The 51037-nt window shown below is 39.5% G+C and overlaps 1 protein-coding gene across 1 annotated transcript; it reads left to right on the top strand.

The window, feature by feature from the left end:
- The first annotated feature begins 634 nt into the window (after positions 1–634).
- Positions 635–16844, top strand: LOC101012615 (probable ribosome biogenesis protein RLP24). The gene is made up of 6 exons (XM_003900965.3): positions 635–894; positions 4880–4993; positions 6660–6732; positions 12284–12347; positions 14631–14716; positions 15802–16844. Exons 1-6 carry the CDS (start codon positions 814–816, stop codon positions 15873–15875), a joined length of 492 nt encoding a protein of 163 aa, XP_003901014.1. The 5' UTR covers positions 635–813; the 3' UTR covers positions 15876–16844.
- The last annotated feature ends 34193 nt before the right edge of the window (positions 16845–51037 follow it).

Raw genomic sequence — 51037 nt, 5'->3', positions numbered from 1 at the left:
CTGCCTCAGCCTCCCGAGCAGCTGGGATTACAGGCATGCGCCACCACGTCCGGTTAATGTTGTACTTTGAGTAGAGACGGGGTTTCTCCATGTTTGTCAGGCTGGTCTCAAACTACTGACCTCAGGTGATCCGCCCACCTCGGCCTCACAGATTGCTAGGATTACAGGCGTAAGCCACCGCGCCCAGCCGAAAGTATTTGTTTACTACATATGTATATTAATTAAAATGGGAGGCGGGAGGCGGAGAACACGATTTTATATTTTAAAAAATTGCTGGTAAAGTCCTTGGAGCATCAACGACTCAACCGTTTTCATTATAATGTTTGAAGAAGCAACGCTGGATTGCAGGTTCTTCGCCGCTTACACCCTGCAAGTCACCATGGGACGAGAATCGAGGGCTGGTTTAGGGCAGGCAGTAGACAAACGAGTTAAGACAGCGCACTCGAGAGCACTCCGGAGCAAAGCACAAACCAAAGATACATAAAACGTGCGTAAATGCCGACACACAGAGAGGAAAAAAATAGGCGATGTGAGAGCGAGTTCAGAAGGTGGCGCAAAACCGTATTTCCCCAAAGTAAGAGCGAACAGATGTAGTCTGCAGCTCTGCGCCTGCGTCAAACGGCCGCGCTTTTGACCGCACGGCCGCGGGAGGCACAGTCGTGTTCGCTTCTCGTCTAACTGACCCGCGAGAACTAAGGACGCTTGCCTTTTTCCGGTCGGGGGAAGGGGGAAGAAGGTCACTTCCGGTGACGGGGCTGCGTCACTTCCTCTCAAGCTTGGCGTTTGTTTGGTGGGGTCCCACGCGGGTTCAACATGCGTATCGAGAAGTGTTATTTCTGTTCGGGGCCCATCTACCCTGGACACGGCATGATGTTCGTCCGCAACGATTGCAAGGTGAGGCGACCGAGACCAGTCTGCGCTTCAGCCCAGCTTCCGCGGTTCCTGGGCGCGGGGACTAAGTGCTGGGTGCTTCTGCGTCTGCCGGGTTTGGCCCTGGTTGCTCCCGCTGTCCCCGTGGGAGGGTGGCTTAACTGGGGCTCCGGTCTCAGCGTTCCGCTTCGGGCGTTTCTCCTTCCCGGTGTCCCGAGTGGCGCTGGCCACCAGGCCACCCTTGGGTGGCGTTGGCAGCGTGGAGCTTCAGGAGCGATCCCAGCTAGCGCCTACCAGGAATCTTGGATGTCTGTGAGGGCTGTTTGGCCACTCGTGTACGTGGGCCACGTTCTTGAATCCAGTAAACTTTGTTGAGTGTATACCCTGTCAGGCATTATGCTGAGGTCCATACTAAAGTGTAGAGGTTGATGGAAGTGCTCCATATTGTTTAATAGTAGACTTATGTATTAAGTCTACTGCAGGTAGTACTGCATTAGGTACTGCGGGTGAGTTGGGGAGGGTCCCGTACGGAAAGACTCAGAATGGAGGTGATATTTATCTTGGATCCTGAATTTTGCGGAAGAAAGAGCGGAGGGAGCCTTCTAAGTGGAAGGAAAGTGAACATTTTGAGAAAAGGCAGAGAACGGAGCAAATCCACTTGTTTGAATAAGTGACTGGATTGTAAAAGATGATAGAGCCTTGGGCGTAGGGCTACAAGTATAATTATAGTAAGTGTATAAAGGTAAATAATAAATGAGTCCTAGTTGTGAAAGACGTTTTGAATGGTACATGAGTTTGTCCTGTCATTACAGAATGAATCCCGTTCCTCTCTTTCTCAGAGAAACACATTGTTGCTGAGAATTTGACTTCTTAAGTTTGCTTCTGAATTACTGGGCTTTTACAGATTCCTGGTTTCCACCAGATCTGTTGACTTGGAATCTTTAGGGGAGGGGAAGAGGGTCTAAGAATCTGTATATTAAGGTGAATTTGACATGCTAAAGAATTACAAGTCTGACTTCACTTTATATCTCTGTAACAGATCAAAGATATTGACCCCATTAATTAGATGCAGGGGATTCAGCTGAAAATGAGGGACCAAAGCTATGTGTGGTAAGGTAAAAGAACGTAGAAGGTTTTGAATACTTGCTCTCAGGAACATGATAAGAAGTTTATAAAAATGAACCAAAAGATTGCCAGGTTGGAGTCTAATTCAGAGTAGGCATGATCTCGTTATATATGATCTCGTTACGATTTTGTGATTTTCGTCCAGGATGCGTGTCAGCTGGATATTGGAATTAGAACAACAGATCGTGAGAGCTGTCAAGACCTGGGTATTGATTTGGTAGACACAGTGGAAGTTAAGTTGATGAAGAATAAGGACAGTGTTGAGTTGGCTGGGAGTCAGCTTGGCCTAAGGAAGACCAGTGGATCCAGAAGAGAGTTGATGGAGGAAATAAAAGATAGAGGGCCTGAAGCACTAACAAAGAACAAGTATCTCACCTTTTTTATGTTCTTGATTTCCAAGTCTAAATCTCCTGAGCTCCAAATCTGAATTTTCCACTGGATGTACCTCACAGTGGGCCTACTGAAAGAGAATTCCTTAGTACCTCAAATCTTTTTGCTCTGTGAATTAATACCACTCTTAAGTGCCCAGATAGTTTTGCTAGAAATATGAGAGTCATCTTTGAATCTTTCACCTTTTGTATCTAGTTATCAAGACTTACCTATCCTGCCTCTGAAAAAATAGTGGTGTCTTTGCCTTCTTTCTGCTTTCCTGCCCTAGTTCAGATTAGGCACTTACCACTTTTATAGCCTCTTACCTAGTCTTTTTTTTTTTTTTTGAGACAGGATCTCACTCTCTATTACCCAGGCTGGAGTGCAGTGGTGTGATCATGGCTCTCTGCAGCCTCAGTCTCCTGGGCTTAAGCAGTCCTACCTCCTCAGCATCCTGAGTAGTTGGGATTACACGTGTGCACCACCATGTCCAACATTAAAAAAAAATTTTGTAGAGACGGGGAGATTAAAATTTTGTTTTTGCTTTTGTAGAGACAGGGACTTGATATGTTTCCCAGGCTTTAACTAGTCTTTCTGCCTTTATTCTCTTAGTTTCTGAGACTGTTGTTAATAGAAACTTCACCTTTTACTCTTCTTCGGCATAAATGGATTAAGGGTAGAATTAATGCTAATTCTCCATATTTGCACATACTTTGCAAACAGGAAAAATACAGTCTTAATGAGGGCTTAATACATGTTGAATTAGTGGAATAAGAAAAGTTTGAAGACCTGTGAGTCCAAGGTATGGGGGATCATTTGTTAGCATGTTAGCATTTAGGGGACTAAATTAAAAGAGAAACTTGAGAACATAAAGCTTTGCCTGACACATAAGCCATCCACCTCTTACACTACCATAGATTTAACCACTTCCTCATATGTGTTTACATGTTACATTATACATGATTATAGCTTTATCCCATTGTTTGTATCCTAGTCAGATCTTGGTCTTTCTTGATCGCAAAGTGAGACTATCGCATTGCCAGACTAAGCTTTTCAAGGTAGAGTACCAAATTTTAATTGTTCTTGTATCCTTAGCACTGGTACAACATCAGGCACATAGATACTCCTTATTTGCTGATTGAATCCCCTTCACACCTCCTCTGGTTCCAAGTCTCTTTAGATCCTTCATTGTGCCTTTCAGGTAATACCTATTAGATAAGGAACCAAGTAGATTCCTCATTGGATCTATTTGGAATTGAGAGGAGCCAAAACAAGTTTAGTCCTCCTGTTAGATAAATAGTAGAAAAAGGAATTTGCCTAAGGGTCATCTAGTAGATATTAAATGTGGGAGGCTTTTATTTAAAAAGGTAATAGTATTTTGGGCTGAAAATACTCAAATGAAATATAATTCGTTTCACAATGATTTTAATATATTCATTTTTTATTTATGATTTCATAGTAGGCTACTCCAAGAGACTTTAGTAGTTCTTATATTTTCTAGTCTATTTGAAATTAACTCAAGGATATAGACATGCTTTCACTCTAGGAGAAGGCTCTCTAGGAGGTATGGGCCTGGATCAGATTAAACTAATAGCAGCAGTCTCTAAGAAAAACTGTCCTACTGTGTGTAAGTGACCTACTTGAGGTTCCCCATAGGGCAACATATATAAAAGGTGAAAAGTGGTATGATCTGTGATACATACACAGGCTTATTTAGTTTGAAGTGTTTGTACTGTTTATTTTGACCTATTTATCTGTCATACCTTCTAGGTATAATTCAACTTAATTTTCTTTACCAAGATCCACAAACCCCAAATAATTACTTTTTCTCTTCCCATTTTCTCCAGTGGCATACACAAATTGCAGTGTGTTCTAAGGCATTACGAAATAACAAAATAATACTGTTAGATTTATAAAATGAGTCCTAATAAGCCATTTCAGGAACATGTTGAAGCATCATCAAGTTGTAAGTTAGCACTATTAAAGGATTAAATCTTTTAGGATGAAGATGGAGAGTTAAAGTAGTAAAGAATGTTGTTGGCAGATCTATGGATAAGTCGAAAACAAATCTATTAGAGCACCAGTTTTAATTGCTTTTGAAATTATTTTGTGCTTTCAACAAGGAAGATGGAAAGACTCAAAAGGAGATTTCAGAATGGTTGTTTGAAACTTTTATTCCCATTGAGGTATAGAGACAGTGAATTTTGAAAATTATCCTGAATTAAGAAAGGACTTAAATGACTTTACTTACAACTATTCCCTTTATTTGAAATAATTTTACTGTTATTCTATACAAATGATTAGTAATTTGAAATATTTTCAGGGCCCTTAGCCTTTGGTTGGGATGATGTTTGACAGTCAAAAAATAGTTGTTTCCATTTAATCTGATATATCTTACACATTTCTAAATGGCAGTTTAAGTAGAAGGGCATGTATTTTTTGTCTAGCAGGGGTAACATCTTATGATAGAAAAGTTTTTAATGTTGACTCCTCAATATTTTAACTTTTCTTGTAGGTGTTCAGATTTTGCAAATCTAAATGTCATAAAAACTTTAAAAAGAAGCGCAATCCTCGCAAAGTTAGGTGGACCAAGGCATTCCGGAAAGCAGCTGGTAAAGAGCTTACAGTGGTGAGTACAGTTAGCTATCAATATAGTTTTTACACGTATCACAGTTTTAGTATTTGAAGGGTGTATGTCATTTAATCAGTCATGGCAAGGCCTCCTATAACATTATTAATAAGTGCCTTATTTGTATTTGGCTTTGGAAATAATCTCATTCTTACATGGTCCTGAAAACTGTAATTCTGTGGAGCTACTATTTTTAGCTCTTGCAGAGAAAGGAAAATCATTTAAATGGCTTGGGATGAAGTTGGGTATTGCTACTGAAAGATTTTGAGAAGAAGTTAAGAGAAAGCATTTCTGAACAGCAGTCAAGGCTCAGGTGAAGTTTATAATAGAGTCATTTATCAGTTTCTGGATTTCCTTAGCAGGGCTTTGTCTCTGAGAGCAGAGAAATTAGTAATGTTGGTGTGAGGAGGACTAGAGCTAAGTCAAGGGGGAAGAGGATTTAATGGAGTGAGCCTCCATCATTATATTGTTACATTGAATTGATAAAGGGATATTTTGAAGCTGTCCGCGTTCAGTCCCTGTAAAGAAAGGAGATGAAAATGCAGTACAGGCTACCTTTGAGGGAGGAAGATCTTTTAAACTGTCCCCTCCGTCCATGGCCTCCTTTACCCACCAAACCTATGACCCCTTTCCCACCTTTTTATTGCTAAAGGGCAGTCAGTATCTGCAAGCATTTTCCATCAAGCCCTTTCCTGGCTTCCTTAATACCAGAGCTTTGCAGTGAATGTAAAGAGTATCGTTTGACCAGATGCAAGGCCATATCATAATTACTGTCACAAAAATAATTTTCATTCTGGACGAGAAGAAGCATAGCAGCCTAAATGCAAGTGGCAGCTGCCTGAGGAAAGACTGCCAGTCAGTCATTTACTGATTACCATTTACCTTGTGGCTGAGGTTAGTATGCTCCGAATAAAGGTGTGTATATATAAAAGAAATAGTAGCTAAATCCAGAAGTGATGCTGTTTTATATGCCTGTCAGATAGATTTGAAAACCAAGAAATACCTGTAGCTTTTCCAAAATAGTTTTGTGTGTTTTAAGATTAGAAGGATCATTAGCTGTAAAACATACCAGCCACTAGCAATGGTAACAGTCTTTGGAGGAGATCTGAGAAATGTAGGGCCTGACTTATATTCTGCAGAGTAGCACCTCATTTGTTTGAAGATATATATAGTTTTCATACCTTTTTGCTATAACACATAGATATTTAGGTTGAACCATATGAAGTTTTCTCTCTCTTTTTTTCTGTCTCCTACAGGAAGGACATGGAATTCTTGATGTTGACTTTTTTTTGATCTGTGAAAAATGGCAGTTTCATATGGTTCAATGTAATTCAGAGTTTTCTGGCTTTGAATCTTATCTGGGAATGGAAATGGGGAAGGTTTTTCAGTTTGTAATCCTGGTAATTGTCCTATGCCGTTCTGAGGGATGGAGGTGTTACCGTTACATAGCACCGTTATATAGCACCGTTATATAGAAAGATGTTTTCAGTAGGGCGGTGTGAAAGGAGAAAAAGTTTGAAAACCTATATTCTCTGAGATCACCCTGAGGGGCGAATCTTGATGTGTGTTCACTCAGAACACTTATGAAAAGGAAGATGTTTTAAGAAATGTTTCCTTTCTACTTTTCTTAAAACTTTATTTTTATCTCGTCTGTTCCCTCTTACAGGATAATTCATTTGAATTTGAAAAACGTAGAAATGAACCTATCAAATACCAGCGAGAGCTATGGAATAAAACTAGTAAGTCACAGAAAAATACCAATAATTTTGAGGAGAGACTGGTTTGGGATAATACTATAACTTTAAGTGTCAGCTTGTTGTTTAAATATTGAATTTTCCATTTGTCATCGCCTGGCTTTTATTATTTTATCCTCATTTTAATGGTTCTGTTGTAGTCATATCTTTTATCTTTTTTTTTTTTTTTTTTTTTACAATTGGCTGGTGTGTTCATTTTAAAATAATGTAAATTATTCACTTTGATACTACTTGAAGTGCCCACACAGAGGTGTAAAAACATACAAGTAGCTGAAAAAAAGAGAGAAGGAAAATACCGTTTTAGGGTGAGTGTGGGACCGTTAAAATACACACAAAACCTAACACACTTCACATGTTTAGACTGTATAGTTTAGGATATAAACTTGTATTCTGTATACCTTATAATTAAAATTAAAAAGTGTAGTGCTTAAGGTCAACATTACAAATGTCCTGAGAATTTCTAAGTGTTTGACTTAGGTAAAAAATGAAGTTGTAATCTTCTGAAATTAAAAGCAATAATACCTAGTTTTTTCTTTTTTTCCCTGAAGTAGGCAGAAAGTTTAATGAAAAAAGTCCCATATGTAGAAAAAGTTAATCCCTTAAGCTCGCTTGTAGGTTCTACAACATTTGTGTATGTTTGGATGTTTGGGACCGTTGGCCCTGCCTTTTTATTATTATTATTATTATTATTATTATTATTATTATTTTTTCTTTGAGAGTCAAAGTGTTGCTCTGTCCACCCGGCTGGAGTGCAGTGGCATGATCTCGGCTCACTGCAGTCGCTGCCTTCCAGGTTCAAGCAGTTCTCCTGCCTCAGCCTCCTGGGTAGCTAGGATTACAGGCGCATGCCACCACACCTGGCTAATTTTTGTATTGTTAGTAGAGGTGGGTTTTCGCCGTGTTGGCCAGGGTGGCCTTGAACTCGTGACCTCAAGTGATCCACCCGGCTTGGCCTCCCAAAGTGCTGGGATTACAGGCGTGAGCCACCACGCCGGGCACTGGCCCTGCCTTCTTTTCTTCCCATGGTTACCTTTGTGCAGCCTGTAGCCATTTCTAGTGTTGGGTGTGGGGGTGATGTGGTTTGTTAACCAGAGTCTGTAAGGCTTAGAATTCCACAAACTTTATTACTCTCCTAATAGATCATAGGCAGGGCATCCCTTTCTGTACTCCAGTCAGTCACGAGACTTCAGGGGAAGAATTGAAAATGTGTGGACCTTTGTAGTAGTATTTACACCTTCTAAACCAGGGGCATCCAATCTTTGGCTTCCCTGGGCCACATTGGAAGAAGAATTGTCTTAGGGCACATATAAAATACACTAACACTAATGATAGCTGATGAGCTAAGAAAAAAAAAATTGCAAAAAACTCTGTTTATGTTTTAAAAAAGTTTACGAATTTATGTTGGGCTGTGGGTTGGTCAAGCTTGTTCTAAAGCTTTGTTTACCCTGGACCATGTGGAGAAATTGGAGTTTAGATTTGGAATTGCCTTTTCTATACTTAGCCCTAATTATTGTACCCTTTGGGTCTCTCCTACCCCCTTTTTAAAAAAAAGGTCTTTTCCTTCTGCTTTATAATTAGAGGAAGAGTTAATTTCTGAAAAGCAATTGATTTTTATTGGGTTTATTTGACAAGGAAATAACACTTATTCAAACTCAAGGATTTCTAAAGAGATTAACTTATAGGATTATTAAATTGATTTCAAAAGGCATCCTTATCAAGGACATTATTGGAAAGTCCTGAAGCATTTCTCTTTTTTTTTTTTTTTTGAGACGGAGTCTTGCTCTGTTGCCCAGGCTGGAGTGCAGTGGTGTGATCTCGGCTCACTGCAACCTCCGCCTCCCGCGTTCAAGCAATTTTCCTGCCTCAGCCTCCCGAGTAGCTGGGACTACAGGCACACGCTGCCATGCCTGGCTAATTTTTTTTGTATTTTAGTAGAGACAGGGTTTCACTATGTTACTCAGGCTGGTGGCAAGCTTCTGAGCTCAGACAGTCCGCCCGCCTCAGTCTCCCAAAGTGCTGGGATTACAGGCGTGAGCCACCGTGCCTGTCCTGAAGCATTTCTGGATTTTATTCAGTTTTATTTCATTTTGACCTTTGCTTTTGTTGTTGTTGTTATTGCTTGAAGACAGCAGCTCCAGATCATTTTTACATATTTTGTAACTGCTTTGACTTAGGTGGTTGTTGAAATGAGGTGCATATCCAATTTCAGTGATAACGTGATAATCAGTTCTATGGTCTACCATGCTAGTTTCGTGTTATATTGCTCGAGAGAAATACTGCTGTGTTCTGTATGACTTCACATGCTGTAATGGTAATGTTCTCTGCAGTTCTTTCTTTATTTTAATTCATTGCACATTTATTAAGCACTGCCTGTGGTATACAAAGATGAACAGGTCACACACAGTCTCTGCCCTTTAGGTGCATTTACTGAGTACTCCTATTTTATTGTTTCTGTTAGGTTTTATTACAGAGTCTCATTCTCTTGCCCCCCTCATTTGTACATCTGTAAATTCTGTAAGAAACAGTGCTTTGTAGATTTTTTTTTTTTTCCCTGCACAGATTCTGCTTTCCTTTTTACTGGGATCCTAAAAATAGTTTTTTCTAAGAAAATCTGCTAAGTGGACAGTATGAGTGCTAGGTATATAGGATGAGAATCTTTGGAATTTAAGATTGTTTCCTGGTGTTTTACACAATTAATAAAAGTTGTTTTCAGTATTGTTCCAGAACAATATATTATTCTTCTAAGAGATTTATTGATTCTCCACACCCCTCATATTTCAATATCATTTGGTCTATAAACTAATCTGTTGACAAGAGTTGTATGTTCATTACTTACATTATCAAATTATGTGAGGACATGGATTGAACAACCTTCGTTAAGGTATTGATGTCTGTAGAAACAGTAGTATGTTAGAATTTCAAAAACACCAGGAAAAGTAGTTTGCACTTTATCCCTCATGGCTGCCTGTGTTGCAGGTGAATTTTTAATGTCTTCAGGTTTTTTTTTTTTTTTTTTAACTTTTTACTTATTTTATTTTTGTTGAACTTTTTTCTAATCTTAGTAGCTTTTGGGGTACAAGTGGTTTTTTTGGTTACATGGATTAATTGTAGATTGGCAAAATCTGAGATTTTAGGGCATCCATCACCTGAGTAGTGTACATTGTACCCAATATATAGTTTTTACCCCTTACCCCACCCCACCCCCACTTTTGAGTCTCCATAGTCCATTATATTGCTCTGTATGCCTTTGCGTGCCATAGCTTAGCCACCACTTGTAAGTGAGAACATACAGTATTAGGTTTTCTATTCCCGGGTTACTTCATGTAGAATAATGACCTCCAGTTCCATCCAAGTTGCTGCAAAAGACATTGTTTTGTTCCTTTTCTTGGGTGAGTACTATTCCATCATGTATAAATGCCGCATTTTCTTTACCCACTTGTTGGTCGATGGGCACTTAGGTTGGTTCCATATCTTTGCAGTTGTGAATTGTGCAGTCAGATGCTTCTTAGGTTCAAAATATTTCAATCTTCTGGAATATTTGGAAATACAGTATATTATTCTTTGGAAAGGATTTTCCTGCCACTTGTGTTTATTTCCCTTCTAAATAAGTTTAAAGTGTGGAAATGCTTCTGAGTACTAGAACTTGTCCTTATTTTTGCTGAAAGACAAAGAAAAAAAGTTACATATCCAGCATATTATTAATTCTGAGCTACAGCATATGCAGATTTATAGTTGACATTTTCTTAGAATTATTTATATAAACGTTGCTTTAATACTAGGGGTCTTAAAGATTGTCCTGGTGGTTTTTGTTAACATGTAGATTCAGATATAATAGGTTTGTGTGGGGCCTGAAATCCTTTGTTTCTAACAAGCTCCCAAATGATGCCACTGTTACTGGTCCTAGACTACAATTCTTAAAAAGTTTTTATTTTGACCTAATTTCAGATTACAGAAAAGTTGCAGGAGTAGAGTTCTCTGATATCCTTCGTCCAGACTCCCTGAATGTTAACATTTTGTTAAATTAATTTTTTCTCTCTGTCTCTCTTCTTTCTCCCTTTCTCCCTTTAGCGTATATTTTTCTGAACTGTTTAAGCAAACATAATGTTCTCTATCCCTAGTTTAATATGTATTTCCAGAAATAAGAACACTCTCACATAACCACACTGCAATTATTAACATTAAGAAACTAACATTAATAGAATATTATTACCTAATCTCAGACCTATTCATATTTCTCTGATTGTCCCAGTCATATTCTTTATAGCAAAATTTGTAAGAATAGTACATGTCATGTCTCTTTAATCTCTTTTAATCTGGAACATTTCCTGAGTTTGTCTTTATATTTCATGATATTGACAGTTTAGAAGAATATGGGCCAGGCGTTTGGTATAAAATTTCTTAACTGGATTGTTTGATGTTTCCTTCAGATTAGGTTTGGATAATGCACATTTGGCAAGAGCACCAGAGATTCGATGCTGAGTTTTTTCAGTGTTCTTTGTCAGGAGACACAAGCTGTCCATTAGTTCCATTACTAGCAGTGTTAACTTTGATCATTTGGTTAAGGTGGTGTCTGTCAGGTTTTTCCACTGAAGAGTTACTGTTTTACTCTTTTTAATGAGTAAGTGCACTTTTGGGAGACACGTTAAGACTATATAAATATCTTATTCTGTAGATCTGCAGACTACACTTTAAAGAGGTAGATCAGAAGTTGTGGTGTCTGAGCCACTGAGCACTGGAAATGTGGCTAGTCTAAATTGCGTTGTGCTGTAAATGTGGAATGAATGCTGGATTTTGAAGACTCAATATGAAAATAGGAATGAAATATTTCACTAATAATTTTATATAGATTGCATGTTGAATGACAGTATTTTGAAAATTTGGGTTAAATAAAATGTATCATTAAATTTCCACCTGTTCCTTTTTACTTTAAAAAATAGGGCTACTAGAAAATTTAAAATTTCATATGTGGTTTGTCTTTCATTGGATAGTACTAATAGAGATTTTAGAGCATAGTTGGACTCAGCCCCCTTTTAGCCAACGCTCCTGCAGACATTTTCTAAAACAGTTGGATTTTTGTGGTCTAGAACATATTAGTATTGATTGTTTGGTTCATTCTGCCAATATCATGTGCTGACCATATCCCAGGCACTTTAAGTGTTCATAACCAGAAAGATGCTGTCTTTATTCATGGAAATTACAAGTTAAGAATGAGATTAGTTGTCAATAGTCCAAGTTCTCTGTATAGTAAAATTTGAAAAGCATTGGATTGGTTTAAAGTGGAAGGAAAATTTAACAGCAATAGAGACTTTTGTCAAATAAAAATTAGAGAAATGATAGTTGTTAGAATGTTGAGAGTGATGATGGCCATGAGTATATACCTTCTTCAGCTTTTTGAGTAGGGATTGTTTTTGTAATGATTTTTTTCATGTAAATTCATTTCTAAATCAGAATAATAAAGAAGTGCTTGTTAATGCAGTTGTTGATCATAGTGCTTGAATGTGCGTACATTTGCTAACTCTTGTGAACTTTTTTGTAGTTGATGCAATGAAGAGAGTTGAAGAGATCAAACAGAAACGCCAAGCTAAATTTATAATGAACAGGTATGAGTATTTATGTGGAGTAACTTTTGGAAAGTAATTACTAGTAGATATTTAGAGGCATTCGTATTTTTTTTTTTAATTTTTAATTTTGACATAACTTCAGACTTACCAAAAACTTCCAGGAATAATATGAAGAACTCTTATATATTCTGCTAGCATTTTACATTTACTTTATCCCTGTCACAATGTATTGAAGACCATAATGCTTTTTCCTTCTAAGTATACTTAAGTGTATGTAACCTAAAAATAACATTCTCTTAAACACAGTGTGGTTATCTATCAGTCAGGAAATTAACATTGATGTAATACTGTTATATAATCTATGAACTTTGTTTAGACCTCACCAGTTATTCTGATTACGTCCATAGCAACGGAAAGTCCTTCATGTTTCTTCAGGCTCCTTTAATCTGGACAGTTTCTCATCTTTCTTTCTTTTACATGACAGTGGTAGTTTTGAAGACTATAGGTCAAGTTATTGTATAAAATGTTGTTCAATTTGGGTTTGTCTGATATCTTCCTCATTAGATTTTGGTTAGGCACCTTTGGCAGGGATGTCACAGAAATGATGGCATATCCTTCTCATGCATCATATCGGGAAGCACATGATGTCACCTTGCTGATGATGTTAACTTTGGTCATTTGATTAAGGTGATGTCTGTTAGGTTTCTCCACTGGAAGGTTACTAGTTTGTTTTCCTTATAATCAGTACATCTCTTGGGGGAGATACATAGAGATTCAGTAAAGAGCCTATTACTCCTCAAACTTGTACCTACTGGTTTTGGTTTTCATTAGAGTCTTGCCTGAATCACTTACTACTATTGTTGTGATTGTTGCCAAATGGTGGTTTTTCTAATTCCATCATTTCTTCTACATTTTTTAGTTGATTTTCTCATGTAAGAAAGAACTTTCCCTTTTCCATCAATTTCAAGATTTATTCCTTTACTCATATTACATCTGTGTGTATTCATGGATTCTTATGGTATACATTGGGTTATAATTCTTTATTGTCATTGTTTATTTTGATGTTCTAAGTGGCCCACATTTGGCCTGTGGGAGTTCCTTCAGGCAGACTGTTACGTCATTTTGACAGTTCTCCTCATTCTTTGAGTGCATTCATGTTTCGTAGCTAACAAGATGTTTCCTCTTCCCCAGCTTGGAATCAGCTATTTTTTTCAGAGCAGGACCATTAGCTTTTAAATTAATTGCTATGGAATATGTCAAGGAAAAGAAGCACGTGCCAGCAGCTTTGTGGCTTAAAAATTTTAAAGCATTTCAGAAAAATGTTTGAGGACTAGTCTGTTAGCATTTCTATTGAATATCATGTGTTTTGTGCTCTTTTAATTACCCAATGGTTTTTTAAAAATTATATAACAGAGACTTATCTATTTGAGAAGAAAAGATCTAGGCACTGTAACAGTTAAAGGGTTAAAGATTGTTTTATGTAGTAGAGTACTACTTCTTTTCTTTTTTTTTTTTTTTGAGACTGAGTCTTGCTCTGTCGCCCAGGCTGGAGTGCTGTGGCGCCGTCTTGGCTCACTGCAGGCTCCGCTTCCCAGGTTCCTGCCATTCTCCTGCCTCAGCCTCCCGAGTAGCTGGGACTACAGGTGCCCGCCACCACGCCCGGCTAATTTTTTGTATTTTTAGTAGAGATGGGGTTTCACCATGTTAGCCAGGATGGTCTCGATCTCCTGACCTCGTGATCCACCTGCCACGGCCTCCCAGAGTGCTGGGATTATAGGCGTGAGCCACCGCACCCAGCCAAGCGCTACTTCTTTTCATGACTCACATCCTTCGTTTACTCAGCAAATATATATTGAGCTCCCATTTTGTGCCATTCTTAAGTACAAAGAATGAATGCATGAACAAGTGTTGTGGTAGGGTAGGAGTCCTATTTTGAGCTAATTTCGAACTAGAAAACCACTTTGAGTTTGAGTTGTTAGGGAAGAAAATGTACATTTGTGAGGGCTTAACAGGTGACCTTACTTTAGATTTGGGAATAAATGTAAGGTATATATCTCTTTTAGGTTATGTTCACCACTTGCCATTTGGGAATAACGTGAGAGAACTGAGAGGCTCTTTGTTCACTTGGTGTTGATGCTGCTGCTGGATGGGGAGTGTTGTGGGGAGAAGAAAGGGGAGTGAACAGAAGGGCAGCCATCGTGCTTCCATTCCCCATCTGTGGGGCTAACTGAAGTAACAACATTTAGAAGCTGTATTGTGAATTGATGCTGCTTAAAGCAGTGTTAGTAACTGAAATTTTGGCTTTAATGTGTTTTGCTGTAGATTGAAGAAAAATAAAGAGCTACAGAAAGTTCAGGATATCAAAGAAGTCAAGCAAAACATCCATCTTATCCGAGCCCCTCTTGCAGGTGAGTTCTATGTTGCACAGGAATTTTCTGCTTTAAGAAGAAAAATGAAAAATGTAGATTTTTGTGGTCTGTGTATTTGGGTACCAACTAACTTTGGGTATTTTTTCCTTTAAATATTATCTTTCATAGTAAAGGTATGATATGATTTGGTCTATTAAAATGTAATTTATTCAGTGTATTTCCCAGGTGTAATCTATTTATATGGTGTTTTTTTTCCCTTCATTGAATTCTATGTTCCATATCTCCCCAAGTTAAGCAAAATTATTTGAGTAATAGTTTTGTAGATGATTTTTGGACAATGTTTTATATTAGTGTTTCTCAAACTTTGGTTGGTCTCAGAATTACCAACTTGGGGAACTTAGTATAAATACATAGGCCGAGGCTCTTTGAGTCTGAGCCACTGTTCAGTAGCATTCCAGGTGATTCTGATACTAAAATTTGGACTACTGTTTCTTTTACTCAGCTGACACCAAGTACAGTCTCTTATGCAGTTTACTTAGGTAGATCACTTAAAGGGAAAGAAATGTTAGTAAAGGTCAAATTCTGTAATCACATGTTGAGTACGTTTGTGTAAATCTACTTGTATTATTTTTGTACCAAATTTTATTAAAGTAGACAAAATTCTGGAGCATTTGTTTCACATATACATGATAACAAACTGATAGTCAAAAAGCACCAGAAAGGAACCATTGTTATCTAATTTTTTAGGTAATCCTTTTTGAGGTAGATAGAACAGTGTTAAGAGCAGGGACCTTGGATCCAGATGGCCGGAGTTCACATGCCAGCGCTTTGACTTATATGACTTTCTAGTTGAGTGACCTTCAGCAAGTTAATCTGTCTTGGAGCCTCAGTTTTCTCATATTTAAAATGGAGGTTGTTAGGAGGGTGAAATGAGCAAATGTATGTAGAATGTTTATTTGATGCAGGGCATATCATAAGACCTATGTTAGTTTAGCTGTTATTAAATTTCTTAGGAATGGCTTATATTACTTTAAAACATGCAGGATCCTTTATAAAGTGTTGATGTGAATTCTGTAAGGTCACGTTGAATTAAGTTGTTTATTTTTTACTTGTTTTTATTAAAGGCAAAGGGAAGCAGTTGGAAGAGAAAATGGTACAGCAGTTACAAGAGGATGTGGACATGGAAGATGCTCCTTAAAAATCTCTGTAACCATTTCTTTTGTGTACATTTGAAAAGACCCTTTGGATACTTGGAACTGCTAAATTATCTTATTTTTTACATAAGGTCACTTAAATGAAAGGTGATTAAAATACATCTTTCCTACATTGCCTTCTACATAACATCAGATATTATGGATGTTAGATTGCATCTCAGTGTTAAATCTTCACTGATAGATTTACTTAAGTAAATCATGAAAATTCTGCTTATAACTATAGAAGTGAATTGTGGATGTAAAATGGTTATGCCATTTGGGTAATGGCACTAGGCAGCATTTGTATAGTAACTAATGGCAAAAATTCATGGCTAGTGATGTATAAAATAAAATATTCTTTGCGGTAAAATATTCCCTTTGTTAATGTTATAGAAGAGGGGGATACAAAAAGGAACTAACAATTTGTATGGCAGTATCAGATATTATTTTTGTTTTAGTATTTCCTGTTTTGGTTTATTTGCATCTTAGAAGAGCATAATGACATTGTTTGATGAAACCTAAATTATGCTGGACTGTTTTGACCTGGTTTAACCCTTCTGATAGGTAGTTGTGGATGTTGGGGATGAGAACTGAATAATCTTTGCCTGGAGTGACACTACACTCTAGAATTTCCACTTTGGAGAATATTCAGTTCTCACTTGTGATTCCTGGTAGAACAAACTTTATTTTTCTAGCCCAGCAGTGATCTAGAAGCAGAGGAATCCCAGCGCCTTTTAAAAGTTATTATGTGGTTTTCTTTTAAAAAGCTGCTGATTTTGGAAGGTAGAATTTATGGGTACAACGTATGTTCATTATTTGTATGTAAAATAAAACCATTTAAAAAGTAATGCGATATTTATTATTTAAAGGCACTAAACAAAGATGAAGTATTGATTATCTGGAAGAAGAAATCTTCCTCCACACATCCCATTTAAGTAGGAGATACATTTAATTAAAGAGAAATAGATACTTAATGTTTCTGTGTTTTTACATTGTTTACAATTTTAAGTATGTTAAAGATACTAACTATCAGTTTGCATAATTTTTTTTTAAGGTAGAATGTAGAAAAAATGACTAATTCTTAGCCTTACATAATTATAAAGTAATGGCTCATTTTTTATTTCAGTATTAGGTAGTAAAACTAAAGCTGTAGACCAATGCCTGGACCAAGTGTTAGGAGAGCTGAGTTCCAGTGTGGTTTTGCCTGGGTATTTTTATTTGTAAACAATATTATTGATTGAAGATTAGGGGAAATGATACATGTGAGGAAAGACATTTGTAAAGTTTCTTGAGTTTTTACTACATACCATATTCATTTTTTAAAGAAATAAACATTTTAAAAGTTACATTTGATTAGGAAACAAGTGTCCTACACTGCCAGCGAAGGAGCAAACTGCCCGTGCCTTGTGACCATCAATTTGGGGGAAATTGGGCTGAATTGAAGAGCTGGTGTTGCATCTTAAGTTTAGCATCCAGTTTTCTTCCTCTTCATGATTTCATAGAATTTTGAGAACCCAGATCTCATTCTAAACTATACGGATACAAATGCCATAATTTTTTTTTTTTTCATCCCACCATAACCCTCTAAGCCTGTTTGGATCACTTCCCATGAAAATGTTGTCTGAGAGGTTGTTATGGTATAATACTTTTAGGCTACTTTGTTTCAGGTTGTTTGGTAGAGGCCTGTGCTGAGTAGCTAGTAGTGAAACAAAGCAAAATGTTTACTATGGGGAACTGTTTTTTTATTTTTTCCATTTTTTTGAGGCGGTCTGACTGTGTTGCCCAGACTGGAGTGCAGTGGCGTGATCTTGGCTTAACTGCAACTCCTGCTTTCCTGGCTCAAACCATCCTCCCACCTCATCCTCCCAAGTAGCTGGTACTAAGGCTTGCTCCAGCTTGCCTTGCTGATTTTTGTCTTACTTTTTTTTTTCATAGAGACGGGGTTTCACCATGTTGCCCAGGTTGGAACAATATAGGATTGGAAATCATGGGAAGGGATATCCTTAACTCATATACCTTACAATAACTTGTCAGTATATAGAAAAACTATTTTCAAAAATTCTTACTTCTTAAAAATAGAAACCTTAGGAAGAAGTTTATCTTGTGGATAAACTTCTGTATCTATAAGAGTTTGAGAAGAGTTTAGAAGAGTAAGTTTAGAAGAGTTTGAGTTCAGAAGAGTTTGAGAAGATTGGCCTATTTCACAATATCTCATGAAGCAGATAGCATTATTCCCATTTAAATATATAGGTAGAAAAATTTGAGGACTAGGTATCCTGTTCCTTTACCACAGAACTAGAAGATCAAGGTGTTAGTGATTTGTGTTTATACACGTCTGTTTCCCTGCATTTATGTAGGATTTTATCCAGAGCCTCGTATATCAAGTCTTCACAAGCCCAGATAACAGCTAAGAGAGTCACTCGACTGTGACTTGGTTTCTTCATCTGAAAAAATGAAGATAGTAACAGGACCAACCCTGGAATTCTTTGCAAGGATTCAATCAGTTAATACATGTGAAATACTTAAAGGCCACCATCATAGTAAGCTAGTGTTAAAATGTTAGCTATTAGGATTGGTTGTGTGTGGCCACACAAAACTTAACAACAGTAGTGGGATTTGACTTGGGAGAAGGGTGGAGACTTAAGGTTTGGGGATGACTGTGGCTAAATTGAGTGAAATCCACTTAACAAAAACAAGGACATGTACGGTTTAAAATGTCAATTTTAGCCTTTAAGTCAGCCAGAAAGTTCTATTATTAAGAAGAGCATCTCATTGCATCAGCATTTTCTGTTGTGAAGAGTGGGAAGGGGAAATACGTTTTTGGTTCCTCCTAGTTTGAAAAAATGAATAGTTTCCTGTAATCTTAAGGGATAATTTAAGTGACATAAGGGAAGTTATTTTTCCCTCTGCCCTTTAATTTACATTTTAAATGGAGATCTGGAAAAAGACATCAGACTTTAATTGCTCACAGCTTAATGTAAATTCTCATATCCAATGAGGAGTTTTGTGTAAAAGTTAACATGGCAGCTTGCTGAATTGTGTTGAAAAGACAAGGGGAAAAACATCAACGTTAAACACTTAAAATAAAAACTAAATTTCAAGGACTCTGGAAGGATTTCTCAGTCTATACTCCTTTATTACTATGTTGTGGGATTGAACAGGAGATCCACAAATTATACCTTGCATGTCTTCATGTGATTTGAATTGTTTCTACAACGGGGGAAATTACCTCTTCTGAAGAATATATTCCTTATGCTAAATAGGAGTCTACCTTCTGGTGCTATAGGATGACCTCTGATTTAAGCTCTCCTGTTTTAATCTTAATCAATTGAAGCTAGCATGTGGGAGAGGTAATTCCTCTGCCACATGATCTTCCCTGGGGTACCAGTTACCTGGTCTCTTTCTTTAGCCTCTGATTGACTCTGTGTCTCCCTATGATCCTGCAAATAAGTTCCTTTTTGTCTTAACTGGAAGGCATCCTCCAGCATACCCAGGTAATGCATTTCTGTCGTAATTTCCAAGAATGCGGGGACTGTTTCCTATCCCAGGCATGGGTATTGGGTACCAGGACCATAGAAGGTGCTCAGTAAATGTCAACTAAATGGAAAATGAGTGTGTTTTCCCCTCTAGTAAACATATGCTAGGTTTTACATTAGTCTATTTTTAAAATAACCAGTAATTTGAAAGATACAAAGAATAAATTAACAACAGAGAGATATACCAAGAACAGAAGCAGCCTGTGTGACTCTGACAGTAATGAAATCTGCGCTGTTGGAAAGACTTGCTGGGGAGCAGTGCTGGCTTTAGGGCTACATACCTGATTTTGCTGCTTAGATCGTTATCGAATGGTAGTAAAACAAAGCTGCGTTTCTGGGTCTGGCTGGAGCATTCATATGTCGAGGAATCCCAGGAAAGACAGCATGAGCTGTTTTTTTTGGCAAGTTTCTTAAAGAACTTTTGTCTGGAACTTGCTTTGTTGATGGAAATAGTTCTTTACTTCCATAGCCAGAGTATAAAATTAGAAATAAGGAGAACGAATTAGGGAGAATCTGTTGAAACAGATTTTTTTCTTCAAGACAAAAATACAGGACATTGGCTCCTTAGTATTGTAAGAAACTCTTTGTGTTCAGAATGCCAACTGTTACATACTTTAGTATAATACATTCTAGAAAGTGTCTATACATTTGGTTTGACACCAAGCCGTGGAATCTTGAGAGGAACACCAGTGAGAATGCTATTCTAATCAGTTGCCCCATATAGTTTCTTAGTCTGTACTTCATGATTTTGTCACATATTTCCTTTTCTGGTATCAGAGAATGCAACGCAGGCAGCAAGCAACTATTAAAGGCAGTTCACCTAAGTAAAAGGGCATGGCATCCCAAAGCAGATGAGGATACGAAAGGCTTGTTCGTGCTGTGTTAAGCTACAGTTGCACACAATCAATATTGCCTGTCCCCTGAGTTTTTCTTCACTGTTCTCAGATTCTTCATGCTGCCAGAACACAAGAGCTAGAAGCTTTTTGACTCCATAGAGATACAATTTATCTATTTCTAGAAGACACAAGAATTACCAGAAGATGCATTACAAGACTATACAATGGAAATAGCATGGTGGCGCATGCCTGTAATTCCAGTGCTTTGAGAGGCAAAGTTGGAAGGGCCACTGGAGGCCAGGAGTTCAAGGCCAGCTTGGGCAACAGTGAGACCCTGACTCAATAAAAATAAAGCCAGGCACTATGGCACATGTGTGTAGTCCTAGCTACTTGGGAGCCTGAGGCAGGAGAATTGCTTGAGCCCGGGAGGTCAAGGCTGCAGTGAGCTATGACTGTGCCACTGCACTCCAGCCTGGGTAACAAAATTTGAGAGACATTGTCTGCCCCAAGCCCCCACAAAAAAAGCGTAGGGGGAAAACATCTCAAAAGATAAAGTATCTAGGTCATAACCTCTCAGTGTCTTTGATTACACATTTGCAAACAGGATATAGTACCCCCTAGTCCCAGAGTTGTGAGAATCCAGTGATAGAGCAATAATTGAGGCCAGGTATATTGCATATATTGTCTCCCGATATCAACAACGCTTCAAGTTAGCCCTTCTTATTGTGCCGATGAGAAACAGGAAAGTTAGAGACATTGAATAACTTGATCTATATCACTAACAAGCAGAGCTTAGATTCAAGCACGGTCTGTCTGACTCCTAATCACCAGGCGATATCCTAAACAGCATCTAGCATGGGGCCTGCCTGGCACAGGGTTGGTCCTCAATATATGTTTTTTATTCATTGGAGGAAAAAAAAAATCTAGCAGTAAAAGAAAATGTCCTGGGGAAATGATAGATTTTCTGGAGTAGTTTCATTTTTCTTGTGACAAGAATGGATACTTTTTCTTACCAGTTCTTTCAGGACTGACAGGGTATCATTTGAGGTCAAGTGTAATTAAGACAGCAAGTTTAATGAAATGACGATTTTTGAAATTTACTGTTCTTAAAAAAATTAGTATAGCAATGACATTAATTCTAGTATAATTGTTGGAAGAACTGTCTTACAGGCAGCACTGAAATGCCTGCTAATCTTGTTATCAAATAAGAATTCTAAATTGTATCAATACCCACTTTATGAGCAATTTCAGCATTATTTTTTTGTGTGTGTGTTTATTGTGTGTCTGCTGTATGTGAGGCATTGCTTGCCTCATTTAGCAGCAGAATAATTAGTTCATGTTATATTTGAGAAATTTGAATCCTAGGGAAGTGTATTCTAGTTATAGTTCATGTCTTTTAGGACCGTTTAAATCTAGTAGTTCTTTATTGCACTCCGTGCTAGTTTTCAAGTTCTCCAAATTGTTGAGATTATTGCCAATAAGAATTCTGTCTTTGTTCCAGGGAATGAAAGTTTGAATGCTAAGTGTCAGGGTTCATCTAAGGTGAGAAGTCGGCTTTGAAGTTGCCCGATGTGTTACTTGATTTCTTCTTTAAAAACAAATTAATTTTTTTTTTTTTTTTTTCAGGGACAGGGTCTCGCTCTGTTACCCAGGCTGGAATGCAGTGGTGCCATCTCAGCTCACTGTAAACTCAAACTCCCGGGCTCAAGAAATCCTCCTGCCTTATCCTCCTGACTACTAGTGTGCCATTCGAATTGTCTTTCTAACAACTGATGTGGCAAAGAATCTAAGATCATGTTCTCTCCACGCACCACACACATGACAACATTTCATCCCCACTGTTAGTTATATGGACTCTCAGAAATAGTGTTTACCTTACTGAACAAGTTTTCTTTCTTTGAGTTGAGAAGTCTCCATTAGAGATTAGGTATCCAGGAAGATTTGGGTCACAGCAACAGAGGATGAGCTACAGTAGCACTGAGAGAGAGGCCTCAAACCTGACTGCATTATTAGAATTATCTGGGGCAGGTTTATAATTACCAGTGTCTGGGCCTCTCCCAGAATAATTAAATGAAAATCTCTGGGATTGGGGCCCAGGTACTGGTATTTTTAAAAAGCTACCAGGTGATTCTAATGTGTTCCCAAGGTTCAGAACTACTGATCTATGTAATAGCTAGAATTTTAGTTTAGGCAATTAATGTAAAGGTGTTTTCAAATAGTGCCTTTTCAAGAGGCATTTTGCGAAACACTATTTCTTGATGTTACCAAGCGGCTCACCAAAATAATGGGAACATTTTTAGATTGATGCTTGGATAACTTCAGTAGCAGTTACATAATTTTCCAAGTACCTAATACGACTGCACTACAATAGTTAGCTGGATGTTCCTTGAGGTGTAAAACAGGGCACAGAGACACTCATTTTCATTTTTTACTGGAGTTTGATTAATATTCTCTCTGGGTCGATGTGACCTTGGAATTCGACAGCGAGGACTGCATGGTCCATTTGCCAGGATCTACATATTTTATCTGTAATTCTCCCAGTTATGAAGGCCTGGCTAAGATTTCTGCTTGAGTCCTGAATGAGGCACTTATCATCTTGCCCTTCCATTGGTGCGTGGTTTATCACACACACACACACACCCACCTAACTTTAAAAGGAGGTGAAGAGGACATATGCAGGGAAGACATTGGGGTTTTTATTCCAAGATAAGTGAGTGGTACCATCTGTGGACAGGCCTAGCAGAAAGTGGAGTATGAGTTGAAGCGTTTTATCAGAACCTCTTTGCTACGGTTTGGACGTTTGTCCCCTCCAAAGCCCATGCTGACATTTGATTGCCATTGTAATAGTATTGAGACACAGGATCTTTACCAGATGATTAGGCCATGAAGGCTCCACCCTTGTGGGTTGGTTTAATGCCTTTAAAAAAATGGCTGTGGGAATGGGCTCTGTCTCTCCCACGCGCTTTTTTGCCCTTTGCTTTTCTGCCATGGAATGCCACAGCTAGAAGGCCCTTACCCGACGCGAGCCCCTCAACCTCGGACTTCCAGCTTCCAGAACTGTAAGAAACAAATGTGTTTTCCTTGTAAATTACCCAGTCTCAGGTCGTCTGTTTAGCAGCAGCAAACAGACTAAGACATTCTGCCATCAGATTTGTGTTTCCCCAATGACACTGGAGTTCAAGGTCCGTTAGTTAGCTATGGACAGGTATAGTGTGTTAGTGCAGATGAACTATTCAGTCTCCTTTTGGAGGGTTTCCATCCCAAAACACAGATGATTTAGTCAAAGCAGCATCTTCTGAATGTCTTAGCTGACTTAGAAAAACAAATAAACCACTTTCTGTCTTTATTATTTTCTTCCCAGGTAGGGAGCTCTACAGTCATGAGGGTAGTAAGTATGACTTTTTTAAAAAGCTCTGGAGCCACGGGGGTTTAATAAATAGTTCATTGCTTCCCTATCTCCACCAACATCTCTTCACTCTAACTGCAGCCTTGGAACCCAAGTGTTTGGGTTTGGATTTTTTTTTTTTTTTTTTCTTTTGAGACACAGCCTTACTCTTGCCCAGGTTGGAATGCAGTGGCATGATCTTGACTCATTGCAACCTCTGCCTCCTGGGTTCAAGCGATTCTCCTGCCTCAGCCTCCCAAGTACAGTTGGGACTACAGGCGCCTGCCACCACCTGCCCAGCTAATTTTTGTATTTTCAGTAGAGATGGAGTTTCACCATGTTGCTCAGGCTGGTCTTGAACTCCTGGGCTCAAGTGATTCACCCACCTCAATCTCCCAAAGTGCTGGGATTACAGGCGTGAGCCACTGCTCTTATCTAGGTTTTGGACTTTTAATCTACCTCTTAATACCTTTCCCTCTTCTCTGAAAGCAAGATATATTTATAGCCAATTTATTACTTTGGGATCAATTTCAAATGTTTATTTTTGGATAAGATGAGTGAGTTACAAAACTAGCAACCTGCAAAGTGTTTGAAAGTTTAACTGCTATTTTTTCACTTATCCATTCACCCATTCAGTAAATATTGAGGTGCTACTATGTGCCAGGCACTTCTAGACATGGTGGGGATATTACAGTAAATGGAACAGATGGCAGTCCTTGCACTCATGGAATAGTGTGGGAGAAAAAGTCACAGAGGCTGACACCAATCACAAATGGAAAATGATACAAGGTGTGTCAAGAGTTTTAAAAGAAAAACGACATAAAAAACATACAAACACTTGACTCGGAAATCCTACTTGAGAAATATATCCTGCCGGGCGTGGTGGCTCAAGCCTGTAATCCCAGTACTTGGGGAGGCCGAGGCGGGCGGATCACGAGGTCAGGAGATCGAGACCATCCTGGCTAACATGGTGAAACCCCGTCTGTACTAAAAATGCAAAAAATTAGCCGAGCGTGGTGACGGGCACCTGTAGTCCCAGCTACTCGGGAGGCTGAGGCAGGAGAATGGGTCGAAGCCGGGAAGTGGAGCTTGCAGTGAGCCGAGATCATGCCACTGCACTCCAGCCTGGAGGACAGAGCAAGACTCCATCTCAAAAAAAAAAAAAAAAAAATCTCCTAAGGAAATAATTATGTGCCCATATATGCACGTACAAAAATACGCACTATATTTTTAGCACAACATTGAAAAGAAGAACTGGTTAAAGTTAAGAACTTATTAAGGACTAGTTAAATAAGATGCTCCAGTCATGTTTCTAATGATGCAGAAAGATGCTTGCAATACATTAAATGAAAATTGCTGGTTTCAAAATTGTATGATGTGATTCCTCTAAAAGAGTGGTTTTCAAGCAGGAGTGATTTTTGCCTCTGAGGGGCCATTTGTCAATGTCTGGAGACAGTTTATCTTGCTACAAGCAGGGTGGAGGGTGGTGCTACTTTAGTGATTAGCGATCAGGCATGCCGCTGAACATCCTGCAATGCACAAGGCGGCCCCCTACCACAAGTAATTACTTGGCTCAAAATGTCAGTAGTACTGAGATTTAGAAATCTTTCTTTTAAACAATTACAAATACCATTGCAAGGACAAATATTTTCTGAATAGATAGCATTATGGATGTTCTAAATGTTATTTTTCTTTGTGTGTTAATTCAGATGTTGCTTTAAATGAGAAGTACTGACTTTGTAATTAAAAACAAAACTATTTTAAAATGTGGTGCTAAAGTTTGGACTCATCCCAGCCTGAGAAGGTTTTTTCTAAAACGGTTCAGGCATTTTTTTCTTTTCCTACTGCTCTCCTTACCTGTGCACACCTCATTGCCTGTATCTGTGATGCCTCTATTTGGATGGAACCTGGGTTATGCCTGGGCCTGGTTTATTCCCATAACATGGGTTGCTGTACTTGCTCACTTAATTATGAGCTCTATCCATCCAGGAAAGTCATCTGTTCCTTATTTTGAATATTGTATTCTTAGAAGTTCATGGGTTCTAATTGAAGGAAGCTAGAAGGACCCCTTCCATCCTTCAGCAAGGGTCCCCAAAGATAGGCAGGGCGCACAGAGAATGCCTCAACTGCTGAGAACTCTACCCTTTCAGGTCCAAGGCAGGTTCATCTCCAGAAAAGCTGGGGTAGAGTTGTCTCACTCTTTGGGTTGGAATATCGTGATTTCTAAGAGTCGAAATGCACTTGCTAATTTAGCTAGCTCCTCTTTATAAGACCCTCATGAGAATAACGATGAGCCATAAAATACCTTTAAGGAGCTTCCAAATTTTATCTGCAAGGAACCCAGGGCCTGTGGCATTATACTGGTTTGTAGAAGACTCCTGTGGTGTCTGCGGAAACTTTCTCTGGTGAATATCTGGAATTTCCATTACTTGGAATGTGTACCTGTTATTAAGGAATTAATCATCCCATTCTCTTTGATTGAAAGTCACATTACCTTGGAAGGACAAGGCGTTGTCCAATGGGCAAGGCAGATCATATGTTTTCTCTTTTACTGGACTCCTTATTTTTCTAATGACAGCCTGTGTATCCTGTGCTAGAGAGCCTCTTGAAATTAACTTAATTTACTGTCATACTTGTAACATACCCATTTATTTGGGCCTGTGAATGTGTGTGCACTCCATTTGATTACATCTAATGTTCTCCCCAAATAAAGAGTACAATTAATTCATTAGAGGATGGTTTGTTTCCAGGGGTAAGTGCCGGTTTATGATGATTCCGTCAACACTTGCACCACATTAATTTATTTCCAATTTAATCAGCGTTTAAATTGAACTGGGATCAGGCAGAACAAAACACATGGTTTTGCATAATTATAATGGAGCAAATGGAAATAGTCATAGCACTTCAGCATTAGAAACCTCACTGCAGAAGCACAGATGGGTTAGGAGATGTTGATTAAAAAAGATGTCTAGGAATAAATCCTCTGTAAGCACTGTATTAAAATCCAAATGCCTGCAGGACAAGTAACTTTGCATTAATTACTTAAAAATTTCTTATTCTGGGTATAGCTCTCTGTAGAAATCCTACAGATTGAGTAAACTGTGGAGGCACTCCTTTTCATGCTCCATTTAACTTAAATCATTAGGTGGTTCAGAAAGTCATTTTTTCCCAGACTTGTCTAGATGGTAAGTTCAGTATTTAGCAACTGTCCCTTTGTGCTTCTCGAACCTTCTCCAAGCCAGTGCTGTTGAAGGACAGATTTGCCATGTGGGAAGGTGGGCTACCTTGGAAAATAGATTTTTGGGTTGGAGCTTGTCTGAAACTCTCTAGATTAAGAATTGTGGCCGGGCGTGGTGGCTCACGCCTGTAATCCCGGCACTTTGGGAGACCGAGGTGGGTGGATCACCTGAGGTTGGGAGTTCGAGACCAGCTTGACCAACATGGAGAAATCCCATCTCTACTAAAAATACAAAATTAGCCAGGCGTGGCAGTGCATGCCTGTAATCCCAGCTACTCGGGAGGCTGAGGCAGGAGAATCGCTGGAACCCAGGAGGCAGAGGTTGCGTTGAGCCGAGATTGCTCCATTGCACTCCAGCCTGGGCAACAAGAGCAAAACTCCGTCTCTAAAAAAAAAAAAAAAAAAAAGAATTGCACTGGATGGGTTTGCTCCTTCAAAACTAACAGGAGAGAGAGGCTGAACAAAGGGTGTTCTTCAGGCAAGGGGCTTCCTGATGTGTAGTCATTTGTTAACTGCCGGAGTTTTGGTCTTAGAATTTCTTTTCCCTCTCCTCCTCCTCCATCTTAATAAATCATTGCAAATACAGTTGAAGTCTACCCTTCCACACTGTGTTCCATTTCTCTCCATCCAGAGAACCCCCAGGGAATGACTCCCAATTTTTTAATTAAAAAGCTTTATTTTGAAATAATTTCAAACTTAGAGGAAAATCACAAGGACTGTGCAAAGAACTCCCCATATCCCTTTTAAAGGAATAATGATAGTAACAAAGTGTTTTTAATTCCTGGCAGGTATTTTATTGGAGGCATTTCTGTGGTTGGAACAGGAGTTGAGGCAATGTCAAATGTATTGTAACAAAGTAAATTTCTTAAATTGTCTCACAGTGAAACATGAACGACAACTACCCTTTTAAATTCCTTCTAGTTTTCAATAGAAAGGGCCAGAAAGTACCTTTACATTTTTGTCTGCGAACAACTCTGCAATTTCCTCTTGATTTAATATTTCTAGTAACAAAGCTTCTTCCGACCCCTCATTCTTATTTCTGGGCAGACAATTTATTCTTAAGAATTGTAGTGACGGATAAGAACCTAAATTGAAATGATTAATGTATCAATGATTAGTTTAATAATTATAACAACATCCAAACACTTAGAAATTATAGTATTTCATCAGATGTCTTTTTGAAGAGGCATTTCTGGCTGGTTGTGGTGGCTTACCTTTGGGAGGCTGAGACGGGTGGATCACTTGAGATCAGGAGTTTGAGACGAGCCTGGGCGACATGATGAAAACCCTTCTCTACTAAACAACAACAACAACAACAAAAAACAAAAACTAGCCGGGCATGATGGCAGGCACCTGTAATCCCAGGTACTTGGGAGGCTGAGACATGAGAACCGCTTGGACTTGGGAGGCAGAGGTTGCAGTGAGCTGAGATTGCGCCATGGCACTCCAGCCTGGGTGACAGAGCAATACTCAGTCTCAAAAAAAAAAAAAAAAAAAAAAAAAATTAAGAGGCATTTCTGTGAGAAGAACAGGTAGGCAAGCCAGCTTTCCCGGGGCCTATCACCCCCTTTCCCAGATTGTAGAGCACACTTCCCTTGGTCCCCTGTGAGGGGCCAGCAGATTTCTCTGCTCTCTTGGGGGGTGGGGGGAGGGGGGAACCACTCTTCTTAAGTGAATATTTACCTTTTCAGGCGTGTCTTCATAATTTAGCTTCATCAGTCTATATCCACAAACCATATATTATATTATTTTGCATGTATTTATACTTTTAAAAAATGGTCTCATGAAGATGTCCTATTGTATCATATATTCTTTCACGAAACATTATTATTGTTATATCCATGTTGTGCATACAGGTAGACCTAGTTTATTAATTTAAATGAGGTATAATAGTCCATCATATAAGTGTACCACAGGTTGTTATCCATTTGCGGAGTGTTAATTTTCCATTAAATAAATGCCTGCCTTCTCACATTAAAATTAGTGAAGACCCTTTCATCTGTTGTTCTGCTGGGATTTGAAGTTGAGATCATCTTACTATTAAGCCTCTGCTTTCTTCATTGTATTAAAATTGCCTCTCAAGTAATAGACTTCTATCATAATCCGGATTGATTTAGTGGAGCACATTAGCTAAGTATTTAAAATTGTTGATGCCATTTTCTCTCCAGACAGAAACACTTTACTCATTTCATCAGACGTGAAAAGTGGATTTAGTGTCTCAGGGTAAGTTGTTGGGTATAGCAGCCACTAGCCCACATGTGGCAACTGAGTGCCTAAAAAGCGGCTAATTGTGATGTGTGTGTGTGTGTGTTTAAATATACCTTTCCCATGGTGCTGAGATATGTTTTAATTGTAAAAATATATACCAGATTTTGATGGAAAAAGTGTGTAAAATATGATTAATTTTTGGTATTGAAATGATAAAATTTTGGAAGTATAAGTTTAAATAAAAATGTAGCCAGGCGTGGTGGCTCTCACCTGTAATCCCAGCACTTTAGGAGGCCAAGGCAGAGGATTGCTTGAGCCCAAGAGTTTGACACTAGCCTGGGCAACATGGCAAAACCGTCTCTACTAAAAATAGAAAAATTAGCAGGATGTGGTGTTGCGTGCCTGTAGTCCCAGCTACTAGGGAGGCTGAAGTGGGAGGATCACCTGAGCCTGGGACTTGGAGGTTGGAATGAGCCGAGATCACGCCAGGCCGCTGCACTCCAGCCTGGGCCACAGAGCGAGACCCTGTCTCAAACAAAGTAATGAAAATTGATTTCATCCATTTCTTTCTACTTTGTTAATGTAGCTTCTTGAAAACTTAGCTACATATTGCGGCTATTGGATAGTGCTGGTGAGGGATTAATAAGGTTGAAATGATCGAGTATGTGCTTCTGGGTGCCAGGTGGGGGCAGCAGAGGGTTGCTAGAATCAGGAGTCCTAAAGGTGCTGTCCTAGCAATCCTAGAGGCTCGGAAAAACAGGATGTCAGTCAGCAAAGGGGTTCAATGGGAACGTAGTCAACAGGGACCCAAGGATCAAATCCTGCATCCTGGTTGAGAGGGATTACAGCTAGGGCCACCTAGAGGAGAGGGGACTGCTTAACAAATGAAACCTCTAATAAAGCACAGTTTTGAAGTCACACAATTCTGTGTTTGATTTTTGACTTTGTTAACTCGGGTAAGTCATGTGACCTCTGCAAATCTCAGTTTTCACATCTGTAAATTGGGGATGATAGTACATATTTATATTTTTTGTTGATACATGTAAAGAGCTTATCACATATATTGAATATTTTCTGTTATTATTTTCTTGATTTTAATGCGTCATTGAGAAAGCATGAGAAGGTACCTCTCTTGCCTTTTGAAGCAGTAGACTCAGGCTGCAGATCTTACCACATATGGGTTTAAAGTGACTCACCTAAGGCTCACCATTTCTTACCACTTTTCATCTTCAGGTAGAGATGAGAAAGTTCTCTATTTGGAATAGTGTTCCTTGTACATTGGAGTTCTTACTGTTTTATCTCTTGCCAAACAAAAGCCTTAAATAAATTTCTTTTTTTGGCTCTAAGCTGGATAATGCATGCATTTGTTCCTCACAGAAGTTGCCCCGTCCTGTGTTAAGCAAGCCTTAGGGATGCAGAGATGAATGAAATGTAGTCAAAATACCTACAGATAAGTGAAAGAGCTAGATGAAGGCCATCTAGCTATGACACAGTGTGACAGGCACCAAAGTCAAGTTATGAGAAAGTTAATTCCATGGGGAGGGCAGCGAGGGTTTCAGCAATGGCCTTGAAAAGGAGAGGACACTATTGAGCTCCTCATCATCCCATTTTCTAAAATTCCCAGTCTTTCAAGTTTCAATGACCTTCATCTCTACCAATCACCAGCAAAGCGACAGGCTAGAATGCATCACCAATGGAAACTGCTTTAAGTCCTGAGCTCTGATTTTCCTTCAGTACTGCCCAATATCTCTTATCCCCTTAACTCTGTTTAGGAAACTTTTTATCGGGAGAACCCGCTCCCGATGGTTACGTGGGTTCCTTTTTATTTCCTAGGTGTCTTGGCTGGTTTGAGAAATAAAGGGAAAGAGTACAAGAGAGAGAAATTTAAAGCTGGGTGTCCCGGGGAGACATCACATGTCGGCAGGATCCGTGATGCTCCCTGAGCCGTAAAACCAGCAAGTTTTTATTAGCAATTTTCAAAAGGGGAGGGAGTGGAGGAATAGGGTGTGGGTCACAGAGATCACATGCTTCACAAGGTAATAAAATATCACAAAGCTAATGGGGGCCAGGCAAGATCACAGGACCGAGATCACAGGACCACCGGATGGGGTAAAATTAAAATTGCTAATGAAGTTTCGGGCACACATTGTCATTGATAACATCTTATCAGGAAACAGGGTTTGAGAGCAGACAACGTGTTTGACCAAAATTTATTTGGTGGTAATTTTCCTCCTCCTAATAAGTCTGGGAGCACTACAGGAGACCGGGACTTATATCATTCCTTCCGCTTTGACCATAAAAGACGGCACGCGGAGGGGGCCGTTCATAGGCCTACCCTCAGGGCACATTCTCTTTCTCAGGGATGTTCCTTGCTGAGAAAAAGAATTCAGTGATATTTCTCCTATTTGCTTTTCAAAGAGGAGAAATATAACTGTTCCATCCGGCTCACAGGCGGCCAGAAGTCTTATCGCTGATGTTCCCTGAACATTGCTGTTATCCTGTTCTTTTTTCAAGATGCTCAGATTTGATATTGTTGAAGCACGCATGCTCTACAAACAATTTGTGCAGTTGACACAATCACAGGGTCCTGAGGCGACATTCATCCTCCTCAGCTTTATTAAACTGTGCTTTATTAGAGGTTTCATTTGTTGAGCAGTCCCCTCTCCTCTAGGTGGCCCTAGCTGTAATCCCTCTCAACCAGGATGCAGGATTTGATGCTTGGATTCTTGTTGACTACGTTCCCATTTAAGCCCTTTGCTGACTGACATCCTGTCTTTCTGAAAGCTTTCCTCCTCAGAAGATGACAGGATTAAGAGATTAAAGTAAAGACAGGCATAGGAAATAACAAGGGTATTGACTGGGGAAATGATAAGTGTCCATGAAATCTTCACAATTTATGTTCAGGGATTGCAGTAAAGACAGGCATAAGAAATTATAAAAGTATTAATTTGGAGAACTAATACATGTCCATGAAATCTTCACAATTTGTATTCTTCTGCCACAGCTGCAGCTGGTTCCTCTGCTCGGGGTCCCTGATTTCCCGCAACACTTTTATTGAGCAGTTTATAAGTACAAAGATGATGTTTCTTCCTAGGCATGGCCCTTGACACTCTTGCTATGATTCTTCTTACTGCATTGATTGCCTCCACACAGACCTCAGGAAACTGAATAGTGTTTCTTCCTGTTTGCGCTCTAGGTAGAAGACAGTAGACATGGCTCTGTCCAGAATTATTGCTTAGATCATTTTCCCTTTCCACAGAGTTCCAGATGTGTCCATTTGGAATGGTGTTCTTTTTTGAAATATTTGCCATTTAAATATATAATTAAAAGCTAATCATTGGGCATCTGCTTATAATAGGAGAATTTGATTCTGAAAGTTTATGTTAGATTGCAGTCATGTTATTGACAACATTGGCATTCTGGAGAAAAGCCTTCCAATATGGCTTCAGGTTGTAAACCATTAGGTTGGTACTATTTTTTAATGAAGTGGTCTCTAAAGTGGAATGTGGCTATTCAGGGGCTTTCAAGGTAATTCAAAGGGATTCACAAAGAAAACATTAAGCTATTATTTATATTTAGCTTTTAATCATCCTTTTATAATGTATATGTTTTGTGTATGCTTTGTAATGTTTGTGCCACAATACAAGTATATGATAAATGTACATATACTAAGGGTGAGTGAAATTTTTTAGTGATGGGGCAGACATAATCAAAGAATTCTGTAGACAACTAACTGCCCTAATTTGTTAGAATTTTTGTGATTTCTAGCGACAGAAACCCAACTCAAATGAGCTTCTAGAAAGAAGGCACTTATTGGCACTCCACACTGAAAAGACCAGATGTGCAGTTAGCCTTAGGTACAAGGGGCCAGACACTCTGCGGTGTTGTCAGTGTGCATGCACTCTGTCCCTCGGCTGTTTATGTGGGGAAAGATGGCAAATTGAGCTCTGAACTCACACTCTTCCAACTTACCACCCAGTGACAAGAGACTCTCTTCCTTGGTATTCCAGACTGATTGGTATGAGTGGGTCCCATGCCTGTATCTGAACCAATCACTGTGGTCAGGGGGAATGGAATCTTCAGGTTATCTGGATTGATCCTGTTCTTAGGGAAAAAAGGCGATATGGTTTGCTCTGTGTTCCCACCCACATCTCACCTTGAATTGTAATAATCCTCAGGTGTCAAGGGTGGGAGCAGGTGGAGGTCATTGAATCACGGCAGCAATTTCCCCCATACTGTTCTCGTGTTAATGAGTGAGTCTCACGAGATCTGATGGTTTTATAAGCATCTGGCATTTCCCCTGCTGGCACAGTCTCTCTCCTGCCGTCCTGAGGAGGTGCTCTCTGGTATGGTTGTAATTTTCCTGAGGCCTCCCCAGTCATGCAGAACTGTGAGTCAATTAAACCTCTTTCCTTTGTAAATTACCCAGTCTTGGGTATTTCTTCATAGCAACGTGAGAATGGGCTAATACAGGAGGATATGGATTAATCTTGTGGGAACCACATGGCAAAGTTTTCTGCCAGGAAAGAAAAAGGTGATCTAGGAAAGTGGGCACACTGAACACGTAGCAATTTCAATGAGAGCAGGACTGATTGCCACGGGAGGAGCCAGGACAAAGTAGCCAATCCAAAGATGTTAAGATCCAGGACCGAATCAGTAACTTTTATAAAAATAAGTGGGCGTGAGAAACTGAAGTGAGCTGCCAGGTTCATTCCTAGGATGAGAAAAGTTGTATGTTCCATTTGTATGAAGGGGACACCATCAAGTCTAGGTTAACATTGCTTTTAATACCCCACGTTACAGAAAGGCTGAGATGTAATTTCTCCCCTTCTAGCACTGCCCGTCAGCTTTCTCAGAGTGAACCTTACGGTGCTCATCATAGCAAAAGCTTTGGGGTCAGAGTGGCCTTGGTTTGCATCTTGACTGCCACATACTAGCTGTGTATATGCTGGCCAGTTTACCAGAAGTCTCTGAATCTCACTGACTTCACTTGTACCTCCTTGGTAGGGTTGTTGGGAAGAGAATATCCAGCATAGTTCATAGCACTTGATAAACAGGAAGTTTTATGTTGATACTGCTAATGCTGACGTTTTCCTTTTCAATGAGTTTGGTCAAATTCCTAGTTTGGGATCCAGGCAGGGTTGATTTATCTTTGGAAACCTCACTGAGTCTCCAACAAACCTGGCATGTAGTAGGTGTTCAATGAATAACTGTTGAATAATGAATGAGGGAATGAATGTAGCTTATTTTGTTTCAAATCTTTCCCAAAGGGTTCCATTATGAAATGCTGCTTAAACTTGCAGCTCTACCAAAGAACAAATTATTATTTGAACAAGAAAATTATTTCTTAGTGTTTTCCCTCTAGCCTTCTGAAATGTGGACCAGTATTACTGCAGGGAAACTTTTCAGTGTATTGGGATTTTAGCAGTGGCTTTCTGCTAAAGTATACAATTTTTCATGGCTTATTTTTATACCTCATAAAATATTTTGATCTGTTTTCCTAAGCTGACCATGGAAGACCTGAGTAACTGTCCTCATCGACTTCTCCAGAGACCCTTTCTCACTGGAGAGGAGCTGAGAAAGCTGACCTGTTCTGTAATGGTCTGAGATGCTTGAAAAATCAACTTGGGAATAAAAGTTATAGGTTTTCTTGGGCCAACTTTGGACCACTCTTGTGACTCTCGATGTAGAGGAAGTTGCCGTGGAAAACAATCATTTAAAAGACACACTGTTCTTTTGGGAGAGGGTGATCAAGAGGAAAGTCATATACATTTTCTCACATGCTACTGAAGGACTGACTCATTTTTGTTAACCTGTATTTGCCCGAGAATCTGGTATATTCGAGTTTTTGCCCAAAGGGAAGCAAACTTGTAAGCTGACCGAGATGCTGTCAGAACTTCTGGCCTTGGGCAGATGTTGAGGTCTCCAGGAGTCTCAACTCAAACCCCAAACTTCATCCTTACTGAAGACACAGCAATGATACTGAAAGGACTGGCCAGCTGCCAAGAGAACATTCCTGTCACCCTGATTTTAAGAGTAAAACAGACAAATGAAGTTGGTGACTTCAGGGCTAATGACTGACCACAGCCAAAGTCACTGTGGATTTTTCTTCCAAAGATAAGAAAAACTCTACTGGGAAGATCAGACGTTCTTTCGGTCTGATCTACAGAAGGACTTGTGTTTGCAGACGGCAATGTAGCTTTGTTCCACTGCTGGAGAGAAGAAAAATAAGTAATAGGGTTCGTGTGAACTGGGCAGAAAATAAGGGCCTGAGGACCCGGGCTGAGCAGTGGTGAGCCAAGGAGGGCGTGAAGCGGGCTTCCGCTGAAGGTGCGGTGGAAACGCTGTGCATCTCTCTGGCTGAGCTTTCTGCGGCAATTTGCACGGACGTGAAATGCAAAACAAGCAGGTAGGCGAACCCGCTGAGGCCGCTGACAGCCATGTGATCAGCCTACCAGTCAGGGTGAGATGTCTCCAAGGCAGTGACAAAAGCTGTAACAGGGAATATTTTCACCAATCAGAGAAGCTAAGGACCTAGGACAGATTCCAGGCAAGGTCTCTGATGGAAATACGAAAAGGGACGGCTTTGCCCTCTTCTGCCTCATTTTTTGCCATCTCCATTGTTAGTCCTGCCAACAGAAGGCAGTGGGCTTACAGGGATGGGCTGAATTATTCAGCTGTTGATTCTGAATAGAAAAACACTGTGAAAGAAAATACTCATGAAAAATGTGTTTACGAGGATGACTTGGGATATTTTTCATTAATAAAGCATCAAGAAGCGATTTCAGGTTATGTACCAGGGAATGGAGCCAATATGACTTAGGTTCTGGAACTTTTAGAACTAGCTGTCTCCCCAAATACCATGAGATTTCATTCAGTGGTGATTGCAACCTGGCATTTTTACAGAGATCTAAACTTTTCAGGGTACGTTTGCGTAATTCTTTCATTTGAGGTACGTTACAACCCTGCACAGTTTGAAGGGCCCGTATTATTATTCCCCTAGGACAGATGATCAAACTGAGACTCATAAAGGCCCAACAGACTTGCTCAAGGGCACCTATCCAGTTAAAGGCAGCACTAGGGCTGGAATCCAGGCCTCCATTCTCTTAGCTGTTTTCATGTCATCACACAATGCTACCTCTGTTTCAGCATAATAACATCTCCTGCTTTGACCTGGATCAGTCTGTAGATAACCCAGCCTTTCAGAGGAACATGCTGGAGCTTCCTCTGTGGGAATTCCAGCGTGTCCTGGTGTTCAGTAGGGCAGCTAGATGCTAACAGTGGGAGGAGGGTTATACTGCTCCCTTCCGAGAAGGACAGGATAGTTTGAACAGACCTGCAAGGGGAACGTTGCCTCTTCAAATCTTTGTTTTGTAAAAATAGACGCCATTTGGTAGCAGCCTAGTGCAGAGATAATTAGGATGGCTTGAATAAATTGAGCTCCTGGCAGGTAGTTTTATTTCTCCAACACTATGCTTGAAGACTTTTAAATGACCAAGATTTCTCAAAATATTATTAAGTAGGAAATGAGCAAATACAATTCCAACTACTTTTATGAATCCAATATTGTAATAATGTTTCTTAGTCAAATAAAAATACATTTACCTAGAACATAAATACATAGGCGAATGGGCAAAGGCAGCTATATCCTTAGAAATAATGTTTTATCTTCCCTTCGTAGACATTTATTTGGTATCAAAAGATAATCATTAGGTGCTATTTCCTGTGAATAGTTCCAGGAGTAAAGACCAAATTTCTATTTTTTTTTTTTGAGGACTCTCACTTGCTTCTCCATTAATAAGGCTGCATACAATATAATTTAGGATTTCTTTTTTCAATCACTGGCCATTTGCCATAGGGGAAACCAGTGTTCAGTCAGTCATCCAAAAATGGGCATTTGTTTGTAGTAACCATTATTGTGGGCCTTGGGTAGCTGTTTAAGATGAAACACTATTCATGACTCTCTCCCTTTCCTCAAGACCAAGAGTTGGTTATCATCAGGTGTCCCACCAACAGCACAGACAGGGGACAGGACCTTGCTGTCTCAGGCATTCGTTCTGAACTGGGGTTCCGATGTTCCCCCTCACAAAGTTTGCAGCTTTATGGAGCTGCTGTAGGGACTTTCCCTGCTTGACTGAATTCTCAGTGGCATGGATTCTGCTTGTGGGCAGGCCTGGTGGGGACCTTGGCCACAGGGACCTGCAGGCCGCTTATGGGCCAGGGCTGAATTGAACAGCATATTTACTGAGAGTGGCAGGAAGCATCCTAACTAGGAATTGAGTGCCAAATCATAATCCAGGGCTGAAACAGGATCTTGGAGCTGGAGAAGTGGTCTGGAAGGTAAAGTAATACTATAAACAGGACACAGAGTCAGAGCTGGTAGACTGAGAATAGTGTGGAGAGTTGAGTGGGAGGTGGGTTGGGGTGTGTGACTCAGGACAGAGGCACTGAATAAGGAGTGGTTCTTCTGAAAGCCTGCAGAAGCATCCTGAGAATGGTGTACTTTATCTGTTCAAAGCAAAGTCTAATTGCTTTTGTACATTTATGTGATGTTTTGATATATGCAATGTGAAATGATTAAATCAAGCTATTAATAACTAACATGTCCATCATCTCCTTTACCTGTTATTTTTATGGTGAGACATTTGAAATTTACTCTCTTGGTTATTTTGAAATACGTAATACGTTATTATTGACTACAGTCACCTCGTGGTGCAATAGATCTCAATACCAATTCCTTCCGACTATCAAACTTTGTATTCCTTGACCAACAACTCCCCATTCCCTCCCTCACCTCACCACACAGCCTCTGGCAACCATGACACTACTCTCTACTTCTATGAGTTGCTGTATAATTCACATTCCTACTAACAATGTACAACAGTTCCCCTTTTTCTACATCCTCAACAACACTTATCTTTCATCTTTTCGATAAGAGGCATTCTAACAGGTGTGAGGTGAGATCTCATTGGGGTTTTAATTTCCCAAATCATTAGCGATGCTGTGTAGTTTTTCATGTCTGTTGGCCTTTTGTATGTTGTCTTTTGAGAAATGTTTGCTCAGGTTCTTTGGCCATTAAGAAAATCTGGTTGTTGGCCAGGCACGGTGGCTCATGTCTGTAATCCCAGTGCTTTGGGAGGCTGAGATGGGTGGATCATGAGTTCAGGAGATCAAGATCATTCTGGCTAACATGGTGAAACCCTGTCTCTACTAAAAATACGAAAAAAAATTAGCCAGGCGTGGTGGCGGGTGCCTGTAGTCTCAGCTACTCGGGAGGCTGAGGTGGGAGGATCGCTTGAGCCCGGGAGGTGGAGATTGCAGTGAGCTGAGATCGTGCCACTGTACTCCAGCCTGGGTGACAGAACGAGACTCTGTCTAAAAAAAAAAAAAAATTTGGTTGTTTTCTTGTTTTTAAGTAGTCTGAGTTCTGTATATATTTTGTATATTAATCCCTTGTCAGATGCATGTTTTGAAAATATTTTCTCTCATTCTGTGGGCTGTCTCTTTACTCTGTTATTTTTCCCTTTGTTTGTGGAAGCTTTTTAGTTTGGTGCACTAACCTTTGTCTGATTTTACTTTTGTTACCTGTTCTTTCAGGGTTATATAGAAAAAAGCTGCTTCCCAGACCAGCATTGTGGAGCTTTTTTCCTGTGTTTGCTTCTAGTTGTTTTACAGTTTTAGATCTTACATTTAAGTGTTTAATCTATTTTGAGTTATTTTTGTATATGATGTGAGAAAAGGATCCAATTTCATATCCAGTTTTCCCAATACCACATTTATTGATGAGTGGTATTGGGAAAATATACATTTTCCTTTCCCCATTGTATATTCTTGGCAAGTTTGTTGAAAATCAGTTGACCACAAATGTGTGGGTTTATTTCTGGGCTGGGCTTTCCATCCTGTTTCATTTGTAGATGAGTCTGTTTTTATGCTGATACCATGCTGTTTTGATTACAATTGGTTTACAATATATTTTGAGATCAGATAGTGTGATGATTCTGGCTTTTTTTCTTTTTGCTTGATTGTTTTGGCTATTTGTGGTCTTTTGTGGTTCCATACAAATTTAAGGATTGTTTTTTCTATTTACACATTTCCAGTTTGGAAAATGACATTGGAATTTTGATGGGATTGCATTAAATCTGTAGATTGCTTTGGGTAGTGTGGACATTCTAACAATATTAATTCTTTCAATCTGTCAGTATGGAATATCTTTCCATTTACTTGTGTTTTCTTCAGTTTCTTTCATCAGTATTTTATAGTTTTCAGTATACAGGTTTTTTACCTCCTTAGTTACCTCCTTACACCTAAGTATTAAAATTGTTTTGTTACTATTGTAAATAGAATTGTTTATCTTGATTTTCTTTTTTCTTTTTTTTCCAGATAGTTTGCTGTTTCTGTACAGTAACACTACTGATTGTTGTATGTTGATTTTGTATCCTGCAACTTTACTGAAATTTTATCAGTTCTAACAGTTTTTGGGTATATCTAAAGTATTTAGGGTTTTGCATATATAACATCATGTCATCAGCAAATATAAACAATTTAACTTCTTCCTTTCCTATTAGGATACCTTAATAAAAAAATCCTGCTTAATTTATCTGGCTAGGACTCCCAGTACTATGCTGAATAGAAGTGGTGAGAGTGAACATCTTTGCCTTGTCCTTGATCTTAGTGGAACAGCTTTTAGTTTTTCACCATTGAGTATGATGTTAGCTATGAGTTTGTTGTATATGTCCTTTATTATGTCCTTCTATATCTAATGTGTTGAGAATTTTTGTTATGAAAAATTGGTGAATTTTGTCAACTACCATTTCTGCTTCTGTTTGGATGACCATGTGATTTTTATCCTTCATTCTGTTAATGTGGTATATTACACTTATTGGCTTGCATATGTTGAACTATCCTTTATTGCTGGGAGAAATCTCACTTGATTATGACAATGATTCTTTTAATGTTGTGGAGTTAGGTCTGCTAACATTTTGTCGAGGAGTTTTGCACCTCTCATCATGGTCTATAATTTTTGCACCTCTGTTCATCATCAGTCTATAATTTTATTGTAGACTGTAGAGTCCTTGTCTGGCTTTGGTATCAGGGTAATGCTGGCCTCCTAGAAAGAGTTTGAAAGTATTCCCTCCACTTCAGTTTGTTGGAAGAATTTGAGAAGAATTGGAATTAGTTACTTAAATGTTTGGTAAAATTCAGCAGTGAAACCATCAGGTTCTAGGTTTTTCTTTGGTAGACTTTTTATTACTGATTCAATCTTCTTACTCATTATTGATCTGTTCAGATTTTCTATTTCTTCAGAATTCAGTCTTTGTATGTTGTATGTGTCTAGGAATTTATTTCTTCTAGATGATCCAATTTGTTAGCATAAAATTGTATGTGGTGATTTCTCATGATCTGTTATATTTCTGTGGTATCAGTGAAAACCTTTTCTAAGGAGAAGGTTAGGAAACACCTCCCGTCTGGGCTCAACAGTGAGCAGTCCATTAAGTGCATCATGGGAGACACTGTTTCTGAGTCTGTTGCCACAAGACATCAGGAGAAGGGTAGATACAAGAGGACCAAGGTGATGGTAAAACCAAGCTCGGAGTAGATGCTGAAAGAAATTAACCTAAATAATTCTGTTTTTCAGGCTCTGTGAGTAAGAATGTGAAAAACTCAGAACAGGGATTTAATTCTTTTAACTAGGCTTGAGGTTTCTCTAGACAAAAATTTCACCAGTTTGGAGTTGCTGTGTAATAAATGATTGAGTGGTTTCAGATCTTCAGTGAGGCAGACAGCTGTCTGTCTCTGGGTCTTTCTAATGTCTCTCCACTAACTGCCTCCTGCAACAGAACTTCTCTCAGCCTGGAAAGATTGACCGCATACTTTAGGGGGAAAGAGCAGGCTTTTCAGCATTAATGCTTCTCTTGCCTGACTCGTCATAGTCTGCATTTCATTCTCTTCTAGTAAAAAGTACCTTAGCTCTGGACTATTTTGGAATTTTTATGCAAGGAGTTTATCATAGAATATTGGAGTTGAAAGGAGCATTGGAATTCATCTTGTGTAAAAACATTATTTTACAGATTAGAAAATTGAGGCCCGTGGTATTTACCCATAGTGGTAGATGGTAGAGCTGCATTTGGAATACAGGTGTCTTGACTTCATCACAACATATGTAAGAAATGGGAAATAATGAACTTATTTCAAAAGGTAAACTTAATATTTTGTTTTCTTTTGAACTTTTATTTTAGATTCAGAGGTACATACGCTGGTTTGTTATATAGGTAAACTGCATGCCATGGGTGTTTGGTGTACAGATTATTTTGTCACTCAGGTTAATAAGCATAGTACCCAATAGGTATTTTTTTCTGATCCTCTCCCTCCTCCCACCCTACCCCATCAAGTAGGCCCAGGCACCAGTGTCTGTTGTTCCCCTCTGTGTCTCCATGTGTTCTTACCATGTAGCTCCCACTTAAAAGTGAGAACATGTGGTGTTTGGTTTTCTGTTCCTGCATTAGTTTGCTGAAAATGATGACCTCCAGCTCCATCCCTGTTGCTGCAAAGGACATGATCTTGTTTTTTTTTTATGGCTGCGTACTATTTTGTGGTGTATATGAACCACATTTTATTTATACAATCTACTGTTGATGGGCATTTAGGTTGATTTCATGTCTTTGCAGTTGTGAATAGTGTTGCAGTGAACATACATGTGCATGTGTCTTTATGGTAGAATAATTTGTTTTTCTTTGGGTATGTACCTAATAATGGGATTGCTGGATTGAATGGTAATTCTATTTTCGGTTTTTTGAAGAAGCGCCACACTGCTTTCCACAATGGCTGAACTAATTTTCAGTGCAATTAGTAGTGTGTAATCATTCCCTTTTCTTTACAACTTTGCCAGCATCTCTTATTTTTTGACTTTTTAGTAACAGCCTTTCTGACTGGCATGAGATGGTATCTTGTTATTGTTTTGATTTGCATTTAACGATTAGTGATATTGAAGATTTTTAAAATATGCTTCTTGGCCACATGCATCTCTTCTTTTGAAAAGTCTGTTCATGTCCTTTACCCACTATAGGGGTTGTTCATTTTTTTTTTGCTTGTAAATTTGTTTAAGTTCCTCATAGATGCTGGATATTAAATCTTTGTTAGATAGATTGCAAAATTTTTCTTTTACTCTGTAGACTGTCTGTTTAGTCTGTTGATAGTTTCTTTTGCTGTGCAGAAGCGCTTTAATTTAGATCTCATTTGTCAATTTTTTGTTGCTGTTGTTGCAATTGCTTTTGGTGTCTTCATCATGAAATCTTTGCGAGGTCCTATCTCCAGAATGGTATTGCCTAGGTTGTCTTCCAGGGTTTTTATAGTTTTAGGTTTTACATTTCAGTCTTTAATTCATCTTGAGTTGATTTTTGTATATGGTATAAAAACGGGTCCATTTTCAATCTTTTGCAGATGGCTAGCCAGTAATCTCAGCATCATTTATTGGATAGGGAGTTACTTCCCCATTGCTTTTGTCAGCTTTGTCTTAGATCAGATGATTGTAGGTGTGTGGCCTTATTTCTGGGCTCTCTATTCTGTTGCATTGGTCGATGTGTCTGTCTTGGTACCAGTTACCATGCTGTTTTGGTTACTGTAGCGTTGTAGTGTAGTTTGAAGTCAGGTAATGTGATGCCTACAGCTTTGTTCTTTTTGCTTAGAGTTGCCTTGGCTAATTGGGTTCTCTCTTTGTTCCAAGTGATTTTTATTTTTTTTGAGACAGAGTCTCACTCTGTCGCCCAGGCTAGAGCAGCAGTGCAGTCTTGGGTCACTACAGTCCCTGCCTCCCAAGTTCAAGTGATTCTTCTGCCTCAGTCTCCTGAGTAGCTGGGATTACAGGTGTGTGCCACGACACCCAGCTAATTTTTGTATTTTTAGTAGAGATGGACTTTCACCATGTTGGCCAGGATGGTCTCGATCTCCTGACCTCATGATCCACCAGCCCCGGCCTCCCAAAGTGCTAGGATTACACGTGTGAGCCACTGTGCCCGTCCCCAGGTGATTTTTAAAATAGTTTTTTCTAATTCTGTGAAGAATGTCATTGGTTGTTTGATAGGAATAGCAATGAATCTGTAAATTGCTTTGGGCAGTGTGGCCATTGTAATGATCTTAATTCTTTCAAGCCATGAGCATGGGATGTTTTTCCATTAGTTTGTGTCATCTCTGATTTCTTTGAGCAGTGTTTCGTAATTCTTGTTGTAGAGATCTTTCGCCTCCTGTTTGATTGTATTCCTAGTTATTTTATTCTTTATGTGGCAATTGTGAATGTTATTCAAAGGTAAATTTTAAAGGAAGGTGTAGTAAACATGAGAATGCCATCATAGTGTGGGGAAGGTGATTATTTTACTGTTTACAGTTTTGATTACTAACCTAGATGTGGTAATTAACTTTTAGTAGCTAGTTAGAAGGCAACTGATACAATGTGAACAAAAACTAAAAAGCAGCACTTCACTGTTTGCTCCTAAAACTGGTTAGTCTGCTAAGTTAAAATAAGTTACCATAAAAATGATTTATTTCTAGGTCAAATATCAACAAATCAGTTTGACTTTAACAGTTTAGTTAATCAAATTCCTACATTTCATAACAAATTGTTTCCTTGTTCCTGTAATATTTTTGCCCCAAATCTCTTAGATTTGGGAAGAAATCATCTTGAAATCGATTAGATCAAACTGCTGACTATACCTCTGTTTCGCTAACACTGATGCCCATTTCACTTCTAGTTGTTTTATCTTTGCCTTTATGCTGTAACTTGTGTAACCAGAGGAGTGGAAGAGGTAAGAAGATTCATCCTCGGCTGTTAATGTTAGGAGCTGGGAGAGGAGAGAGTGTCGGGCAGTGGTGTGTAGCTGGAAAAATATTTTGGGGCTGTTAACCAGTGATCTTTTTTCTCTTTTGGAAATTTTCCCTTTGCTTCTCCTAGTCACACAGCTACATAGCAGCTCATGCTCATTCCTTTAGCAAGGTAGAACAGTGGAGAGAGAAGAAAACATCTACATTTCTTCACTGGATTTGTTTTCAAAAGCCTCAGCCCATTCTCCAGCAGCTTTCTGAGATGACGAGTCTTGGAAGTAAATTGAGATTTTGTGTATCTTTTCAACAATTAAAAATTTTTGTTTGTGCTTATATAGAGTTTTATATGAATATATAGCTGTGATCATAGGGCACAGGGTTTGAGGCCTTACATGACTTAAGCAGGTCTTTATTTTACCTTCACACTTGGTTGATAGTTTAGCCATAAAAAGAACTTTTGGGGTGATGAAGACCTGGCAAGGAAGCTAACCATGTATACGGAATTTAAAGCAACCCTCCTATTTTCAATCTCCTCTGCATTATCTGGTATTCCCAGTTCCTGACTTTTTGAAGAAATTCAGATCATGTGATGGTGCACCATATCCATCCTCTCACCTTCCTCCTGGTTGCTGAGCCTTTGACCACTTCTCCACCAGCCTCCATCTTCATGTGGGTGGTGCATTGGAGGCCCATCAAGTTGGTGCGTATATGTCTGTTTTTGGTTCTAATTGTTTTGAGGTCTTAGATTAAATCTCTCATGTGGCCTTGCTGGACTTTGCACTTGAGGCCACTTTTACCAGAGCAGAGAACATGAGAAGGGGCACCAGCAAGCACCTGGTCCCATAGATGACTGAATTATTCTCAGTGGTATAGGAAATCATATCCAGGTAGTACAGCCAGTGCACAGCCAAGTAGGTTTTCGTTTTAATGCTGTGCTTATTTTAGTGTGTACTATTGTGTCCATCAGGATTGCATTTAGGTCTGTGTAAAAGAAAACCCAAAGAACAGTGGCCTAAACACATAGGGGTAGGTGTGATTTTTACATAAGAGGGAATTAGAGCAAAGGAAGTTTCCCATGAATTTAATAAAGCAATAAGCTCCAGGACCACACACCTACATGGGCTCCCTTCAAGGCCCTGGGAGGGTCTAACAATATTGCTTTCCTAATCTTATATTCTTTTTTAGAGGTTCCCCAAACTGCATAAACTTGAGAACTTAGAAAACCTGTATCTAGCCCTATCGTCCGAGGCTGGTACAGCAGCTCTGTGAAGACATCAGTGTCCTAGAAATTAAACATTGTTAAAGCTTTCTGGGTTCAACCCAAGGAGAAAAAGGGAGCTTTGAAGGGCTTTGCAGTGGTCACTTCACAATGTCTGACTCATGTATGTTTTCATAGATATCATTGCTTAGAACGGGGCTATGAAAGAAGAATGAGTAGATTTAAAGACAAATATTAAGCAAATAACATTGAGATCATGTAATATAAAAAAAGTAATGAGGGTGATATATCAGTTAGGAAGTTTGGAAAACAGTAAATGATTTTACAGAGACGAAAGAAGGCTAGGGAAATTATGCATGTAGTTGTATAGCATGGCTATTAAGAACAGTATCTCTAGAATCAGCTTTTGCCTAAATTTGAATCTCAACTCTGCCTTCTTCTACTTGGGTAATACTTAGCAAGTTATATATTCTTCCTTCCTTTTCTTCCTTTTTTTCCTTTTCTTTCCTTTCTTTCCTTCTTTGCTTCTTCCTTCCTTTCCTTTCTTTCTTCTCTTTCCTTTCTTTCCTTTCTTTCTTCTCTTTCCTTTCTTTCTTTTCTTTCTTTTCATGGAGTCTTGCTCTTGCCACCAGGCTGGAGTGCAGTAGCAGGATCTCGGCTCACTGCAACCTCTGCCTCCTGGGTTCAAGTGATTCTCCTGCCTCAGCCTCCTGAGTAGCTGGGATTACAGGTGCCTGCCCCCATGCTCAGCTAATTTTTGTATTTTTAGTACAGACGAGGTTTCACCATATTGGCCAGGCTGGTCTCAAACTCCTGACCTCAGGTGATCCACCCACCTTGGCCTCCCAACGTGCTGGGATTATAGGCATAACCCACCGTGCCCAGCCCATATTTATAACCTTTCTAAGTCTCAGTCTTCTTATCTGTAAAATGGGGATGAAAATGATAGCGCCTATCTCAGGGTGTTGTTCTCAGAGGATTCAATCATTAAAGAGTTGATATCTGGCACATGCTAAGTGCTTAATAAATGGTAACTGCTGTGATAATTATTAGCAATGATGTGTTACTGAAACCTCTGGTCAGTTTTTCAGAAATGTAGCAAAAAAGAAAGAAATAAGTAAGGCCAGTGGGTTGTCAGTGTTAAGACTGAACCTTATAGGTCAGGCTTTCTCAAACTCAGCACTATTTTTTTTTCTTTTTTTTTTTGAGACAGAGTGTTGCTCTGTCATGTAGGCTGGAGTGCAGTGGTGTGATCATGGCTCACTGCGGCCCTGACCTCCTGGGTTCAAGCAACTCTTCCTCCTCAGCCTCCTGAGTAGTTAGGACTAAAGGTGCCACCACCACCCCTGCCTAATTAAAAATAAAATCTTTTTGTAGAGATGGGGTCTCGCTATGTTGCCCAGGCTTGGCTTGAACTCCAGGGCTCAAGTGATCCTCCTGCCTTCGCCTCTCAAAGGGCTGGGATTACAGGCATGGGCTGCTGTGCCTGGCTAACCTCAGCACTATTGACGTCTTGGGCTGGATAATTCTTTGTTGTTGGGCTGTTCCATGTATCACAAGATGTTTAGCAGCATCTGTGGCCTTTACCCACTAGATGCCAGTAGCACCTCCCATGGATGTGACAACCAAGAATTCATACATGTACATCTACATGTATATGTACATATATGTATACGTATATGTATCTCGCAGTGCTGAGGTTATGAAACAAGAAGGCTGCTTCCATTCAGAGAGGCAAAAGGTAGCCATCAAGTCTTGTACCACATGCCTTTGGAATTTCTAATGACATCCTGAAAAGTGATCCCCTTTGGGGAAACTGAGGCAACATTAAACATATCTATTCTCAGACCATTCTATAGATCTATGGAGTGATTGGCGTGATGGCCACCCTTCTTTATAGGGCTGACCCTGCAGATGTCCTAAACACACCAACTCTGACCACTGTTGCACACAAGTCCAAACCTGGACACTGCCCACCAGCCTGGACATAGGGCTTCCTGTGCACCATATAGGTGGGAGAACTCGTGCAATGGATGACTGAGGGAAAGACAGCTTGTTAGATACTGTACAGTGAGGTGTAAGGCTGTCACTATGACAAGTGTAGGAATAGGAACGTCTCAGCACTGCCTCAGGTAAAATGGCACTGAGGAGCTTGCTGAGTAGCTGCACAAATAGAATCATGTTGCATATGGAAACCAAAGACAGGACCAACAGGCAGCAGGTGGGGAGACAGCAGAACGAGTATTAGAGGAGGAGTCAGAGTTTGCCTTCTTAATTTTTTTTTCTTTGCCACTTAATAGCAGCCTGCAAATCACTCTGTCTAACCCACCTGACACCTCAATTTCCACTCTATAAAGCAATAAAACGTACTCTGCTACCTCTCAGGGTATTGTAAAAATCAAGTAGGCAACATACGTGAATGAAAAACTGAAGCCCTGAATGTGGCAGGTGTTACCGTTTAGAGTAAGACCTAATGTAGTGTTAAGAGGCCAAGAAACAAAAAGTCAAGACGCAGCGCATGGTGCAAGCGATGGGTAATAGTAATAGTGACTGATGTACTGAATGCCTACGTTCCTGGAGAACTGCACGCATTATTGATAATCTTGACAACTCCGGAAACTGGTATTTTTATTCCCATTTGCCAATCAAGTTAAGTGATGTGTTCAAGGAAGGAATTAAACTCAGTCCTGCTTATTTCTAGAGATTGTGCTTGCTTCACTATCTCACGTGCCTCCCCCAAATTCTTTGCACATTTATAGGCACTAAGTATGGAGAATTAAAAAGATGACTCTTATTTTTATGCTTTCGATTCTTCGTCACTTCATCCTCAGCCCTGTTCTTCCTTACCTTAGAAATGTATGTAGGCTTTGACCTAGCAAATCTGTTGTGAAAACGCTGTCAGGAGACGGGCATTCCGGCTTGCTTGCATACTGAGTTCTGACCAGGCAGGATTTGGGCATCCTTGTCATGGCCCTGGGGACAGCATGACAGACCACCTGTGTACAGGCTTTCCTTCAATGCCCGTAGAAAACCACAGCAGCTGCAACAAGGCTAGGATGAGGATGTGTGTGCATGGAGAGGATGAGGTATTTAATCCCTGAATTCATTTGCTGTTGTTGCTGTAACAAATTGCCACAAATATATGGTGGCTTAAAACTACATAAATTTATTATTTTACAGCCTGCAGGTCCAAAGTCTGACACAGGTCTGACTGGGCTGACATCAAGGTGTCAGCAGGGCTCTTGCCTGCTGAGAGGTGGTTTCCGTGCCTGTTTCACCTTCTAGAGACTGTCCACATCCCTTGGCTCCTGAACCCCTTGCTCTGTCTTTACAGTCAGAAACTCTCTGAACCATTCACATCACATTTCTCTCTGACTGACTACAGCTGGACAGGTCTTTTCACTTTCAAGGATTCATGTGCCTAGATTGGGCCACCTGGACAATCCAGGCAAATCTCCCATCTCAAGGTCCTTAACCTCAATCACATTTGCAAAGTCCTTGTTGCCATGTAAGGTAATGTATTCACAAATTCTGGGTATTAGGATATGAAGATCTTTGGGAGGCATGTTTCTGTCTATCACAATCCCCATTCTGATCGCAAGAACAGCAGGCACAAACAGGTTTGGGAACAAACACAAGTGACTCTTGGTAAACATGGAATTCACTTATCGGGGAAACAGAAGTGTATAGAGGTACCAGGAGTGACTGACTAGCTGACATACTGTGACTGTTCAGTATGCATGGTGCATCTGTTGGTTTGTTTTATAGAGAGAATAGACAGAGATGATTAATCTGATAAAATGATTAAATGGGGGCCAATACATAAATAGAATTTATACTGCCATTTGGTAGGGCATATTTGGGAAGCTGAGTTTGACAGTGTTGCAAGGAATTTGAGTTCTGCTGTTTTAGCCCCATAGAGTTAAAACAATGGCAAGCAATCTCTTAACCCCATCTAATAGTGGAGGGAGACCATCTCCTGGCCTTCTGGACTAGGCACCCATTGATTTTGTCTGAAGTTAGTAACAGCTTGTGGGCAGCTGAATAGTTATTGAAGGTAATTGATAGGAAGATAGGGAGGGACAGAAATCAATAGATCTCAAATATTTTGAACTTGGCTTGATAATTTCTACTCTGTGAAGATGTCTTTTCCTCTCGGTCCAATCAGAGATTTTAACATCCTTCTTAGTTCCAACTGTACCGTACATGCATGGCCTCATTTGCAGCTCTTAGAACACGAGGTTGTAATTATTTGATTTTTATCTTCAGATTGGGAGGATCTTCAAGGGCAAGGCCTGTATCTAATTTACTGTTGCATTTTGAGGCCTAGTTTAGTATCTGTTAGAGTGAGGACATGCAAAGATTTGAAGGAATAATTGAGGATGTCACCTTTCACATCCCCTTCTTCCAGAAATTGCTATTCAGGAGAATTTGCACCCAAGTTTGTCAGCCAGGATCATACACAGGCCTCCTAAAGGAGCAGAGGTCCCACTTTAGTGTCCCGTGGAGAAATGAAAATCGTGTGTGGCAATGACGGTTTAAATTAATACCAGGCTTTTTATTGTTGATGGGGGAAAACGTTGACTTCCAGGATTATTTCTGCAGGGGATTGTAGGATTCTATTGTGCTGGCTGGTTTTCATTTTCTCTTTCATTGGCTTGAAAACAGGTACAAGTTGATTGGTTCAGCAGAAACTAGGAGACAGAACAGCCCTACAAGCACTGAGCAGGATTACTGTGTGATGATGCTGTTGGGTAATCCTTTCAGACATGGGATTGCTATTTGTAGTGATTTCCTGTGATCAGATAAGCCAGTGAAACACCTGATGGCTCCTTTCTTTTCAAATATATTTAATGAAATAGACATGAGGTCTTAGTCTATTTGGACTGCTAAAACAAAAATACAATAAAAGACAGTGTGGTTTATAAACAGAAGAAATCATTTCTCACAGTTTTGGAGGATGGGAAATCCAAGATCTTGGTGCCAGCAAATTCAGTGCCTGGTGAGCCCCCGTTTCTGCTGCATAGACAGCGATCTTCTTGCTCTGTTTCACATGTCTGACGGGGCAAGGGAGCTCTTTGGGGTCTCCTTTATAAAGGCAATAATCTATTCACCAGACTTCCACCTTCATGACCTAACCACTTCTCAAGGACCCAATTTCCAAATGCCATCACACTGGGGCTTAGGTTTCCACATATGACTTTTGGGGGGACACAGATATTCAGCCTACAGCGTACGACATCATATAAATAGGATAAAACAGTTTCTTTACAATGTGTGTTTACTGTCTTTTGTTGGTTATTCCAGGGTCATTGTTTCTGCCAGATTATTTTACTGATGGTGCAAACTAACCCAACCTATTGTTCACAGAGCTGAGTGGACGATAGATGTGGTGTACATGGACGGTGACTTTGTCACAATTGCAGGTTTGTCATTAGATCTCAGTGATTCTCTTACCCCCCCTTTTTTTTTAATTGTTATACTTTAAGTTCTGGGATACATGTGCAGAACATGCAGGTTTGTTACATAGGTATACACGTACCATGGTAGTTTGCTGAACCCATCAATCTGTCACCCACATTAGGTATTTCTTCTAATGCTATTCCTCCCCTTGCCCCCCACACCGCCGACAGGCCCTGGTGTGTGATGTTCCCCTCCCTGTGTCCATGTGTTCTCATTGTTCAACTCCCACTTATGAGTGAGAACATGCGGTGTTTGGTTTTCTGTTCTTGTGTTAGTTTGCTGAGAATGATGGTTTCCAGTTTCATGTCCTGCAAAGGACATGAACTCATTCTATCTTATGGCTGCATAGTATTCCATGTTGTATGTGTACCACATTTTCTTTATCCAGTCTATCACTGATGGGCATTTAAGTTGGTTCCAAGTCTTTGCTATTGTGAATAGTGCTGCAATAAACAAACATGTGCATGAGTC

The sequence above is a fragment of the Papio anubis genome, unplaced genomic scaffold (assembly GCF_008728515.1).
Source record: "Papio anubis isolate 15944 unplaced genomic scaffold, Panubis1.0 scaffold81, whole genome shotgun sequence".
NCBI lineage: Eukaryota > Metazoa > Chordata > Mammalia > Primates > Cercopithecidae > Papio > Papio anubis.
This window is presented reverse-complemented; position numbering and strand designations above follow the sequence as displayed.

What these genes read in the sequence shown, in the direction of transcription:
- LOC101012615 (XM_003900965.3), top strand. Translation starts at nt 814, where the DNA reads ATGCGTATCGAGAAGTGTTATTTCTGTTCGGGGCCCATCTACCCTGGA. An exon ending in TCGTCCGCAACGATTGCAAG is followed by an intron (nt 895 to 4,879) that starts GTGAGGCGACCG and finishes CTTTTCTTGTAG; the next exon opens with GTGTTCAGATTTTGCAAATC. An exon ending in TATCCGAGCCCCTCTTGCAG is followed by an intron (nt 14,717 to 15,801) that starts GTGAGTTCTATG and finishes TTTTTATTAAAG; the next exon opens with GCAAAGGGAAGCAGTTGGAA.